The sequence below is a fragment of the Daphnia pulicaria genome, chromosome 1, assembly GCF_021234035.1.
Source record: "Daphnia pulicaria isolate SC F1-1A chromosome 1, SC_F0-13Bv2, whole genome shotgun sequence".
Classification (NCBI taxonomy): Eukaryota; Metazoa; Arthropoda; class Branchiopoda; order Diplostraca; family Daphniidae; genus Daphnia; species Daphnia pulicaria.
Genome location: NC_060913.1, coordinates 35158473 through 35230123, shown reverse-complemented (window position 1 = coordinate 35230123; position 71651 = coordinate 35158473). Strand labels below are relative to the sequence as shown.

The following is a 71651-nucleotide window of genomic DNA, read 5'->3' as shown; positions in this document are numbered from 1 at the left end:
TCTGTAGCGCTTGGATGGCATCACGTTTAAAGTTATTGAGCTGGGTGTTTTGAGCAATTAGTTTAGAAACGACGAGAAATGACGAGTGACGAGATGGTTGAACCACGCTTATCTGACCGACACTAACGAATTTCTCCGTCTCATCATCGTCCAAAACGGTAGGCTGATGGAACGGTTCTGGGATGAACGCTCGATGTGACAAAAACAAAAGGTGATCCATTGACAGTCTGGCCCAAAATATTTTGAAACAACGCTCTGCGTGCAGGCGTCCGCTGGATTGTCTGCGCTTTAGACATAATGCCATTGGTCTGCCTAGGAGTGTGAAAGAATTTCCTATTTCTTGCCGTGACTTACGTTTTTTGACGAGGGCGGCTGGTGCGCAACTGATATAGTAGTTAGAATAAAACTCCGTCGCGGATATGATGAGCCGAAGCTCCCTCTTGATAATTGTTGAGATCTGAACTGCCAGGACGGCGGCTTTGAACTCGAGTCACAGAATCGTCATAAGGCGCGAGGCAACCCTTTGCCAGAGCATGTAAAAAACACATACTCTGGATCGTATAATGGAGTTCCATCTGATGTTAATGGACTGCAACTGTACAGAAAAATTTGAGACCTGGTGCTGTTCCTGTTTTATGGCCTGGTAAGTTATGGTTGTATTTAAAACAATTTTAAAAGGCTTATTCTTTCATATATTTATTTCTTTTCAGGATGCCTAAACCATCTGTCGAAGAAGAAGAAACCGAAAAAGGAAACCTCCGAAAAAGAGAAGCTGTCCCAACTCTCATGTTGAGTCTGCTGATAATCCTGATCCGTTAGCATTGAACAAAAGGAAGAGAAAAACACCTGATGATAACGAAAAACTAGCTCACAACCAAAGAAAAATTGTCTTACTGACCCGAGTGATGAAATATTGGTTTTTAAGATTCAGATGTTTTTGAGATGATGGAGGTTTTTCCTGACCCTTCCCTTGTTGCTGAACCTGACTTAACAAGGTAATAGATTCTGTTTCTGTGTTAAATTTTGAACAAGTATTATTAAATTTATATCCGCCAGAGAGATTATAGAATATCCACGTGGATGAATCGAGGTTAAACAAGAAGAACTTCTTGTAAAAAAATAGTAGTTTGTGAATTGCTGGTGAATCCTACAACCGAACATCCCTTCGTAATGAAAGCCACATCAATTGATTTTACATTAAAATCTGTGGTTTCCTACATACTTGGAAAACTAATGCCTTGTCCCAGCAATACTGTTCCGTTTGAGACAGTTTTCGACATCAATTCAGCCTTAGATTCTTTTCACCGGAAGAAAGTTTGTAAAGGATTCAAATGTGATTCATCTGGCTTCGTTAAGTAAGCCTCAACAGGGTTTATGGTCAATGGTTCTTTGCATTCGAAACTTTATGTATTATCTATATTACAAATTATTTGTTAAAACGTGATTTTAATCAATTTAGATGTGGTTTTCTTATTTCCACGATGGTGATGATTTTCCTGTAATGAAAAATTTGTTTGCCGCATATCAATTAAAGGAATGTGCAAATCTTAACCGTTATATTGATTTTCAAAGAAAGATCATTCATCCAGTGAGTAGCCGAAGCACGAATCCTACAGTTGTTCAAGAACGCCACACTGTTGACGCAACTGATCCATATTTTTTGTTAGTTAGAAAAATTTAAAAATAAAAAAGTTGTCTTAATTTGTAATTTTCATAATTGTCATCCATTTGAAATTCAATGCAATCATCAATTACCAACAATGACGAAATAACGCAAAACTACGGAGAATATCTGAAATAAAGCACAGATCCTACTCAACACGACTTCTTCCTTGCTGGAGAGGAGAAGCAGAAAATCGTAATTAAAGAAAGGATGGCGTGTACAAAATTGATTAAACAGAAGGTTGAAACAAAAAATGACGAAATGAGTGAAATGATATACCTTTGCCACAAAGGTGTTTTGAATTTTTGAATTTATATTTGAAAACAGAAAACTAAACCGGAAATTAGGTTAGGAACTCGAATGTTTGCCTGTTCTTGTGAACTACCTGGCTTTCTTCAATGATTTGGGAGAACTTCTTCAATTCCCTCATCTTTATGTGTGCGCCAAGGCTGGAAACACACGCATGTTTAGTCGTGTATTACGTAAAAGTGATAGATGACGAAACCAAATCAATGCTAGCACTTTTTGGCTTTCTTCTTTGCTGAAGGAGTGGAGGAAAAATTTGAACCAACTATCCTTCAGCACATTCACGAATACCTTTCAGGTGAATATTCTCCAGATGATTGCCCTTAAGATGAATAAACTAACATCTTAGGCGAAACCAATGATGAAGTCATTGCAGGTTTTAGTGCATCATATTCTGATGTGGTTTCCAGAAAAATCATAGGAAATGGTATAATTGGAGAAATGTTTTTTAATTGAATTTCATTAACAATTCTTTAGTAATGCAATTTTTAGAATCAGCGTATCTCGTGTCAAATAGTGATTAACAGAAGTTTAACACGACACGTAACAATCTCTTTGATGCTGCTGGATTATCCATTTTTTTGAATCGCATTCCAGTACTTGAGTCAGACGTACTACCAACTTGCAAGGCTGTTTCATCTGGCAACTGTGTTGAACTTTACTCTGTTGGGCATGGATTAACAGTTTTTTTTTCAAATCAAGAAACAGGCACAGATATTGGTGTAATAGGATCAAAACTTTCTTCATCCCTTAGTCTAATGGGTTTTGAAGAGCAAACGTCACCCATAGAACCAAATCAAAAGTTATCCACATCCGTCACTAGGAATGAAAGGTGTCTGCCGTTCCTTATTGCAAGTTCCGAAACTTCCCGACATGAAGCCGTAATTGATCAAACTATTTTTAATTCCGGTTGAAAGGAAATTTGAAAATTCCAAAGTATGTGAAGTTTTTATGATCAGTTGTTTACAATGTCATTGCATGCACAGCTACAGTAATAAGTATTGTGCGTTAAAGAAAACTGTGTTAAGCGAATGTTGACACTATATTTTTCATTGTTAGTATACAAGGAAAAGTTTAAGTAGGATTACACATTCAAATAAATAAAGATATGAACATTTCTAATTGGAAATGTTGCAAGGAAAAAATATGTAATTATCTTCATAGCAGCACTATTTACCGTCTTCACAAAGAACATTAGCAACGAAATGGTCTATTGAAATATAGCACACACCATTAAAAAATCAGTTTAGAGCTTTGTAATTGAAAATTTGTTATGAGGCAAAATTACCAAAATTGAGTGAATCTCCGAGATGGCTAATGATAGAAACCAACTTGTAATTTGCAGTATTTTTGTCGATTGCGTTGTCTTCAAACATGTAGGACAAACTCATAGTCATGGGTGCATGGATGAGATAAGATATAGCCGAAACCTACGATTATTTGAACCGGCAATCAGCACAACAAAAAGTAAATATCATCATCTATCAATTTGTACCGGAAATTAGGACTACAAAACGGGAAAAATAACATCGTGAATAGGTGCAGTTGTTCATATTCCATATTCCATTTATATATGGATCGTAGAAAAATCTATACTTGCGAGCTAACCTACGTAAATTTTGGGACGTGGTGGTTATTTTTTGGGTGACATCTTGGCGTAATAAATGCTTCTCGGAAATCATTGTTTGGAATATTTTTAACAAAACCCGTCTTCACTTGAGACAAACTTTTTCTTGTCAACTAAGTTTACGAAGCTTGCACTTTGTATTGTGCTAGAAATTCTTACTGAGTTCGTATACAAAATAAGTCTAATTAGACTAGTGCAATTTTAATTCTACACAGTGGTAAACAATATCGTAAACCCCAAACATGAGAAGGAATTGACGTTGCCAGATTGCTTGATAGGAGTTTGTAATTTGTAAATGTTTTTTAAATATGTAACGGATTGGGAGAAGAGATTAATCATGTAGATAGTTGTCTGTGTCATGCTATTTAAATAGCTGTGTTTGCAAAGTAAAAGTTAAACTGGTGGTTAAATTGAGATAAAAATATTTGTTTGGATTTGCGATCTGGTGGTTGACTTAAAGGTACATTATTGAGAAAAAAAATGCTTTTAAAAATTTTAACTGAAAATTAATAGAAATTTGTATTCAATTACTTTTAAATCTACAGTAAATTTAGCCTATTTTAATTCGGGCAAATCATTTGATCACATTACTGGCTAGACTGTTGTCCTTTCAAAATTTCCTCCATTGCTACCTGTACTCGGCTGTACGTCTCATCCTATGCTTAAAACTTAGAAGAAGTAGTTATGTGTTGATGTTCTTTTTAAATGGATGCGCGTTGCCATTTATCTAGATCCATATGTTGTAATAGACCAATCAAGTTAAATAATAAATCGAGATAAACGCATTTTTGTGTTTGTTCAGTATACGTATGCTCCAGTACAGTGTGCTCCCTGCCAAAAGATGATAAGTTGTCAAACCGAAAATAAAATGCTGTCATTTTTCCGTTTTTTTGGTTAAAAAATGTTATAGGGACTCCAACAATTCTCCAATTCCATCTCATAAACTCATCATGAAAGAAAACACAGTTGCTTGTTTTTGTATTGAAAATTTAAGGAAGAGAGCCAGCAGTAGCGTGTTTATTAGTTGTAGTGTTAGTTGTTGGGGGAAACTCTTAAAAAGATCATTTAATCGAGTTTATCGGAACTTAACCATATTCAGTATCCACTTTTTCTTCTTTTATTGATCATTTCAATTACGCATTGATTGTCCCTATATGGAATGCCACTGGAAGATCGGCTGCGAGATACTGATCGTGAACGGGATCTAGAAAATTATTTATTTTTTCGTTTGTTAACTCGTGTAAAATGAAGAAGAGTGAGATACCGGTACATCAGCCAAATAACTTCGCGTCACTTTCATGTTTTCTAGATTTGATTGTTTTAATTTGTTTTTGAAATTTTGTTGAAATTGTATTTTGCGCATAAGAAACATATTTTCCAACATGTGCGGTTGCGTAAACCCATTTGGTTGCCAAACCAAATGATGCCGTTTACAACACAATTCTTTATGCTTTCCCTCTCTCTCTTGGTTTTTTTTTATGTCAGTCAATCCTTTTCCTCACTCACTGAACTTTTACACTTAATTGTGATAAGTACTTCAAGATCACATGATTATTTGTTTCCTTGGTACATACATGTATACTATACTCCTACCATTATTACTATGCATGTTTTTGTCTGTGAGTTAATATATTGGCTAACATGTGAATTACACAATGTGTTTCAACAAATCTTTCTAAATTTATTTTGTAGTTCGAGAAAATCTGTGCTTCTTCTTTGGACTTATCTTTCTTCCATCCTCGTCGACGGTTGCTGGTTGTTGGTCCCCGTGTGGAAAACCATAGAAGGACTTCGAATCGGAAATCCATCTTCGCTCTAACGATTTTAAAGAAATTAGAGGAAATGAGTTGAGGTCAAATTACTTTAGTTCAAGAATTTTTACCTTAGTATACTGTCTGCATAGGTAAACAGAACCGGGCATTTGAGGGGAGGGGGGGAAACAGTTATTTCTTTTAAAGGATTGCAATGGCGAATAGTCACGAAATATGGTGTTGCAGTGATGACACACTAAAGCGGTGATCAATTGATGATTCATTTTTCGATAATGAACTGGAAGTTACGAAGTGGATTTTTTGTTCACAACAAATTCAAGAGGATCCACGATCAGTAAAATGAAACGTTGTACTGTGGAGTCGGGTTTGTTTGCAACGTTTCCCTTTCTAAAACAAATAAATCAAATCAAAACCAAAGTTTTGACGATGTTTTACGCGATAATGTTGTATTTTCTTTGAATCCTTTTCTGATTTAGTTTCTCGGAAATTCAATTTCGTTATTTCTTCATGAACTCACTTTGCCTTGAGAGCTATCTATTTCCCGGCCAATTATATTCTATTTTTTTCGTTGACACCTTCGGAGTTTTTTTTCTCACAAGAATTAGAAGAGGATATGTCAATGATATTGGATAAGATTGATTGAGCCAACTCCTACCATTCTTTTGAAGATGTTATTTTTTTTAAATTTCTCTAACAGTTAAATATTCCCTAGTCTGTGGTACATTTTATACACGAATTCTGATGAAAGGGGATGATTATTTAGTAATCCAAACTCAGAAACAAAATCTATATAAGTTACCAGTGGTCTTTATTTGTTCCATCTGTCGGGTCAAATTCTGAACGTATGACTTGACTTAGTGTGAAACTTGACTTTCCGTGACTTGAGTCAAGTCCAAGTCAAGTCAAGTTTTTTGCCCAAGTCTAAATTTTTTCAACTCAAGTTTAAGTCTTATTCTGAACCCAAAAATCCAAGATACTTATTACTTAATTTGACTTTCAATAAGTTTTCTACCCAACTTGACTTAGGAAAATACTTTACTTAAGTTGTAGGCTCTTACCCAATCACAGAAGAGTTTTCAAAATCATTCAAGGCAATTTCAACAGAAAATAAACATTTCACTCGTGTTGTTGATTGACTTGATACACGTGTGAATAAGTTATGATTTCTGTGGAACAAGAGTGAAATATTTAACGAGATAAAATGACTGGATACTGAAAACAACTAAACAAAGGGAAGTTTGGTTACCAAAGGAAATGGAAACTCTTTTGGACCGATTTATTATTCGCAAGGTAGTAAATTACTTTGCTGTGTGACATTTTTCTACTGATACATTTTTGTGGTTTAATTCATTTTACATAGGAAACTGTAACGGTTCCATACCTGACCTCCAGTGTGTGCCCGAAAGGCACAGCGACGTCAGCATCCCACCAGTATTTAGAGGAGTCTAACCTAGACTCCACAGGACTGTATGTTATAAACCGTTAGGGAAAAAATTACGATTACGGCCTGGATCAGCTTTGCCGTAGTGATCCAGCAGAATGACAAACATTAAATTAATTTAGACGAGGAGAGACGAGAAATAAATTTGAAATCGACGTGCCTAAAAGGTTTCGACGATTCCGTGATTGACCAACCACCATAGGTCGGACAATCAGTCGTAAAATAATACTCACAATTTAGTGAAGAAAAAATAGGTGGAGCTCTGCCACCACGATTCAGCAACCAAAAGCCGGGATGAAGAAGACCGGAATGCCGATTACGAGCTGGATTCGCTTTGCCGTAGCGATTCAGCGTACAGGGAAAATCACAAACACGGCAACGGGGAAGATAATGGCCGAACAGCAACAGTAACGCGGCAGCAAAAACTAGATAAAACATGAAAAGTTACAAGGTTCCAACGATGATGATGATTGATGAATGACAGGAACGATAGGGAATACTTTCCCGGTCAATGCACCAAAAAAAGTTGTCGAGAAAACTTTAACTCGAATTCATTGATTATCGTGTATGAGCCGTCCCAACTGTGAATGTTCGATCTACAATTACGACTAAGCAATTAAATTTCGATTCTAAAATTGAACAGATTTTGGAAACATTTCAATGTGAAGTATCTGATCAGCCAGCGTGTATTAACTAGAGTTGAACCGGAAGCAAACGTTCCTTTTTAAGTTTCTTCTAAGTTAACAGTTATTTGTTCAAAAATAAAATAAATTTTCTCTAACTTTGCATGTTGGTAAGTGTTTTGTTGGTTCGCATCCATCACCCTCTTCCTTGGACTGTTTTCTTTTCTTACTGTAGTGTGCAATGCGATGACTCCTTAAGATTGAGGATTTAATAAAAGACTGCGAGTACGAAAACAAATTATTAGAGAGATATCTGTAAGAGAGGATAGATAGCAAATAGTTACCTTAGAGCATACTTCACAAGTAAATATGCAAGATTCTATTTGGACAGATTTGAGGGTGGATGGGTGGCTCAACTTCCATGATTACACTATAGGGATTTGTCTGTTACCAGAGTAGGCTATAATTGTAATTAATTTCTTGTTAAATAAATTGTTGTTAATATCAGGCTTGAACCCCAGTAAAGATTGAGGGAAGAAAGGGGCCGCAATCTGCATTCCACAATGCTTTTACCTGGGTATGATTGCCACTGGCAGCTGAGGGTGGGTGTGTGGCTCAACTACCCTGAATACACAAAAGGAACTGTGCACCGTGGTCATTACTAGAGTAGGCTATGATACAAATGTAATTTACAAAACCTACCGGTGGAGTTCGCTGAGTTTTTTTATCTGAATTTTTGGAGCAATTTCTTCAACTGGCTCCGGATCCTGTGCGCCGTCCGCTATCTCCACATCTTCTGGTTGGTCCTCTCGCAGTTCTGTAGGATATTTTCTCTATTAGTAGGTTACCGTTTGGGAATTGGACAATGGCGGATCAGAAGAGTCTGTCTCAGCTGGGGAGCAGCTCCTTTACTACCCCCGTTTTCCACATAAGTCGCTTTGAGTGTTTGTTGTGAATGAAAACTACTTCTCCAACACGAATTTTTCGGCCCGATGCTCCCTTAGCAAGAAAGTTATCCAGTTGCATTAGGTAGTCGGACACAAAACACAAGATTTACTGGCGTATTCACGTCGATTCTGTCCCATCTTCTTGAGCACTTCACTTGTTGAGATGGGCTTGAATAAATTCACTGCTGACTCCAGTGTTGCAAAGGTTGAGCGACCATTGTTCATGAATTTATTGGGAGTAATTGAGAGGATTTATCTACTCCTTCTCTAATTTAGTTTAACGGCCTCGCATTTATTACGCTTTCCGTCTCAATTAGGCTCATTTCTAGTTCGTCGTATTCGAGACAAGCTCGCCCGTTGGATCTTCTCATTAAAGTTCAGATAAAGTTGTTTCAACTACTGCGTGTACAACTGTACAATGAATTGATTTTTATCAGTTTTTAGCATTGTTACGACAGGATGATTAGCTCTTAGGAGGATCGGCAGCTGAATGTCGAGAGAGTACCACCAAAATTTTGATTCAACCAGCGTATGCGCTGGTGCTCCCCGCGAAGCGAAGTCATCTTGATTCTCGAATCCGGGGAATGTCTCTACCGCGTTGGAAAATCTCCGGATGGATTTTACTTGGTTCTGGACGAACGGCTTCCATCGGTTGGGATCTCCTCGTATCCAACCAAGTGTGACCAGGAAGTCAGACCAGTAGATTTTTCTCCAAGGCTCAATTTGGAGGGAGGTGCGAATGCAAATAACAGGTCAGATCACACTGTATATTACAGAAAAACAGAACATCTACGATGATTAGATGACTATTTTGATTTTTTAGATTACTTTTTGTATGTTGTCTTAGGGGCGAATTGCAGTTCGTATGGCACTTTCTCTTTCCTCCGAGAAACGACAAAAGATAATTAAATAGTTAATCATTGTGTAAATGAAAATTAAAACAAAAGTTACAAGTCAAAATGAATAAGGAAACTGAAATACACAATTTATTTAGTAAACAAGGACATATTTTACCAAACTATGTTATTTTCGATGGTTTTTACTATTCCTCTGCATATGAGGAATTTCGATGGGGTGTTTTTTTATATCTAACACTTCGATTGATGTTAAATTTTTATCTGTAACAGGAGATTGTGAGGATTTTTCTTTCTGTATAGACCCCAAAGACAAGAGAAAAATTATTTGACCACTTGCGTGATTGGAGTACTCGATGTAAGGATTGGCTGTTAAATTCAGCTTTCCCCCAGGATGCTGATGGAATAATTATGGCAATTACTTATGTCAATACAGCAATTTTTTTTAAATTTTAATTACTGAAGTATTTTGTCGACAAGTGTTGGACATGCCCATCGTAAAATTACCGGAACACGATGACGAACAAAAATATTGCATGGTGTTATTTTCGAAACTCTGATAATTTTTATTCGATTAACAAGCGATCCACGAATCAAGTAGACCAAAATCCCGGAGCGGCTCTACTGATCTAAATCCGGAAAAGGCAATAAAAATCTAAAAAAAATATAGCCATGTTCGTCTTCGCACGCCGGATTTACCTGCGTTTGCAGAATGACGATTTCCCCCCCCGTTTAGGAGTTATTTAGCTCTAAAGTTTGGTTTTTTTGAATTTTGTCAGAAAGTGGGGGGGCTTTGACATCCATTTTCGAAAAAGTGGGGGAGCTAGGGAAAAAACTAATTTTGCTAAAAGGTTTATTGCAATCTCAACCACCAAAATCCAAAAGGAATTTCCTTTCCGGATTTTATTGGTTGAGATATTACCAATTTAGTGAAAGGATTATTTAGCTGGTTTCCCTCCCTGGCTTGCAGCCATTTTTTCGTACGGTCCGCTGCGCTCCTGGTGGAAGCCAGCAGAAGGTGGTGCATAAGTCCCTCCAGGCTATTAGCCGTAGCAATCGATATCAATTGCAACTGACGAAAAGTTTTATATCGATAGCGAACGGTTTGCGATTCAAACAGTCCATTGAGTCCAGCAAAGGTGTCGTCTGCATTCTACATCATTACTGTCTGATTTTCACACGAGGATAATAGTAAAAGTGAAAATGCATTGGATACCTATAGAAGAAATCCCAAACAGTATATTGTATAGTGATACGCTCGAAGAGTATGTCATAGACGCAAGGGATTCAAGAAACCCAAAAGAAATAAATGAAGTCATCGAACGCCACAAGGCAGGTTGTCATTTGCTGGAGGAGGAGGATCGTAAACTCCAAATGATAGAAAACTCAGAAATGAATCTAACAGGTAACTTGATGTTTGTATTTCCCAAGGTTATTCTTTCACCTTTCATAGCGCAGTGATTAACCCCTAAATTTTTACGGTCGTTTTTCTTTAGATTATACCGAAAGCAGCAGTGGCCGTTGGATAGTGCAGCACAATACCAATCGGGGGCATCACTGAAAACATAATGGAATGTTATATTGTAATACTCAATGCAGTTCTATGTGGATTTTCATTGTGTTGTAATTTCAATTTCCATTGTGATATAAATGTAATGTGAGAGACAGCATCAAAAAGATTTACACACGTCTTTGTTTATTTGAAACTTAAGAGTTGTAGGGGTTGCCGGTTGCGATTGTACGGGTACTGCCTTTATGGGTACATAATAAAAGTGAAGTAAATACAGATAGAAATTTGTTATTACGAGGCAGCACGAAATCTGAAAGCAAACTTGACAAATAAGAAAATATAGCACAAGTGGGTTGATGTGTCCGCTCAGCTACTACATTCCGTAACACAAATATAAGTAACATTGCACTTGACATAAAATGTTAAAGCGAGAAATCACCAACTAAAACAATGTTACCGTGTAGGTTTACCATGCAAAGACATCTCCGTTGAACTGCCCAGAAAGGGTAGAATTTTGGTTAGAGTCCGGCCCGATGACGCATATTCATGGTAGAAAAGTTAACCTTGAATGGGAAAAAATGTATGGGATAAGTTTATCTCGGTTAACTTTTATGTCGCACTAATAAAACTTTATGTAGTTCACGTCTTCCCTTGAAAGCCTTTTTCTACGTCAGGAAAGCTCAGTGTCAAATCCTTCTTGCTTCCGTCATGACTTCTGTTTGCCGCTGTAAAATAAAGTTGTGTGTGACTTGTTCTCGGTGCCCCAGATGTGAATGTGACCACGACGGGCGATCCGTTGAGAATAAAATTAGCCGTAAAAGAGGTAGAAGCGTGAGGGACAACTGTCTTGATGAATCTGTAACAAAAAAAAGAAATATCTCACCATCTTCAAGAGTATTACGCAAAAGAAAAACAAATATTCCTTTTGAGGATATAAATAACAACACCGAGGAAGAAAGTGAAATAATCTTACCAATGAGAGGCATAACTTCCGCATCCGATCTCTTCGCAGCATTCAACATCGATGTTCATTCCACGTTGAGGAAGTCGCTGTCTTCATCGTTGTCAAGGACCAGCCTACAAAATTGGGTAGAAGATTCAAAAGAAAGTAAGCAAATGAAATTAAGTGTTGTGAACGTATACAAACACCTTTTTTCCCAAATTGCCGCTTTGTTATGTGGCCCAGCAGGATCTCTATCAATCGCTTATGCCTTAACAAATTTTCGTGATGTAGCAGAGCATGCTCTGACGTTGCCTTTAATTCGAACGATTGTTCGTTCAAAAAAGTCGCAGAAAGAACCGCGAGTGGCAAGGGCATATTTGTGTGGTTCAACAGGGAGAAGTAAAGTTGCCCAATTAGTAAACGTTTACAAAGAATTCAGTCTGAGTAATAACACTTACGTCAAAGGGTTGAGTGACTTTAACAAATTGACTAATGGGCAGCGTCTTTCCCCGCCTCGTCGTAGCTATCAACGCTTTGATCCTGCTGTTGTTAATCAGGCGATTGCATTCATCTTAGGATCAGACAACGTTTGCCACACATCATGGGGAACAAAAACAATTGTGGTTGACGGTATTCCGCGTGCATTTCCGTTACTGATGCGCAAAATTTCCCGTACCAATATGTACGCAAACTATCAAAAAAGTACTACAGTCCAGAAAAAAAAAAAAATACAACGAAGCAGCTTCTTCACTTTAGCTTCAAATTTGACGCACACACAAGCAACACTAAGAAAAGCCGTTGATTATGTGACTGGGTTTCTTGTAAATGATAACTTTGAAATTGTTCACAAACTACTTGAAACTTTCACCACTGCTGGGCCCAACCGGCAACGACTGTTGAATGAAATAGAAGCCGCTAACTCATATTTGAAGTATGGGTTTCAGGCTGATACCAGTAATGTCTGCATTGCCCATAGCATATTCGTCGGCCTCGGTTGTGAAGAGACCCCAACAGCCTTGCCCTCAACGCCAACCTGCAGTAATTGCCGTAAATTATTCCACGTCTTTCATTTTTTGAAGGAAGAAATCCTACACTCCAGCCTTCCTAGGGAATCAGCATTAACCGCCTTGGATGGGTGCTTACAGAAAACGCAGCTGTTTATGGGCCATCGCCTCAGAGTGCTAAATCAACAACATGCAATAAAGAAGATGCAGGACGAAATGATGATGAATTGCCTGAATAATGAGACTGTCAATGAGTGCGTCATTCTACTGGATTACAAAATGAAATTTGAACCAGTTTACTTTCGGGAAAAAACAGTCGACCATTACGGAAAGAGGGGAATCAGTTGGCACGGAGCCATGATAACTTTTTACACTGTTGTCGCTGTTGACGGGGTCCGTACAGCTGTGCAAAACAGGTACTACATGGATCACGTAGTGGAAAATGAAAGTAAACAGGACATAACGTCAGTTATTTCCATTCTAGAGGCAGTGATTATTGGCCTTAAAAAACTGTTTCCTCGCCTAACAACCATATATCTGCAATCAGATAACGCGAGCTGCTATCAAAACACCATGCTATTGGTTCTTATTCCCTACCTTGCATTTACCTATTCTCTATGCATTCGGCGGTATATCCATACTGAAACCCAAGACGGCAAATCTGTATTGGATGCTCATTTCGCAAGATGCACCCAAAAAGTGTATGAATACTGCAAAGAAGGTAATTAACTTTATATAATAAACTGACTTTTACGCCTTTTTACTGAGTGAATGGTTTCGTAGGAAATGACGTGGTTACGCCAATCCAGCTGGTTACGGCTCTTAAGCACTACGGCGGGTTGCCTAATTGTATAACTGAACTAGTCAAACTCGAACGAGAGACAGTGGCAAAGGTTGTAATGGCTTGCGCAACGGTGGAAACTAAGCTGAAAAAAGCCATGAAACGAAAGAACGACGTGTTTTTTACACAAACTGACTGGCCACACCGTAATGAAATGCCTACTTCGTCGAATAATGAGGAAAGTTATCAGAATATGCCTTGCTTTTCCATACAAGGATTCGAATACTCAGGTAGTATGCTAATTTTCTAATATCCCTGGTGCTTGCAAAGATTTACACAATATTCTTTTTTTTTTGGTTAGGGATAGGCAATCCAACAAGTTACATTGTAAACCCTGCCGAAGAAACTGTCGTTATAGACAACGATAGTTTAAACGACCTGAGCGACGGTTCCAGCACGGAATCGGAGGATGATCTAGACTATGAATGCATCGAGGAACTTGAAATAATGCAATCAAGTGGAAATAATGCTGATTGCACGACTGAAAACATATCTGCCATTGAGCGTAAGTCATCAAGTAACAGCGACTACTCGGAAGAAGGTATGTCTGGTGACAGCGAAGCCCCAGATCAACAAGACATCGCACCTGAAACGACTGTCGGAAAGATAACGGGTGTTTACATCTATTCGGATTCTCAATTACGTTTCAGGCGACAACGATGGAAAAGCAAAGGTCGCAAATCAAAGGACCCTGAAGTCCGTCTGGCAAGGAAGAAAAATCTGTTAAGCTACGCATTACGAACTGCATGGAATATGCAATTGAACGGTATAATGCAATGTGATCGGACAGATGACTCCCTGGAAGAACAGTCTTTATCTTTAGCTGAGACTTTTACTGTGCCCTTGCAATTTCAAAAAGGTTGGGCTAAACGGCCCAAGAATGGACTAATGTATGGACCAAAGCACGTGCAGAGTTACCGTGCAGATATCTATGAATTATACAAGCTTGGGGAAGAAGACAAAAAGAATAAACGAAGCCCAGCTCAAATGCGAGAAGCATTACAGATGAAATATCCAGAAGAATTTTGTCTCCCGTCTGAAAACGACATACGTGTCGAAATCAACAGGCTTCAAACGAAAAAGAAATCCCCTCAAGCCACTTCAAGAGTAGAAAAAACCACGGATGTGTACAGCGAGTACATAAGGAACCTAGCGAAAAACAATTGCCAACTTAAACCAAAAGAAGCTGTTAAGTTGATTACAGAAAACTTCCCAAGAAAAGATCACCCACAATTACCATGTGATTCTCTGTTATCGAGGAAATTTTCCTATCAAAAGAGATGTGTGACTATGCAAAAAAATAGATCGCAATCAAATGTCTAACTAACAGAAATAAACTTTGGTTTACGTTGCTACTTACTTGCTTCAGTACGAGTGCTACATCTCCATGGAGAGCCAGAGTCCCTTTCAGCCTTATAGAGTGAAGCCGATGAAGGATGACTATGTTTTGTTGTGTTGTAGATGGCCTTGGGGCAATGAAGTAAGGCAATGTGATTTGGTTATAGCTTGCCTCCCTGCTTGTGCCAATAACGTGTGGAGTCCAATGACAAAGCAGAAAACCTACGAAATGTGGCAACAAAATAATTATTAGTAGACTGGTATAGAGTTATAACAAATAAACTACATGGTTTGGTTACGCTGCAGCTTGCTATGGTGTGTGATGCTGTCTTCACTGATCACTTTTAGGAAGGTTTCAATTTTGAATTTTGCCCAGTCAGACTGAGAGATGAACTCGTAGCTTCCACTTCAAGGAACACGATTCACGAGGGAAATCTTGTGTTGCAATTGTGTGATCCAAAACTGGTCTGCAACTTTTTCACTTTATAAATTTTGTTCCGCCTAAAAAGTTAAATAATAACCAAAATTCCTCTTTTCACTACAACCAACATACACCATTGAGCATAAAAAATCTAAAGACATATGAACATAAATACGTATTCCTTTGACTTTGAGTTTGCACCTTTACAACAGCTAAAACGTTTCACGTCAATCTAGACAGTCATCTGCTGAAACGCCAACACAAACACAAATATCGATTTGCCTCAGAAAAGAATCGATATGCTACTGTGGGCGATAAGAAATCTGGGTTCACTATATGTGAAGGCCTCTATGAATGAAATGGGTCTAATGTGAAGGCCGATATATAAGACCTTCTGCTGGCTTCCACCAGGAGCGCAGCGGACCGTACGAAAAAATGGCTGCAAGCCAGGGAGGGAAACCAGCTAAATAATCCTTTCACTAAATTGGTAATATCTCAACCAATAAAATCCGGAAAGGAAATTCCTTTTGGATTTTGGTGGTTGAGATTGCAATAAACCTTTTAGCAAAATTAGTTTTTTCCCTAGCTCCCCCACTTTTTCGAAAATGGATGTCAAAGCCCCCCCACTTTCTGACAAAATTCAAAAAAACCAAACTTTAGAGCTAAATAACTCCTAAACGGGGGGGAAAATCGTCATTCTGCAAACGCAGGTAAATCCGGCGTGCGAAGACGAACATGGCTATATTTTTTTTAGATTTTTATTGCCTTTTCCGGATTTAGATCAGTAGAGCCGCTCCGGGATTTTGGTCTACTTGATTCGTGGATCGCTTGTTAAAAAACAAAAAAATTATACCTGATCTCGAGAATTTTTTGTTGCTTGAAAGTTGAAACTAACCCAGGATAGTTTGTTACGGGAAATAATTCACCAGTACCGAAATGAATTCTTTAATATCCAGCAAATGTTGGAGATGGTATGGTCAATAGAGTTAAAAAAAAGGAAGTCGACAAATTTCTTTAATTTCCTGATCCTTTTCTCTTCCATCTTCTTGCAACTCCTAAATTAAAAAAAATCGATATAAACGAAAATTTAAAATAAAAATTTTGTAATTAATTTTATTAGTTATCCATACATACATTCTGCAATAAGAAGTAACGATTTTCGCCACTCATTTTTGGAGCAAGTAAACTTCAAGGGATAGGAAAAAGTCTTCAAAAAATAATTTTGAAATAAAAAAATTCATTATTCGAATAAATAAATGACGCCAAATCTTATGGCACAAAGAAAAGTGTTTTAGCGCCTTTCTAAGTATTTATTATTTATGTGAAGAAAAGCCAGTTTTAACACTGCACTTATGGAGGAAAACGCATTAATATATGTGCCGTTGTACTTACACAAATTGAAATCTCACCTCGCATTTTAGGTCAGACTCTTCCAAATCCTCGTCGACGACAGTTGGTTTTTCCCACAGACTAAAAAAAACCTGAGTGGGCGGCAAATCAGCCGGTAGACTAGGCGCGTTGCCCAAAGACAGGTTTGGCTGACTGGCAAAAGACAGAAGATGGCTGGCACGAAAATCCAAAGGCTTGGCACGAAGATCGAGAGGCAATGGATTATGATCAGGTACGTCTTCCAATTTTAGCTGCTTGGAGTCTTCGGCAGTTCCATTGCTCCTGATAAAATCACCATTTTCCTAAATAATTTAGTCGGAAATCAAGGCCTCAAAAAAGATGGATAGCACGCTTGCCAAGAGGTCTTCAATTCCGAATACAATTTCAATGTTTCAATCAACAATCTCTACCACTTTTTTCTTTGTGAAACTTCTTTTTGTGAATAAAAAATATTCTTGAAATTGATTGAAAGTTCAAATATTCGAAATGAATATTTCTCGACTTTCTTATTTCTCGTCTTTTTCATAGTCTAAGTTTTTCTCCAAATTGGATTTAGACTCGTCGCTATCAATGACCAATGTCATCCAATTCCGCAAAGCAATAGGGATGTCTGCTGGACACGGATTGAGCTAAAACTAACACTCTCACAAAATGTTAAATATATATCTGCAATGCAATAGACATAGCAACCCCAACACTGAATTTTGAAAGACATCTCGTCCTTTCAAGGCGAAGATCTGATTTCAGAAATTCAAATTTTCCAACGATAATCTGGAACACAAATGAATATTATTTACTAAAACAAATAATGCCATGTAAATACAAGCACTTTTTTCCTTCAACTACGTTGCGGAGTCTCCGTCTCGCTCTCCAGCTCTCAATAGCCGCGACTGGCTTGGTCTCCGTCACGGCCCACCTACCAGTATTATGTATCACAGCCCCAATTCAACCCCTGACTGTTCTATGCTGCGACCTTGCCAACACCGTCCTTGATCAGTCCGTTGCGTACACTTGGGCAAATTACCAGTAGGATAACCTCCTCGTCCTTTCACAGTGGATCTCCCGACTTTGACTCCAACGACAAGCTGGCTTCTCCACCTTCAGAGAATGAACCCTACGGGACGGTGAAGAAACCATGGGAGCCGACGTGAGTTCCAATTGTTCTTCCATGGAAAATTTGAACTTTGTGGCCGATAACCTCACCACCAAGTGGCACAGGGTCACGCTGAAGCCAAATACATACTCTACTACTACCAGCAGGCTATCCGACCATCTACTCCGCTTACTAGCAGCCCTTCTTGCCAAAGACGAGCCAAGGACACGCAAAAGCAGACCATTCGGAAAAAGAACAACCCCAAGCGATGGGAAGCGGCCAGAAACTTCACTCTCTTCAAACACTTCTCCAAGCAGGCCACCCGGAAGATTCCAGGTGGATCTTCGCAGGGCTACACGGGATAAATGGAGGCTGCAGTTTCTTTCCTTAAAGGGGCCTACGAATAACTTCGTCCAACCGCCTACTTCTATTCGGGAAACCAACGGTACCGACTTCCATTGGTCTCAATCATCTGAAGAGGAAACCAGCTGTCTTGCTATCCCTCCCTTAAGACAGGAGATGAAGATCCCTCAGTCTGGAAGTTGAAGGGGGTATCCAACACTCCTCCAACTGGATTCCGAAGGTCGAAAACTGGAGGTGCTTTACGGTGCGGTATGGCGACTGGGGATTCTATCCTCCTGGAAAACTTCCCGCTCTATCCCATTGTACAGTACCCTGCATAAAAATCAGAAAGCGATTTCAATTTTTAAAACTATCTAGGGGCAAAACATATAACTTGTCGTAGTATTGTGCAATACCCATCCTTCATCAAGGTGAAAGGTTTGCGCAAGACAAGTGGCTGGGAAAAAAAACATAGCTTAAGTCATAATATTTTTATTGTCTGGTTTCCATAATTTTAGAAGAAATTAAGAAGATGCAATGATTACACTTTAACAGGGAGATGTTTTCAAAATGGAAAGGAAAGACCAACTGGGTGGAAAAGTTGGATAGTGATGAAAGTAAGACAGGCAGTGATTGGAAATACTGAAACTGAGAGAGCGAGGGAGAAGAAGAAAGTTTGGGAGAAGATATCAAAGGATAAGAAGTTGACAGCGAGGAAGAAAAGAAACAGAATGCAGATGGAGGACAAGACAGTCTGAATTTTTCTTTTTCTTTACAATTACCTCTTTGCTGCTGCTGAACCACGAATCCTTTACGCTGCTTAACGGGGCTGGGATGACCTTTTTCTCCAAATATGGCACCAAGGTGTCGTCCTCCAAAGATTTCTACAAAGAAAACGGTTAGTTAATATGTATTAAAATTGTTTAGAGTAAACTTACGTGTGTTTAAAACATTTCATTATCTTTTGATTTTAGGAGCATCTCCTGTAGCTCTTTATGAGTCATTTGACTAGGCATCTAAAATAATAATACTAAATTAGTAGAAATTTTTAAGTAATTTTTGTTTTTTGTTTTACTTACAGTTAGGATTTCCTCTTTGGTGCTGACTATCTTCTGCGTCAGGCTTAGTGTTTAAAGGAGAAATGAAGTTATTTTAATTTATTACTGGTGCCTTTTATATACAAAATGAAACTTAATTGAAAAATCCCTTCGCAAAAATTAAAATCACTTCATTTCTCCTTCAGGAATTTCCGTTTCGTTAATTAAGCGTCGGCATTTGGACATTGCAGGGATTTCTGGTTATGTAGCCGTATGTGGTTCTTCTTCCTTTGTATTTTATTTTGGGTTCCCATTTATTTTAATGGCTTTCGTTGTTTATTGTCCCTTTAAAAAATTCACAGGTGAATCCAGGTGAGTCCAGTTTTTTATTGAAGACCCCAGCCAGCACGTTGTGACGTTGTTACTTTGTGGCGCCAGTGAAGTTGTTCGGATATCAACAGGATATCCGTCTGGATATTTGCAAAATACAGTTTTATGTTGCATGGATATCACTAAGACTAATATTTTGCCACCTATTCGATGTCTATGTAGGAGATCCACAAGATATCCATAAAAATATCTTTGGATATTGAATTGATATCTAATAGATTTGGTGTGGACATGGGCAATATCTTAAAAATTCAGAAATTAACATATAATTAACGTTGGATATAATAAAAAAAATACGCTTAATTTGCCATTAGTTTAACCCGTAAATAGTTTTAAGGAAACAAAACAGTTACATTTGTTCGAAAATCAAACATAAAAAACGCACATTATTGCGTGTTTAACAAAAAAAATTGCACACATAAATAACTTAAGTCAATCTTCTTCAAATTAATTTCCTTCAGCTCTTCAGGAATTCGTTTTGACTCTTGCTGGTGCATGGCGTAACATATTTTTCACGTATCCAGTCATTTTTTGTCAGACTATGAATAAGCATTTTTTGATTTGATGGTCGCTAACAAATAAAAATATTGTAGTAAATGTGTAAAAAGATTTTTTTCAAACGATGAAGACCTTTAAAATGTTTTTTTCAAATTTCAAATTACCTTCCCAATCTATGTGCTGGACAAGACAATTTTTAAACATTGCCTTTAAGCCTCTTTCAATAGCTTTCTTCGCGATTGCACCACCTTAAAATCTTATGAATTCCACCTGAAAATATAGGAATCTAAATTTGTGTGTGTGTGTGTGTAAATTGTTTTGTGTATTTTTGTGTCAACCATTAACATTTGTGTTGCGAAACACAAAATGTTCCGAATGTTATCATTCTGAAGCTGGTTCTCAAGTTCTTCTACTTAATGTAACGGACTAGTGGGAGGACTTCACTGTAAGGTAATGATGTTCTTCAAGGGGCTCGTGAAGGCCCCCACCATTTAACAAGACGTTGATTTGTTGTTGCTGCTGCCCAGGCATGTTAAGAATCTCATCTACCACATCACCTTGTCCTCGTAGATGACGTGGTGGATGGAATTTTTAAAATTCAGCTCCATTATTATCAGTTGGTTGATGTTGTCTTAATTCTTCACGTTTCACTTGTTCACGTTCAGATTCACGAATGATAGACGAACGAGTTTGTCGCGATTCTGTACCTATTTTTAGTGAGATTATATTTCAATTTTGTTTCTTTAGAAGCTTTTTCTGAAAATTCCTTCAAAACAAAGAAATAAAATAGATTCCAGAAAGGAAAAACCCCTTATAAAAATTATAGAAAAAAATGTATACCTGTTTCTATTAGCCTATTTTATTTACCAAATTTATTTTAATTTTGCATCTCATTTTTAATATTTAGACTGCTTCAAATTCTTCTTCAAATTTTTCTTTAGGATTGCAGGACATGATTTTGTTGATATTAAATTTGAGCTAAAAGTTTGAGGGTTTTTATTATTTTTGCTTGTTATCGGGATTGGTCGAGATACCCAACTTAAATGCAAAGCGACAAAAAAAACTCAAGTCTCTATAAAAATTTAACTATGTGTACTCTTATTATTTTTATCTTAACTGGGTGGGTGAAGGTTTTCTTTAACTCGGTGACATCATTACAGAAAAAAACCAAGATCTTCCAATGGAAATTGAAGTAATATTGTCATCAAGCTGTCAATTCCCAGTTATTAACCTTCATTCCAAAGAGACACCATCTGCTCAACATCTCGTGAATTTGGAAAAACACCCCATGGTTGCTTTACTAGCTTTGGCTGTAAATTCTAGACAAAATAGATTTGCTGCATCAGCTAAGCTTTATGGATCTACCCCGGAAGAAGAAATAAATTTACTTGAAGAACTCAAACGTGTAGTGGAACTAAATTTTGATATCGTTGATTGCGGAAGAATCGTCGATGAATTTCAGCAGTGTATCAATAAAGATTCACTTCTGTTTCGTTGTGCTTGCTGCGCAATTAGAGCATAATGAATAATGAATAATGAATAAAGTACTCTACCACCCAGTTCCTATCACTGAATTAGATTTGCTTCAATTGAACAGAGAACGTAAAGTGTGGTTTTACGCAATACCCCACCCATATCAACTATTTGTTAGCTAGCTTAGGCAGGTCTCATCAAATGGCGACACAGGGTCCCCCCTCGAGGCCCGCAGTAGAGCTGGCGGTAGGCCCAGTTTCCCCTCGTTTTTTTTTGTCTGTTTTTATTCTCTTGTACACATAACCCTTCGCTGTAAATACTGTATATCTCCATCGGCGTGCAATACACTGGGCTATACTCGGAATCCGAGGTGCACCCAATTTCAAAAAAAAAAAAAAAAAAATACCTTTAGAGTTCAGGTTAGTAGTTTTCTTTAACCGAACCTTACCTAACCATAGGTCGTCAATTTAATTTCGGGGTTTGAATTGGTTATTTGTTTCAACACGTAAACTTTATCATCATCATCCTGGGCTGGTAAAAGACGGTATTGCCTCACTTTGTTCGACTTGCCACCGACACATCAAAAGTAGTAAATCGAAGATTCCAAAACTCTATATCGCTGCCGGTATTGACTTTGTTCATCCTGGTCGATTAGGACTTTCGCAATTAACTCTCTCAGAAGAACTTCTTTTATTTGTCGCAGTCGTCAATATGTCTCAATTTTGAAACTTTTCAGATATAATGCTTCCAAACGAAAAAAAGAAAAAAATTTCACGTGATTACGTATCCAGATGTCACTAAAAAATTGGTGGAACTTGAGAGATCGTATTCAAATTTTTGTAATAAGTAATTTGTTGTGCTGTAATCACTATGTTGGACTAACCTAAACTAACCCATCTAAACCAAGCCAACTTTTCAACGGCATTTTTTTAAATCTAAATTTGTATTCATTATTTAGAGATGGAGGAGAGTATCCTAGAACGTAAAATTTCGGTAAATTTCTCTCTGTTTGTTTTATCGGTTCCCGACTACAATTCGACTCTTTTATTCCAACTCGTTTCGGAGACGTCAATGAATTGCGCGTACGAGTCGAAGTTGCCTGTCTTTTGCTTTATGCTCTTAAACATCTCAACCTTGTATATCGCAATGCATATGAAGTTGCAAAATATTTTAGCAGAATTAATCAAAAATGCTTCAAATAATAGTTGACACAGAAACGGAAATTAAAACTGATCGTTTGGTAACTCCAGTCTGATGTGCCAGCAGACGAAAATCAAGATTAGGATAAAAATCCAGACAACCCAATTGCGCGTTTCTCCCCTAACTCGTAGTTTGCGTGGTGACGTGCAGGTGAAGGTGACATTGCAGACTACAGAGGGAGTACGGGCAGTAACAGGCGGAAGCCTCTGCTTGCCACCTATTTCCAACACTACCAACAAAACACAATCTGCTAGGGTAGCTTTAAGCGGTATTTAAGGTATTTTTATTATTTTCTACATTCACGTTAACCCATACCGATTTTCAGTGACTATTTTATTTATTGTATTTTCAGAAACCTTAGATACATCATGTCCTACATTCGTCAAATAGATAACCCTTAAATGCTGAAAACGTTAATGAAGAGATTGACCAACATAAAAGCCAGGTAACCTATAAAATAGTGTTTTGCTGGCTGAAGATACTTTAAAAATACGCTCTTCAAAGTAACGCCGATACTGAAACGATACTATATCACTAGCGGAATTAAATCGATATCGATACCGATACCGGTATTATAACAACACAACTTTTACTGTTATCATATTTGTCTTTATTTTTCAGATTCATATCAAGAGGGAAGCTTCACCCTTCAATAAATTTGAAGAAAATGAAGGCTGTTTTACTCATCGTTGCCATTTCTCTTCATTTTGGGCTGTGGGCTGGAATCAAGTGGTACTGTGTCTTCATCTTACGTAAGACACACGATGTTTAAATTTACCGGAAGTTTTTCATCATGTATTCGTCTCATCTTTGTTTTATTCGACCAGCTTCAACGTCACGCAGATTCACGCGTAATCGCTTCCAGGGTTAAGTGCAATCCAACATCGTTTGACACTTTTTCCAAGTGAGTTAATGATCCGGCATTTATTGATCAGTTGAAAGAAGCAGCAAAAGATCCTATATCAACTTCTTCTATGAAATTATTAAACAAATTGAATGTACACATCAATATTGCACTTCAAGAATCCCATTTACTACATAGTCAACGAACAGCTTCTGTTTAGACCGATGTTGTGGGGTTAAAGAGTGTATTACCTTAGATCGATCGTAGAAGGACGAGAGCACAACGTTACGAATAAACTAGCTAGGCAAGACTGGCTCTCCTGCTCCCCTGTGCGTCCTCTGCTTGACTCGCCGTCCGCAGAGTCAATACATGCCCTTTCTTTCCTTGTTTGTTTTGTTTCCGGGGCTTTAATTGACGAGGAAAGAGGTTGAGCATAGCTGTGAAGGACAAACAGAAATTTGGTTACGTACGATACTTGGTAGCCTTACAAGATTTAAGGAATATTTTGATGATTTGATGAATAATGAAAAGAAAAGAATGAGAATTCTGGTCTGTTGAGACGAAGGGGGACATATAGCGGGGGAGATTGAAAACCGTGCCGCGACTCGCATTTTCCGGCGTTAGGCCGGATAGCGAAGCGGGGCGTTGTGCGTTCTGGATGAAAGTCGAGTCACCGGGTCGTAGTTCCTGGGCTGACGCTACCGTCTCTTACGCGGCTCTAGGGCTGGAGGTGGGTAAATTTGGGCTGGGACTTTCGTCAGTACCGCGGTTCCCAGCATGACCACCAAGCATTGGCGGAGTAGGCGGCGGTATTGGCAGTATAAGCGTCCTGATGCCGTTTTTAAAATGTAGTCTCCGTTGTCGCCAACTTCTACGACGACGACAGGGGTGTCCTTATCACTTTGTCGCTTGATGCTGCACGAGCACGTGAGTGCCAAGCGGGAATGCGGCTAAATGATAAGGGGAAGCGTTGTATCGGGTTGTTGTTAACGCTAATGCGCGATGCATCCGTTGTTCCAAAACTTCGGCCGCTCTCTGCCACTCGGGGGCGAAAGATCGTTGGTGGGCGGGCAAATTGTCTCGGATGGGCCTGTTGAATACTACCGGTGAGGCCCCACCATAACGGCGGGCGTTTCGAAATAGTAGAATGGCCTTTGCAAGTTTGTCCAGATCTGGTTGTCTCCCGGTTCTTTCGGTCTGGAGCCGATGACTTTGCTCGATTGGAAGCTGCTTCCACCCTGCCATTTGATGTCGCTGTTGCGTACGTGCATTATACAATTCCTGCCCGTCAGTTGTCCCATTAGCCTAAAAAAATGTTATGTAGATTGATTGAAATACAATGTTATTGGCCTCATTCTTAAATTTCTTGGTTTATTTTCCCTAATTTCACAGCAGGAAACATGAATATCTGCGTTCTCTTAAATAACAAACATGTATAAAAACTACTTGTTAACAGTACTAAGCGGGATTCGGGATGTTGAAGCTCGTTTTGATTTTACATTCGTCTGGTTCTCTTCGTCTTGGTTATTCTCTCTAACCCTCTTCTCTTTGGCTCTAACCAAACGAGTAACCTTCTTACAAGTATCACAGGACCATGACTTTGTAATTTTTTTTAGATAAGGAGAACGATCATGAATGCATTTTAAATTAAACATCTTCAGCTTACAATTTTCATTTGAGCAAAACACAACTGAAACAATAACCGGCTCATTTGTTTGACAGTAACAAGGAATATATTGGTTTGTATGTAAAAAAGATGGAGAACTGTGGAAGAAAGAGTTTTTGTAGAAATATCCAGAAATGATCTCAGGCATGATTATAGTTTGGAAATATTCTGTCGCCCTCGGGATCGCAATTTCCTCCATAAAGCAGAAGGCTTTTCCTGATACCCGATTTGGTTAACGTATTGTTAACCAAAAGCCAGACTGCGCGGAATATTGTTGGCAAGTGTAATTTTCGGCTGCTGTCAAGTCAAGTAGGCCTACTCATCAAGTGTCATGTTGTTTGAAATTGTGTTCAGTTGCATTACAGTTTCAATTGTTCACAAGAAGTATTTGATAAAGTAATGAAATTTCATAATTTTTCAAGCGGGTGAGAATTCTAATAACTATATTTTGCGAAACAGGTCTTACATTGGAAGTAACAGAAGGTGGATTTTGGGATATTGGCAATTGAATGGCCAGACAATTGAGTCTGGTGAACATGTTGGCAATCGAAAGTCTGCTTTCAAGCAAACGTGCATGAGGTGTACATTTATAGCTGTTCAAACAACATGTCTACTATGACTGTCATGACTCCCAAACTTGTCGTGTTCACCATTGATGTTAGAGAGCCTATTGCTGAACTCTGCTCAGATGCAGCGAGTAAGAATTCATAAATTAGAAATCATAATCACAGATATTGAACTAATAAATGCTTTTTGTAATCTATAGATGGAAATAACAACAAATTCCAGGGCTTCGAACCACGACTGCTAAAGTCAGGTGTATTATCTCAAGAACTATTCCGTCAGAAAGCTAAGTCTTCAAGTCGGAAGAGCTAATTGTTTGATTTAAGAGAAAATCCATTTAAAAAATAATTGTGACTCTTTCTTGTATGAGTAAAAGTAGTTTAAATAAACACGAAATTTGACCAGCATCATCATTCAAGTTTTAGCACATTTTATCTGGTACTGGTATTGTCACTATCGTGTATTCTTGTTGATGGAGTGTGGATTGAAATTGGCAAACTAGCTGAACTGGGCTACTTTATACGGGCAACTGGAACACTCAGCTTCTCAGGAACTCAACAGAGAGATCGAAGAAATTAAGAAAATGATATTGGGTATGTAATTGATACGGTCATTTATTCATCGTCTTCCATGTCATAGTCACCATCGTTATTATAGTACAACAGGTCAATTATCTCATTCCTTTTCTGGATTCCGGATTGAAGATCGAACCAGTCATCAGCAATTTCATCAACATTTTCGTTATCAGCATCGAGTGCACGGTAATTAACCATTCTTTCTCCTCTGCTTATAAGGAAATTGTGTAAAGCACAGCAGCAGGAGATAATCCGTGAAGCTTTTTTCACATGGGCATATATATATCGCAGTCGGCGCCATGTGTTTTTTAAGGCCCCGAATGCGTGCTCGATTATGATTCGGGTTTTTGATAAAATCGTGTTGTAGTTTCTTTTTTTAACAGTGTTAGCAAGACTTGTTTTTATGGAAGGCATGATATGAGGTGAACATGAGAATGCACAATCACTCAATAAATGATATTGTGCACCAGGGAAAAGGGAAGTCGGATCTTCGTCAAGACGGACTCCCAAATCAGAGCAGCGGAAAACTCTTGAATCATTCGCACTACCAGGGAATCCAGCAAAGGTGTAGGAAAAGGCACGGTTTGGGAGACACACAGCTAATAATATGAGGGAATGGCGCATTTTCCGGTTGTTGTAATCTTTCTGATTTTCAGACGGTGTAACAATTTCTATATGTGTCCCATCCATAGCTCCTATTGCGCCAGGAAATCCGGCAATGTGTCGAAAGTTTTCTGCAATAACAGGAACCTCTTCAGCTGTTGGCCATTTGATGAAACTCTGGAGATGTCGTTCAATAATCTTTGTAATATTGTTGACAGATCTCCAAACCGTCGATATGGATCGATCAAAAAGCACTGAAATTTCCCGATGCATACATTGATTAGCCAAATACCACAACGTGATGTACAACATTTCGTTCATCGGCACTGGTTGTATTGAACGATGTGGAAAAATTGCGGAATCCGGAAGCTTGTGGGTGTCGCAAAACACAACCAACGCTTCAAAAGATGGGCGGGACATGCGAAAATGGCTTTGAAAATCCGCATCCGTAAACTGTGGTATGACAGTGCGCACAAACCTAACGAAATAATAAAATATTGAAATATCTAATTCCACCAACAGCTTTAAAAAAGTATTATAACGTATTTATATGTTGTACATCCTCCGTTCGCTTCAACGTACCCCGATACACGGATATGACATTCTCGAATGTTTCTGGCAATTCCAATACTAGCTAATAAGAGAATTCTTGAAAGACTATAAGAAGGCTGTAAATCTTCTTCGTCTTCCGATTCGAATTCTGGCATGTCAGACAACACTAAGTCAAAAACAGTTTTGCAACCCACCACAAGCGCGCAGTTATACATGACCGTGATCTTAACTATCTTGGATATCAACTGAGAAGAAAAATAAAATTAGAAAATGAGAAAACTTTTTCCCATTTTCTACTTTTGTTTTTGGAATGAAGGTCTCTTTTCTTTTACTTTCACGACCTTGGATTATGCGTAAAAATCTTCGAAGGAAAAGTCAGGTTTGAGGGGGTAGGAAAGAAAAAGCAAATTATGTTAATTGGCACAAAAAGTATATTTTGTCACATTTTTAAACTCTTCCTTCGAAACATTTTTCGCCAAGCTCAGTTACGCTTCAGTTGTTGAGTAAGTAAGTACTGTGACCATGGAAGACAACCGTGAATTTGATTTTAAGGGAAATGCGATCCTGCATGGATTTATTACTTTTAAGTGCGACGCATTTTACGTTTATTTTTGCCAAATGGATGATGGTATGTAATTTTCCATTTAAAATGTGACTGAATTACTGAAAACAACTTTGTGTTTCAGGAACAAGCTATATGGTTTCCGTTGAAATCGATGAGGTGCCTCTAGAACATCATGATGTACCGTGCCTAGAACCCACTGAGCAGAATGCCATCAACGGTATGAATGAACTTATATCAGCCCAAGAGAATGAAGAGCCCATATCTGTAGTGAATGTGGATCACCAAGAAAAGGCTAACGGCGAGCTTGATTTTGACGTTCCGTCTGAGCTAAATCGTCAATCTGAAACCGTCAGCGCAGCAGTAACGTATGGGGGGAGCGAAGAAGCTGATGACACGGACAACGATCTCTGGTCCGGCAAAAGATCACGAGTACGGAAAGAATTAGATAATCGTGCATCTGTCGTTCTTTTGGACATCATTAAGGAACGGTGGGAGGCAGTTACGGACAAGAAAGTATCAAGATCTATCTTGTTTACTTCGATTGCAAGAGAAATGAGAGCTAGGGGAATTAAAATCAGTCGTAAACCAGAAAAAGTCTGGTCAAAGGTGTACGACAGGTGGAATAATATAAAAAGGTCGTATACAAACTTCAGCGACTCATTATCAGAAACTGGAAAAGGTGCGTCGGCACCACCACCATTTTATGAGGAACTTCAGGAATTGATGGGTATAGAAAACCTTTTTGTAACTTGTTTCATATGTTCATTCCGTTTATTAATATAACTTAACAGGTAGTAGAGCAATTATGAAGCCCAAAGCATTAAGCAGCTCCATGCCCTATGGAAAAAGAGCTGCGGAATCTATGTCATCCATAGATAACGAGAAAGAAAGAGAACTAATTAGGAAGGAAAACGCTGAGTTGGTGGCACACGGGGCAATGACACAGGAAGAAGCCGATGAAGCGGAACAACTGCTAGGTGGTCCCTCAGTACCCGCCAAGAAAAAAACTAAATTGGGTGCATCTGCCAAGATTATGAGTGACGTAGCTTCCAGTCTGGATGAACTGAAGTCTTTGGAACAGGTAATCATAGAATAAATCATCAATTGACACATTTATGCTCATCATGTATTCATTGTTTCATAACTTTAAAGAAAAGGATGGAAAATGCTGAAAAAAGACAGAAAGAGAGAGACGATCGGGCAGCAAAAAGAGATGCATTCATCCAGGAGACCGAAGAAAAAAAACTTGCTGTTGCAAATGCCATGGTTCAAGTATTGAGCGAAATACTAAACAAGAAATGAAAATGTTTGTCAATGCATTTTTCATTCCCGAAATTTTCAATTCTTTTTCAGTGCCTACTAACAATAAACGAAAATTCCACTGGGACATGACATTGTACTCTTTTCTGGTATCTGAAGCTCCTTTTTTAGTTTCTGTAAAGATGGTAGGGCACGATAATCTCTAGCTCTTCCTGTAAACCAATGTTTTAGTCGTTGACACATACCAATACCGATACCAGTACCAGATAAAATAACGTGCTAAAACTTGAATGATGATGACGGTCAAAATTCGTGTTTATTTAAACCTTATTTACTCATACAGGAAAGAGTCACTATTATTTTGAATATGAATTTTCTCTTAAATGTAACATCTCTTCTGACATCGAAAACCCTCTTGAAATAATAACCCTGACCGGCAGTCGTGGTTCGAAGGCCTAGAAAAACGACCACTTCACTGGCGAATTTGTGCTCTCGTTGACGCGTTAACGTATAGATTCATGTAATCCTGTTCGTGTTTCACTTTTGGCAGGGTGCATGTTGATCATTTCTTTCAATTTGTTGTTATTTCCATCTATAGATTACAAAAAGCATTTATTAGTTCAATATCTGTGATTATGATTTCTAATTTATGAATTCTTACTCGCTGCATCTGAGTAGAGTTCAGCAATAGGCTCTCTAACATCAATGGTGAACACGACAAGTTTGGGAGTCATGACAGTCATAGTAGACATGTTGTTTGAACAGCTATAAATGTACACCTCATGCACGTTTGCTTGAAAGCAGACTTTCGATTGCCAACATGTTCACCAGACTCAATTGTCTGGCCATTCAATTGCCAATATCCCAAAATCCACCTTCTGTTACTTCCAATGTAAGACCTGTTTCGCAAAATATAGTTATTAGAATTCTCACCCGCTTGAAAAATTATGAAATTCCATTACTTTATCAAATACTTCTTGTGAACAATTGAAACTGTAATGCAACTGAACACAATTTCAAACAACATAACACTTGATGAGTAGGCCTACTTGACTTGACAGCAGCCGAAAATTACACTTGCCAACAATATTCCGCGCAGTCTGGCTTTTGGTTAACAATACGTTAACCAAATCGGGTATCAGGAAAAGCCTTCAGTGGTCATAAGGAACTTCTCTGTACATGAGATCAACAGTGGTGTACACTACGAAAACAGCAAAGCGGTAGCCCGTGGTGTACATTTGCAACTGCACCTGATAGTAATAATCATGTGCTTTGTTCATGTGTTACTCCTTTTTTTCCTTATCAAAACATAAAGGGGGGTTTGGAAATTTAATTCATTGTTTTACTGTGATGAATCTCCAATTAAATGGGCACTTGATTTCAATTGTGACACATCCTAATGCTGGGGAGCTGAATATTCTATCTGGTGACGATGACAAAAAAGGATATTCAACCGAAATAAACATTCCGGTTTTGGTAATTTCAAAACCTGGATGTTTTCCACTCTGGCGCAGATGTGCTTCAAACGTTTTCATCGCAATGCATTCGTTTTTTATGCCCCAATTATATTACAAAAACACAAAAATAGTTTTGGTTATAGATAAAATTCTTAACAACAAAATGAAGTACCTAGTAGCCTCACTGGTGAACTGGAAAGCTTCAGGATAACATATTGAAATAGATGGGAAAACAAGGTTGCTATGCAAAACCTGTCTGAATTTTGAAGCAGTAATTCTGAAGGAATTGTATGTGAACCAATGTTTGCTAGAGGTTTGGCTAGCGGTAAGAGAGCAAATCACTTCACTTTGTTCCTTCGTTATGTGAATTGTCTGGAACAGCTCTCTACTTTTGGTTAATAGTTCAGGTAAAGATAGACCAATGGCATCTTTTTGAAACATTGAAGTGAGAGGCTTTGGAAGCTTTACTTCCAAAGCTGGTGGTAGGTATTCACAACAATTGTCCTCTAACAACAGAGCTGCTGCTGGCTTTCCTGGCATTTTAGCTAACTTCTTCATCAGGTCACAATTTTCCTCGTTTGTAGGTTTTCTCACAGTTGGTAGTAGTTTCTTACGGACTCTTCCCATTTCACGAACTTATTTGTAGGTACCCTAAAAGATGTTAAAGCATTAAATTGATACATAAAAAAATTTTTGTTCTTTATATTACTGGCTGTGAAGAAAGATATGCCCAAGTACACTTATCCTCGGTACGTCCTTTTCCCTCATGAATTTCGACTGAATAAACACTGACGAGTAAAAGACATCCAATATGATTACAAACTTTTCCTAATCTGTAAAATTTTACCATATTTTATGAATTGTTAAATTTTTCTTATTAATAGATTAAATATTACCCTACAGCACAGGTACAATGAGCGTAAATTACACAGCCATCAACTCCTATTGCAGCCCATGGTGAGTGAGGAGTTTCGCTGATAGCTTGAGATGGAGTTACCTAATTGTGAATTAGAACAGAAAATATAATTCATTTCAATAATAAACAACTTTAAGGGCTTACCTTAGCTTTAACTTAAACCACTCCAGATGACAAACACATTGCATTAAATTGTTTCAGCCAGCCATCGTCCACTGCTTGTTTTGACTCAGCTTTGAGACCTTTGAAGGCTCTCTTTGTTTTCTCAACATCTATAATTCTTTTTGAGAAAACTAAGTAGGCGAATATATCCCCATGATCTATTTTGGGAATAATTGTGCAACACTGAAGTCCTTGTTTCCACAAATCTTTAGATAAACTGTAGGGGCAATCACACTGAAGAATATCCAATTTATCAAGGTATTTTTTTTTTTGCTTCTACTGAAATCCCACTAACATAATTCGATAGTGACATAATATTTCAAAACATGAACCACATTTTTCAACACACATCAAACACTGAAACACTTTTGTCAAAACAGTAGAGCCTTGCTGTTGGAATACAGAAGCACAAAATATTCCACAATATATTATTGCGCTACTAAGAGACGGCGCCATGCTGCGTTGCCAGATAAATCGGCTAAATAAAACAGATCCGAAAGAGCCCTATAGCAAAAATAGGGGTTTAAAATCAAATCAAATGTATTTTTATTACTGATTTTTGTAAATTCTATTTTAAAATATCAAATTTGAATTTTAAAATATTAAAAATGAATTTAAAAATTCATTTTTAATATTTCTAAAACTATTTCTTCGTGAATTGCTTTATGAATATATTGATTAAATATACTTTAAATGGTGTATAGGACATCGATTTACTTATCCTGTAATAAAGAAATGGTTCTAACAAGTGAAATAAATATTATAGCAACTCCTATTCCTATTTCCCTTTTTCCTATTTCCTATTTTCCTATTTCCTATTTTCCTTTTTCTTATTTTCCTATTTCCTATTTCCTTTTTCCTATTTTCGTATTTCCTATTTTCCTATTTTCCTATTTCCCTTTTTCCCATTTCCTATTTCCTATTTTCTTATTTTCTATTTTCCTATCTTCCTATTTCCTATTTTCCAATCTTCTTTCATCAGGTCATACCATTTTTGCTGAATATGAATTTGCTATTTTGATGGTTTCACTAATCCAAAAGATTTCCTTCTTTTAGGATGTGTTAATCGATGTCCAATACACCTTTTTAAGTTTATTGAATCAATGAATTCCAAAGGAATTCATGAAGGAATAGAAATAGAAACTAGGGAAGATAGACATAAGTTCAGTAGCTGGGTCACACCATTTTTGTTGAATATGAATTTGCTATTTCTTTGTTATAGGATGTGTTAATAGATTCTCATGAATTTTACCAGAAACAAGAATATAAAGGAGAACGAAGGCCTACAAAATACAGAAGAGCTTTCAGTACCAATCTTGCACTCAGCAAAGCACAACCAGAAGAAATCGAAAAATGGAAGTAGACGAACAGCCAACACTTTCAGTAAACGAACAGATCGAGGCAGCTGCAGCATCAGGAGCAGCGGCAGCAGCGGCGGATGAAGCAGCATACAACTTGCGACCCAGGCCCAAGCTACCAGACGCCGACGACGCTGCCTTTCTGCTAGCCAATCGAAGCAACACCATCGTACACGCCTTGGAATTGGTGCCGGCGCCCCAAATTAAACCATATCCTCAAACAAAATTGATATTCACCTTTATCCGAGAGATCATCGTAGACAACAACCGTCCAGCAGAACCGGCGCAGTCCGAAGAGGAGTTAATCGACGTGGAGGTAGAGGTTATTGCTGAACGAATCATCAGCGATTGGAGGTAGTTGCATCAATCTTTGATGCATACGTCTCCTGCATCGCCGGACGAGCCCAGAAAAGAAGAGGAGGAGCCTACCCAAGGACCCGTGCTTCCTCCAATCCGAATGAAAAAGCGGTCGGCGTATACAACCGATCAGGAAGTTGAGGAAATAATGAAACATCAAGGCAGCTGGGACATCGTGGACCAGCAATCAGCAGAGAAAAAATCCAGAAGAAGTAAAAGCGAGGATTCCTAGCGTCATCACGAGGGACCGTTTGACGTGGAAGACAGCCTGCCGGGGCACTTAAAAGAGCTACGGCGCACGCTAACACGTCTTCGCGAAACCGCAAAACAGGCCAGGCGAAACTTGGACCAAGTTCGCCGCTTAGCCTATGACGCTGACCTCATACAGATCGGCATCCAACAGCTGGTAGGCGAAAGGATGTTGGAGACGGACTCTGATTTAAAAAAAAGTAACTATTATTCTTTATTTGTATAACCAAGACATGTATCCTTTACTTTTTACCTTCAAAAACTTTTGAGACCACATTGTATTACCTTTCATTTCCTCGATCTTGACATTTTAAAGTATAACCAGCTTTAGAGTACGAACTCTAAAAGATCAAAACAACCTTACAAACACTACGCAGAACAATTGCAGGAGAACAGAAAACTGATACGTTCAGAAACCCTCGATCGGAGACACGCAGAGACCAACAACGAAGAAAGCATCGTTTAAACATCATAAAAAAGGGAACCAAACGGACACGCAAAACCAATTTTTATTACCAACCCCCAGTGCACCCCGTAACCGTTTCCCCCCAAATCCAAAAACTATAAACCTTTAGCACCCCCGCAAACCAAACGCTTAAAAAAATGAAAAAGGCAACACAACCAGGCAAGAAATAACCCTATATAAGAATACTGAACAGCAACGGCAAATTATCAGACCCCAACATGCAATCCAGTTCGTCACTCGGCAGAAAGGTAGTAGTTCTCATCCAAAATACAGTACAAAGAATGCGAAATGGAAAAAATAGTAGAGGAAGCAATTACTAGCCAACAAGCCCCGGTGCGAACTCGAAAAATCGATATGACATATAATCGAATTGCAAGCACAGCAAGATGGTTTGATACCAGAGGAAGTTCTGTTAACCGCCTTATTGATCGCCTCAAGATCGAGAAAAACGTTAATATATTCAACCATCGAAATGAGACGCCCCTAATAATTGCAAGCCAATTAGGAGCCTATCGTTTTGCAAGTTTAATACTTACGCAAAAGACATCAATTAATATAAGACGAAAAAGGCTACTCAGCGCTCCACTACGCCATCGAAGCAAATACGCTAAAAGTTGTGCTAGAATTGTTAAAAAAATGGCGCAGACGTGAACGCACGTACAAGAAGGGAACACCCCCATGCATATTGCGGTCCAACTTAACAACACAGAAATTGGGAGAGCATTAAAGAAAAATCTATTTATCAACTCTACAATATTGAACAATGAAGGGGATAATGCACTAATATTAGCAGTCAAACTAAATTAAATAAAAATTTTAAATATCCTGTTAACATCATCAGAAACCTACAATAGTCAAGACAAAGAAGGAAAAACGCCATTGCATTATGCATGCATGAATGCTAGCCCTTGCATACTACACAAACTTTTAGACAGAACCTATGGATCCACCAAAGACGTTTACGGTGACATACCCCTAACAATTGCCATAAAATACAATAATGAAAGAGCAGTAGACATGCTGAGGCACAGCATTCACTTCGATGCATCAGCAAAGGATAATCAAGAAAATACGCTGCTTCACATGGCCTGCCGTCACGACAATTTACCACTTCTTGAAATAATATTCGCTCACACAACAAACTTCAACGCAAGAAATGTGTACGAAGAAACACCCCTTCATAATGCTTGCGCTTTCAACAACGTAACGGCAATTAAAATGCTAAAGAAAAATTATGTGGACAGAAACGCTTTGGACATGAGAGGACAAACACCGTTGGTCGTAGCGGCAAGCTTTAACTATACAGAGGCAGCAAAAGAACTATTCGATGACACAAACACGCCAGTCGAGCCTATTCTATTAAATGATGACATCAACTCGACAGATGTGATCCTCGTGAATGGCGAAGCTATCAATATAAGAACATGTATTCTCCTAGACGCTACAGACGAATGTGGAAACACGGCCTCACACTACTGTTCCTTTTTCGGTAATCAATAACTAGCAAGTTTTCTCATCCACAAAGGCACGAGAACAACGGTCCTCAACAACGAGCAAGACTCCCCTGTCACCCTTCTGGCTAAACTGTCATCTGGATACAATTGCCCTATATATACGGAGGTTCATGAACCCCTGCAGGAGATGCCGTGGAATGTACCAGAGATGGAGATTCAGCAATTTTTTCAGATGAAGGACCAAGAGGTCTAGAAGATGACCTAATGTTTCTTTAAGATCAGATGTCAACTGGCCGCAAAAATAATAGTAGAAAAAAAAGAAAAGGAAGAGTGAAAGCAAAATATATATATATATATATATAGTTCATTCTTGCGTCAACCCTCTTCTTTTCAAAAACTAAAATGTACGCGGGTATCAACTATTAAACAGCGCAAACAGTAGTGAAATGAATAATTCAGTAAGAAATGAAGAATTAGTGACAAGTGAAACCGATAGTGCAAATGTAACTATTCCGTCATCAACTTGGCGACGCGAGCTTTCACCAGCACGGCCTGTTTCAGAGACCGTTCAGCGCCTCACTGAATGGAGTTTTCGGTGGATGGAGGAGGAAATGGAAGAGCAGGAGCATGCCCGCCTCCATCGAGTTAATATTCCGGACACACCAAGAAGTCCATCGCCCTTTTCAATGGAGGAGCAAGAGAATTGCCTTCAGCCGCCAAGAATTATCCCGATGGCCCCCGGAAGTCCCCCTCCACCTGAAGAATGTAAGGCTCGTTCCAGCCTTACTTTACTTGTACAAAATGGAGACGCAACGACTTGTAAGAGGATGACGTTTTGTATTTGAATACACAAGTTTTAACATCAGATACACGAATGCGACTTATTCAATGTTAGAATAATAAGAGAGAAAGAGTTTACCAGCGTGAAGGCCTGCTCGGGGAAGACTGGTTATACAAGGGAAACAAGGGGGCTTTTATACTGGTCAAGGCGGAAGTCAGCGTCGTAGATTGATCTCGTTATTGCTGTTATTGCCGTGTTGGGATTGATACTCTGGCTGATGTCGATAACACGGTGTTGGGAATGGATACCTCCCGTGTGTCGACATCAGGGTGTCGGCAATGGATACTTCCCGTGAGTCAGCCTCACGGTGTCGGCACTGGATACCTTCCGTGAGTCAGCCTCACGGTGTCGGCACTGGATACTTCCCGTGAGTCAGCATCACGGTGTCCGTGAGCGGATCCTATTTGCTCAACGGACTCGTTTGCGCATACGTCTTTTGAATTGCGCGCTTATGGCTGTTGGTGCTATAGATGCGCCGCTTGTTTGCTGGTTGCGGGTGCCCTCCCGTGGCTGGGTTCGGGTACTACTCTCTGCCAGAGCGGTGAGTTAACCCGATCCTTACAAGAATACGGACGACATTTGCCGCCGATGTACGACTCATTGTACGACCCACCTACAACACGCCTCCTGCCCGACTTTCTGCAAGAAAACCAGCAAGTGCAACGTGAACTGATAGAGCTTACAGAAAATTTTTAGAAACGCAGGCGTGGCTGATGGCCGTATACCAGCAAGACCGCCAGCGCATCCTTCGGCGATTTTATTAAAATATTATACTTGTCATTATGATCTTTTGTAATCAAATCAGTAGAAATCAGTAGGCAAATTAAAAAAAAAAATCCGCCAGGATTAGATTAATTTTAGATTAATTTTTTTTTATATATATATAGTGTTCGATCTCAACCAGATCTCTCACCGATCTCAACCAGAGATCTCAAGTTCGACGAATAAAAAACTGTACCCTTTTAATCCATACATGCATTCCCCTGTTTTATGTCATAGTCCCTATTGATTTTGTAAAGACACGAGGACGTGTCTTTTTAAAGAAAGGAGGTATGTAATGCGCTGTCAAGCGCTGACTAAAGGAGTACATATCGCTTACTGTATGTATCATCTGTAAGCCCACCCTCTTCATTCTCTTCTCCTCTTTTAATAACCGTGCTCAGTTTTGGACTCCCTTTTATGACTGTACACAATTCTCAACCCTTCTTAATTAATAACCTCTCATGATTTTCGCCCGCCATTAATGACCTGCTTCTACGGTTGACACACTCAACCGTTCCAATGGGCCGCGCGGGAATATATAAACTCCCGTCGCAGCCTCCAAGAGTCAGACTAGTAATCTCACTCTGCAACTGCCTGTGGCAACAGTTCTAAGTTAAACCTCGCTTATATTTCTCTTGTATTCTGTGCTGTGAAGTCAATAAGCTAGTTCGGCCTAAAACCCGTGAGCTATTATTCGAAGTAAGCGCGCCTTTTCGATCCCCCCAAAAGCGCCTTACACGATACAAGAAAAAACAAATGACGAAGAAAAAACAAATGACGAAGAAAAATTCAAACGTGGCACGGCAACACACCTCATTGGACAAGAAAAAAATGTAAACCCGTATAAAAGCAGGGTAAAAAAAGTAACAAGTGCAATTCGTATCTTAACGCCCTCAAAAGATGTTTACCCCTAACACCGCCGCATTCTTTGCCAAGTATGCTCAAACGTTGATGGACAATAGAGTGGCTGGAAAGGTCGTATTCGAAGGTAATCTCCTCCGGGAGGACGGCACCGCCGATTTGCCGCTACTCACCGCGGCACGAGAGTAGTGGCGGAGACAACGGACGCTGCGAACCCCCGACGGACGAGTGGTCGAACTGCCGTCTGAATTGTCGGCGGAGGACTGCCAACAACCGTATGTCCGAGATTTCTACTCCACATACCCGAAAGCGACGTCTATCATCATCCAGCCGGGAGAGAGACACAAGGATGCCCTAGCACGGCAGACGGAAGAGGTAAAGAACATGAGGACGCTCCCATATGTTTGGGCTCTCTTTCCTTCTTTCCCATTTTTCTCTCTCTCTCTTCTATCCTTTCACTGCTCCCTTCAGATGCCATGCCCTTACCCAACAATCTCCTTATCTCCCTTCGAAATTCCCCAACTGGCCGAAGTAGTCCTCCAGTAGATAAAATACAATAAAATACAAAAATGGAATAAAAAGTAAGGAATTTTTCTTTAATAGCAATTCCTTATAATCAAACTGAATAATAAAATAAATAGTCGGGAAAAAATAGAGTACAAGTAACGATGTATCAATAAAAATAGCAGAATGGAATTCCCAACCGTGGAGATTCCCCGTTCACAAAGGAGTTATCCCAAAACCAGGGAATTCCCTTTTCTATATACAAAGAAAAATATGCAGTCGCCCATTTACGCGTCCTCCATACCAACAACCGTGCCCTATGGCAATTTCCCCGTCGATATGGCAATTTTCGCCATCCCGTTCATTCCGCCCACACCCTACATGATCCATGATAGTAATACAGCGATGCATTATGCGGTGCTGAATTCATCGGATAGGGGAATTGATTCACTCTCATATGCTTTTGCGAATTTCAATATACACCAAACTCCGTTGGACGGACTGCGATGCACCTGCTGTCTATTAATAATAGCCCTAGTTTAGCTAAACAGATTTGCCGTAACATTTTAAGCATCGATATGGAAATTGTTTATCGGGATGGAAAAAAACAAAAAAAACTGTATAAATACTAACCCCAGCGACCAACACTCGTACTCAGTCACTCTACCACTATTACTCAGTCACTCGACCACCCTTACTCAGTCACCATGCCACACCTCTCGTGGAATCAAGAACTGGCTGCCCAGATGACGGAGCACCGTCAGATGGGAAAAATTGATTTCGTCGGGGAGTTAATATACCCCGACAAATCAATCAACCTCAAGCTTTTAGACCAGGTCCAAGGCCTCTGGAACAGGACACGGAGATTCCAACATCAAGACGACTACTACGTCTACATGCCAATGGAGCTGTCTTACGAGGAATGTTTGGACACCAGCGGCCCAGCTGCGGAACCCCGACGGGCAAGAAGTCGAACTGCCGTCTGCGTTATCGGCGGAAGACTGCCAAAAACCCTACATCAGAGATTTCTACTCCGCACACCCTAAAGTAACGTCTGTCATCATCCAGCCAGGAGAGAGACACAAGGATGCCAGACGGAAGAGGTAAAGAACATGAGGACGCTGAACCTGTCAAAAAACTCCAAGACTGGAACTTTGCCGAGGGAATATTGGAGGAGATATTCGACGAACGGACGCTGCGAACCCCCGACGGACGAGTGGTCGAACTGCCGTCTGAATTGTTGGCGGAGGACTGCCAACAACCGTATGTCCGAGATTTCTACTCCACATACCCGAAAGCGACGTCTATCATCATCCAGCTGGGAGAGAGACCCAAGGACGCCCTGGCACGGCAGACGGAAGAGGTGAAAAACATGCAGACGCTTAACCTGTCAAGGAAACTTCAGCACGTCATCGAGATGCAAGACTGGGACTTCGCCAAGATCATCTTGGAGGAGATACTTGACATAGACCCGCTGAACCGCCGGACGCCTTCCCCTCCACCCGAAAACTGGGATTGCCCGCCAACGAGACCAGAAGAAGATCAAGCCGCGCCGCACTTCGCAGACCCGAACTTTGACTGGGGCAATATCAGGCAGCTGCCACCAGCAGCAGACCTTCAAGAATGAGTTCCTTATCTTCCCCCATTTCAGATCGTTTCGGCCAAAAATGTTTTTTTATTGTTGTTCCCATCAAGGTTTTTTGTGTCTACTGCTATCCACGAAGTGCCTAAGTTCCCATATGTGTTTCCCTCTTTGGCCGCAGCCCGCTGGCTGCCGCGATCGCCATTGGCGTAACAAAAAGTTCTGCCATGAGTGACTCCCGAAAAATCAACGACGTTCGTATCAACTGTGAGCCGTTAAATGGTGACAGCGTGCTCCACCATTTCGCTAAGAACAATTGCTATAGGGAATTAGCAAAGGGCTCGCCGGGACCTGGGGTAAATTGCCGAAACAATCGAATGGAAACGCCGCTGATTGTAGCGAAGCAGAACAGCGCAATCCGCGCCATCACATCTTTAACCGCCCTAAGAGCTGACGTCGACGCTCAAGATGCACACGGTAACACAGCGATGCACTATGTGGTTCTGAACTCTTCGGATAGGGCAATTGACTCGCTCGCACACGCGTATGCGAATTTCAATATATATTAAATTCCGTTGGACGAACCACTATGCATCTACTGTCCATTAACAATAGTCCGACGATTAGCAAGACAATTATGTCGAAATATTTTAAGAATTGATGTGGGGATTGTAGACCAGGATGGGAACACTCCATTCATGGCTGCTGTCAGATATGACAGCCGCGCCGCATGACTTGCCGCCCCAGTCCTTCCTGACTTAGCGTAAGTCCGATATGACTCGGCGCGCCAGCAACATGCATATCACCCTTCTCATGTACCCATTAATTAAACCCCAGTATGTAAGCCGCTTTTATACACATCTTGTCTCTCTCTTTTGTACTCCCGCTGGTCAACGCCTGACGTCAATACAGTTGCTTGCCTCTTTTCCTGGCCTTTGTTCTTCCCTGTAAGCTACACCTTACATGCATGCGTCAAAATGCGCGCCTTACATTTGATGAACGTGCCACTTCGAATAACATCGATGCACATCAAGTAAAAATTGAACAAAATACCCAAATATTTTTGTAAGCCCAAGGACTAAGATTTCGGCCCGGGAGAAGCACTTCTAAAATATTTCCGTTATGATGAAATGAAATACTTTTAATTTCTAAAAATATTCTTTTAACTTCAAAGTTAAGAAAATTCAATAAACTTGATTTACGTTTGTTAAACTTTTTGAAACGAGTTTCAAGTTTGCTTGATCCTAAAATTTTTATTGCAAAATTTGTAGGAAAAAAGCAAGTAATTCTGGCTTCAAAAAAGTTTACTAAACACCAGTGTTTGCTGAATCAAATTTGATTTCAAATCGTTTCGTTAAATTAAATCAAAAATTAAATCAAAATTGATTTAATTACAAGAATTAAATCATACAGAGAAATTTGATTTAATTCGTGATTTTAATCGTTTGAAACACAGTGAATCACGGGTAAATCAAAAAAATTGAAAAAAGAAGAGAAAACCTACAGATTTTCATGAAAATTTTCTCGATTTCCAATCAGTTTTTAAAATAATATGACTATTCTAGTTCCTTTCCTAAAACAAAGCAGCAGAGAAACAAAACGTATTTTTTGCTGAAGATTTTAGGTGTGCATAACATATATATTTGATTTTTTTTGCCAAGTAAAATGCAAAAAACTATATGAAATTTGATTTTGATTTTGATTTTAATTTATAAATTAAATCAAAAATTTATTTGATTATTGATTTAATTTTTGATTCATCTAAAATTTCTAAAAAATGATTTATGATTTTGATTCATAAATAAAAAAAATCGTGATTCAGCAAACACTGCTAAACACTAAAAAAGAAGTCACTGAATTTTAAATGGACACAGTCTAAACATTTTAAGTATCGAAGAAATTAAACAGTGAAATGTGTATGTATGTGGTGGACGAAAGCTCAACGAGAAATGTGAAACACAACTGAAAAATCGTCGAACTTTTAGGAACTGCAAGAAAGGGGTTGTGTCAATTCAGCAGAAACAAAGAAAATGTAAAATTGTCGAGTTCCTATTGGTAGGAGATTTATCGTGGATGCTTTGTGGGCGGGGAATAGCAATGGTTCTATGCCTGACTAACTGTTGTCCTGAAAAGTGTAGGTCTTTATATATGGTCAATATACTGGTGTATACCCGAATAAAAGAAAAAAAAACAGATGCTGGAAGCATGGCGCACATAAAGAAAATATAATGAAATGCTTCAAGCTGTTTGTGACGTAGTGGTAGGACTATATATAGTCTGCGCCGCTAATTGGGAAAAAGAATAAAAACTTAGTTTTTATATTTTTGCGTTTTTGTTTACTAATGAAGTCAGATATTTGACAAAGTTAATGCACGTTATATGGTAGTAGCCATATATTTTGAATTGAAATGTATGATTAAAATCACTACGTTAATTCTTGTTGAGGTGCGAGTCACGCGTATATAATATATGATCTTTGATAAGCCTAGTCTTAAAGTTTATATATTTATATCAAGACACTTCGTACATATTTAAGCAAATATCAAACTTGGTACAAAACAAATAAGGTATTTGAGTTTTTTAACAAACATTTAATAATGCCTAATTTGTTTGACAGAAAAATAGGACACGAAAAAGAAATAGTAAAGAACTATTGCCAATAATATTATATTCACGCTCAAATTGTAATAAAGCTGATCTGGGAGGTTACCTATAGGCCTACTAATAGGCCTTATATGTTCGGGCATATGCTGTTATGGTGTTATCACATATTCACAAATGACAAATATAGGCCTACACGCAATTCGTATCTGCTGCCAATATTATAATTATAATAAACGAAATAAATATATTTTCAACTATTTAGTTGAATTAACATTTCCTATGTAATAATTTTGGGACATTGTTGAGGGGTGGGTGGGTAAATGTAGGCTATAGTAGATATCTTATCCGTGGCCGCCTTTTTTTTTTAATTTTTTCGATTTGTTACGATCAAACCGTCGAACTCCACCTCCCCGCCGTAGTACTTTGATTAGGCCGGTTGACAGCCCCCCTCCCCCCTATAGCAACGTCTCCTAGACAGTATTTCTTAGAGAGCCATTATATAGTCGCGGTAATAACTGCTGATCTGACTTCTAAATGTTGCAATCACTATATCATTTTTTAAAGCAGAATATCTTCGTTGTGTAATAAGTGTCGGAATCGAAATAGGGCTCATTTTTAAAAATATGAAAACAATGGGCAAAAATGAAACTGTTGGTGCACAGGTGCTCATCGCTATCGTGTTTTTTATGTGTCGCGAGGGCTTTTCTTCTTTTTATAAAGGTGGTTCTTCTCTCATGAGATATCACAAGAGACTGTAAAAGACTTTTCCAGCACGTCAATAATAGAAATAAAAAGGCCAGTGTACCAATCCAGTTGGCGATATTTACGAGAAGTTAAAAGAGTGTGCGCGAGTGTTTTCTCTCCTGATGTTTTACCCCTTGGGACATCAGCAAAAATATCTTTTACAAAACTCTATACATGAATTAAATTCCCATGAGTGCATTACTCCCTGCTGCAGAATATACCCCCTTGGACCTTTACTCTAAAACCATGTGCAACTTTCTGCATATACCTTTAGTGTATCCAGGTGAAAACGAACTGAGGAAACCAGAATTTTGCATGGGCTCGTGTTGAAATAAGCGATAGGAAGAAAAATGCTAAGCGTTTTCTAGAGCAAAACTTAATTCATTTCATTGATTGAAACGTTAATTATTATAGCTGTACAAATCTATATCTCAAACAAAACGCACAAATTGGCTTGTTAGTTTATAATCGGGTAGAGCGCCGTGCCGATGTTATGAGTTCGATTCTCTTACTAGCCGAAATCTCGAGCGCCAAATCTCTTGTTATTGTTATAAAAAGATTTGATTATTTTGAATATTTCCCCCCTAGGTGAACGTTTAAATTTTCGTATTGCATTTACGACATTAAATGATTTTTTTGCTATAGTTAATATCAGGCCTAGTACTGAATTAAATCATTATTTCATCAATCGTTTAGATTGCGCAATGGTCTAAATATAACTAATATTTTCAATGCGACCGATATGAATTTCCTGTTATTCCAGATGCTCATTGTGTGACTTGTTTGCTTCCGAATCAGTGAAAATACAATTGACATTAAATTAAATAAATTTATTTTATTTGGGACAGAAAATGGCTTATAAGGAATCGAAATGATAGAGGCATCGATAGGCATATTAATTATTTAACACGGTGCTTCGTCCATCTGTATAACATTAACGGCAAAACCCATTTTGGCATAATATAACAAACAACAAATTTGCTGCTGGATGATGGTGCTTAGGGTGCTTATCGTCTCTCACGTTGATTGTTCAATTTTTCACGATTGTTGGAGATCGCTGTTCAATTTCATCTTTCTTTTTGTAAGTTTTTGGGGTGGACAGCAACCGAGTATTATAAAATGCCCCAGCAAATATAAGCTGGCGTGGTTTAACTGTTTTCGTCTTGCTTTGGGTATTATATATTGCGCTGGAACAGCATTCGATCGTGTTTCTTTTTGCCAGTTGGCTGACAGAGGTTAAATTTTGCCTGCTGCGCACATCACATTGCAAGACAGTAACACTTTTTAAAAAAGGAAGGGGGAGCATTCAAATATTTGTATCACAATATCTTCAATAATCCAAGGATAATAATAATAATTTGATGAAAAATGGACGAAATGAACGAACGATGGGAACCATGCAGGAAACTTTGTTCAAGGGCAAACCTTTTTTTTTCAAAAAATTCGATGAAATAGCTCATATAGATTTCTGTCAGCATCTGGTTTTAACTCCCAACAAACCTCTAATAAAAGTAATAAAAACAACAACAATTTATTTTGAGAATCTTGGCGGCCGGCTGCTTGATGGCCGCGCCGAACCAGCAGTATAACTTTATATATAGCCTATTTAGGCTTTTTCGGAGGAGGCAGTGCACCAGCAGCAGCATCAGTCATTGTGAGCCGAAAATAAAAAGTATTATGTTGATGGATACGGTTCGTATGGTTGAAAAATATATTACGGCGGAGGATACTACGGCGACTTTGGTGTTAACGGAGGTGGCTTTGGTGACATCGATATTGGAATCGATTCAGATTATTAACTAAATTCGCCCAAATAAATCGTTCACAATTTTAAAATACATTTCAAAATTTTAGCCAAAACTTTTATTCTTTTTCCAGAGAACAGTCACGATTTTTAAAGTTTAAATTATTGATTACAAAACAAAATAAGGTGAGAAACATATACTGATCGGAAGAGTCAATAAAAAACCCTCGGGCTTATTTTGGACCAACGACACGGACCCACTTTAACATCGGTTGAAAAATGTGAATCCACAACGACACTGCTGGTAAACTACGATTATTTAATCGTTCTTGCACTTCAGCTCTTCGAAATGCGACACATACTCCGGAAACGGCTCGGGGCGGGCGTAAGTGGCGTGATCCGTGAGATCAGCGATGTAATGGCCCGTTTCGTCACTTATTCCGTCGCTGTCCTCGTCAGCACTGCCGACGGCTTCGCAAAGTTTCCAACACGGGCGGAGATCGCTGCTCAATTTCCTCTTCTTCTTGGCCGTTTTATGAGTCAGCTGGACCATCAAGTCATACATGCTCCAAATAGGCTGGAGCTTTAATTGTTTTCGTCTTGCTTCGGATATCGCGCTGGAAAAGCATCCGGTCGTGTTTAGTTGGCTGGTAGAGGTTGGTTTATGGCCTGTGGGCATCGCATTACAACGTACAGTAAAACTTTTATTTTGAAAGAGAGGAGCCTTCAAATATGTTAATATCACGATATCTTCAAGAATCCCAGGGTATTAGATGAAAAAAGGCTGTCGGCTGAGCGGAAGATTGGAAATGGACGAACCGAATGGTCGTTGTTGATGACTTGCTCGTCCAATTGCGGATTTAAATTCTGTTCCGGAACGTTAGTCAACCTAATAAAAGCAAAATTCCTTTTAGCTTTACGTTTGAAATTATTTTTACGATTATTCCGGATTATTTTAATACGAACACCAGACGATGTTTGGCTGAGCCTTGAGCATCCTTCATGTCAAATGTGCTGATTGGTTTCATCTATAGAAATGTAATAAAGAAACGAAAATCTCGCTGGCGATCCTGTTCAACTTGGTATTGTGTGTTTTTGATCCGATCGATGGAACGTTGCAGCCATTCCGGGAACTCGTCCAAGACCACTGGAATTATTTTTCAGAAATATGTGTTGATAATTAGGGTTGACGTAATAATAGAAAAATAATTACCATCTCGAATGTTGGTGGTCTTTGACGACGCAAAGAGTTTGATAGCCCACGTCTTCAATTTGTCAGCCGTGCCTTTAATTAATTTCGTCTGATCTCTAATAAAGGCGAGTGCCTGTTGATTTTAAAAAATTAAATACGTTTGATGTCAAGAATTGGAATACATATTTGTTGTCGTATTAAACCAGCAGGGCTTCCAAGACTCCTCTTTCATAGAGGCGCTGTTGTAAGCTTGATTTAACAGCCTGGCCAAATTGTCATATAGAAAACCGCTTAGTTTTTCCGCCGGCATCTGTTTTAACTTCCTAGAATGTTAATCAAAATTTTGAACTTAAGTCATCGGAAAACGTTTTGTAATGAATGAACCTCGGACACAGTCTGGTGGCCGCCGAACCAAAATATATCCAGTAACTAGTCGGTTTTCTCGGAGGCAGCCCACAGTCATGAGTAACAACGATCCCTTTGTGATATATCGACAAATTTGAATAAATAAAATAACAGGAATAACAATGGCAACAATTTCTCAAATATTAACTAAAAATTCCGAAAAAAAAAAACAATTTTAATAAAAATGCGTGACTTACCGGGCCACCAAGTCCAGCCATCCAGCTTAGCCCAGACGATTGTCCCCAGTCGAATAAATTTACTGGAGGCTAACGTCTTTTTTGGCTCTGCGACTTCACTTCCATTTCCAGTTGATTTTCCTTCACTTTATCTGCTGCTGTTGCTACCGATTTTGTTATTAGCCATCTTTGGCGGAAGTTGAATTGAATCTTAACCAAAACTACCGAAACTGTCAAAACGCGCACTGCATGACTTCACTGCCCGATTACGACCCGTAAACTGCACTGAAACCCTTTTATTACGTAAAATGCGGAATTTCAACTTTGAGGTAATTGCACAGTTAACTTCTCTCCTATCCTAACCTAGCATCAACGCTTTTTGAAAAGTTAACGACAACAATGGCGTCTCGCATTTGCCGTCGGATATCAGTAGAGGGGAAATTGATGGGAACAAAAGAAAACGATACGGATACAGCATTAAATAACGTCACTGCACCATTTGTTTCACATGCAGTTTCAAATCGTAGAAAAATGTTGAAGCGACTGTTTACGGATTTACTAAAACTCATTACCAGAAAATGTATCAGCAATTTAACTTAATTAGCATTTCAATGCTAGTACAGTGTAACGTCGAATTAATGCACAAATGAATAAATTAATGAGCACCGATCTGCGTCGAACCAAGCTCTTTTAGTGTCATTAAGTGCACCATCGATCAACGAATAAACCTATGACGTATACTTACATTTTTAGAGAGGCTGAAAAATATAAATCAATTGATCGCCCCAAGATGGGTGAACAATCGGAAAACAAAACATGATGGGATTTTTAGCCAAAATGTTTCAGCAAACTTCAACAGAAATATCCATCAACTAGTTATATCACCCAGCAGACAAATAACCCAAGCTCCGACGACAAAATGGACGCAATTTAACCAAAAAAAAAAAAAGTAACGCAATCACGTCAAGTGAAATCTGCTCCCAATAATTTGACGCTAAATGTCAATGTGTTGACTAGGTTTTTTAATTGAGCCACAGCAGCGTTCTAATGGCGCCATCACCTTTACGCTTTTTCGTAGCTTGTCAATAACAATCCGTGTAACAATGTCTTCACAATTTGCTCAATAAATAATACCGGAAGTATGCGAAAAACAGTTTAATTTGATGTAAAGTGCGAACTTATATCAATTACGAACTATAAAGCACAAAATAAATGCCAAATCCTGAAGACCAATACCGTAGTTGATTCCCTAGACAAATTTATTTATTACCAAAATACTGGGGATAAACCTGAAGAATTTCAAAGAAACGCAAAAATATCGGCATTGCGGAATATCAGCGTGTGACGGCCCGACACTGTATCTAGATTTGCATTTTTCATACGAGAAATAAGACTAAGTTTACTTGATGACAAGAAAGCCAGTCTAATACTTAGTGATTTTTATAATAAATAAAGATTATATTTATTCTTGAAATATAACTTGTTGATTCAGGAAATAAATTTTATAACCACATACCACCCAGAGCATGTCTGAACAGATTTACACGAGTTTATTTAACTTCATTCATAACCACAACGCTTTGTGTAACTCCATTCATGCAATATCTACCCAAACGAAACAACCCGTTTATCAGTTATGTTTTTATCCAACATAAATTTATTACCATATTCGAATCCTACATAAGTTTAGGTCACATATTTTCAGACGAAGTAGTCGGGTTGATCTCATCCATCTGAAACTGAAATTAAGAAAAGCCTGTTAATTGTGATGAACATTTTGTTGGATAAACGGAGATTTTACGTCTAAGTAACTAGACAAAACATCAGAGGTTAGCACTATACTAAAACACAAAGTCATTTAACCTACTGAATTCGAGCTAACATGTACCAAAATGAGCTAATGGGAAGTAAAGTGCAATTCGTTATACTTTTATTAAATTGGAAAACATCTGACACGAAACGCACCTTACGGACACCATCTGAAAATCAAAGAATATAATCAGTTATCGTTCTTTTGACTTATGAAAAATGTACAACCCAATTAAAAACAAAATCAGCAAATGACAAAATGTCTCTTCCATCAAGAAATCAGATGACACGCACGAATAAACATCATTTTAATACGGAAACCCACCGGAAACAGGAGCGAGCGACTTACTTTCCAAAATGGATACCCGAGCCGATGGTGTTGCTTGCCATTATAATTTCCGACCTGCCAAAGAATTTTAAAAATTAGTAAGTGAAAAACGGTTCAGGCAATTAACAACTACAAGCCTGCATCAGATAACGATTGGTGGTCTATTTTGTCGTCATTCAAACAGTCAAGAGTAGCAAATAAAGTGTTCATCATTCTCATAGTTTTACAATAGTAAAGTAACCATTACTTACCAATTATAGAATGGATTGTACCCGTTAGGAGAGAGCCCAATTCCTAAGAAAAAAAAAAAATGTAAGTAAAAACAGACAGAATTATTTTATGGTAAAAGTGTTCATTTCAGATTTGCAAAATTTTTCTTCCTCAACATCAGATGACCTATGCTATTGAATCATCATAAATCAAAATTGTTTCACAGATTTCAATATAAACATTACCCGAGTTCTAATTGGATGAAACCAGGACTTCAACAAGGTACACCAGTACCTTCATCACAGGAAACCTATAAATAGAAGCTTGTTAATAAATTTCCCCTTTCAAACACGGAAATATGGACAGGCTTGATGAAATAGAGCTGATAAATATTTCCTCCATGATATTTCAAGTTAATATTTTACGTCAGGATTTGACTCAAGAACACAGTTTAACCTAACTTACTTCCAATTTGGTACCACAAGATTCTTTACCTATTCAAATTGATGGATACATAATCAAAAGCTGTGCACCAATCAAGACCTAAAATAAAAGTCTAAATTAATCAAAACATGAAAAAAAATCAATATCAGTTGACACACAACTAGGCTCATCAGATAGGAGCGAAAGACTATAATGCAAGATGTCTTCACAAACATTGAGATTGAATGTTTTCATCATAAATGTGTGGTTGCTTAAATTAACTTTAAATGTTCACCTACATTTTAAGCAGGAAGGAATTCGCCTGCGGACACGTCGGTTTGAAGATTGCTAGGATAGTGGATGCATTTGAAAATTACAACCACGTTGTTTGCCTGAGAATCTATAGTAACAAAAGCTGGAGTTTAACGGCATTTAAAGAGATTAGCACATAATATCGTTAATTCAATAATTAATTTGGAACTGAGATTTAATCAAATTAAACGATATACTTCAGAATTCAAGTTCAAGTAACCTAATATTTCGGTACTAACATGGTGTACTTACCACGACACTACGGCAGTGAGGGCGATAACGATAACTTCTGAACATGGGCATTTCTAGACTGCAGAGAAATACATTTTCGAAGCAGAAGAAAATTCTGTTTCTAGTTTACTACCCTTCCCGAATTCCCAACCCCCTCCATCCCCAACCAATCCTAAAAATAATTTTCAGTAGTTGTTCACTTGTTCGAAATCTTTATTAAATTATATTAAATTTTATAATTTACATTTTATAATCAAATCGCCAAACCGTTCTGAAAATCGTCGTTTCGTTTTAGTTTTGTAAAAACTAAAAAGTAAAAACCCACAGTTAGGCGCTTCTATCGCTAGATGGCTATCACCTTTTGCTTTTTTGAATCCCAACCTCCACTGGCCCCCCCAAGGGATGAAAAGATCGTCTGCTAGTGCCACCTGCTGTAGTGCTAACTATTTCAAAAAATTTCAAAAATGTGCTTCCAAGAATGTGCAAGGCGAGTAGGCCCTACTGCAGGCTGCAGATTTTCGTGACAAAAAAATGAAATGGTAAACATTTAAATAGTGTCTGGAATTCGCTTTTGAAACGGGAACGCAAATTTTCCACGATCGTTCAATTTAGTTACGCTCTGTCTCAATCTAGTTTTAATTATTGTGTTCATTATTTTTAGCTATTTTTTTACTAATCCGTTAAAAAAAATAAAGAATAGCATCAGCCTTCAATGGATAATTAAGCCCACAAATTGAATGCACAAGGTTGACTGACGTGATAGATAGACGTAGCCTATCACCTGATTTATAATTAGACTTTATACTATGAATTTTGTATTTTGAGATCGTTTGTTTAATTTTAAAAATGATTTTTTTCTCTCTTAGGTTCCAGTTGACTTCTGCCTCAGTATTGGAAATTACACATCATTGGAAGGACGAACATCCTGGTCTCAAGGTCAGTCAGTTTTATTTTCGTCACTTAAATGGAGTTTAAGATGACTGAGAAAATATAGAGTTAATTAGCCCTCTGTCCCGTATTATAGACAGATATACGTAACAGAAAGTAATCTTCAAGGTTCGTTTTCTTTTTTGTGTTTGCAATCACGTAATTGTATCGCAACATTGGATTAGTAATCATTTCCACCTTTGTTTAACCATCTCCTGAAATTTTTTTACCTTCTGTTCGATTCAATTCAAATGAAATGAATGATTATCATCATACTCCCGTTCACGTACAATTCTTAAACAAACTGTAAGCTTTATATTTTGGTTACATCAACATCTGAAAAATCGAGGAATTATTTTCTTTAGATTTCCGACATGCCACAACTGTGTGCCTTTTCTTGGGTACCAAAACTATGCGCAGATCTATCGCAGATCAAACGACAAATATTTTTCAAAGTTATTCAATCTTAAAGACTTTTATTCGGTGATTCGTTGACAAATTTTCCTTGTGTCAACCGTCGCCCATACAGGCTATAAATGCTTCAGTCGATTTCCCCGTCATGTTTTTTTTCCATATCGTATAAGACATTTTTCTTAGCTGACAAAGGAACCCGTAAATGTAGAACAGTTTGTTTAGGAATAGACTTGGGAATAGATAGTAGCCTAAGCATTGTTCTTGCTTGAAATGGACATGAAATCCACGATTAATCAAGTTCATGGGCAATTTTATTTGGGGCATCAACTGCTGATTGGGTGCTAAAATGATTAGTACTTTGAGTTGTACCACGCCAATTCCATTGCGAAATATTCCTCTTTCCCGTTTAAAATTGAAATTGGTTTCCTGGCACCAAGGATTGGGCCGCGAACTGAATCGAATAAATTTTCCAGCTCGCTCAGTTCCAGTCTTGGCCTCGAGGTCTTGCAGGATGCGGACATATCGCCGTAGAGTTTCCAAAGAGTCGCCTGCATCAAAGTGAATCTCGACAGCCAGTTGTTTGACCTTGTCGCTAAGGAAACCGCTTCGTAGCATTTGAGGAATAGCTTCCCATTCGGATAACTCGATATCCATTTTCAGAAAATCGATTACCGTTGAGGACCCATGACTATTCGCCAACATGTCATAGATGGACCAGGCCGTTTTCATATTCCATCCTTTGGTTGGATGCAATCCATCCACTCCGGACAGGCCAATGTTGTACAAATGGATTTTCTCAGTCCGATTGTAATCTTTCACTCCCATAGATGGATCGAAAGAATAGACTTGGCATCCGAACTTTTCCATGGATTCATCGAACGACCCTGTCGACATTTTTCAAGTTCTTGTCAGCCAAATATTTCAAGAAATAGGAAAAAGTGCGTAGGTTTTGACTCACACAGATTGTTGATGCCAAACGAGTAGACGAGACAATTATTGTAGACGGGAGCGATGGATTTGTCGAGACAGACAGCTTTGTGGCCGTCCGGTGCAAATAGGCCTGCAGCACCGTATATCATGAAACCGAAATAGACAGCGAATTGACACGACGTGCTGTTGGTCCAGTGCAAATAGCGGAAGATCTCCACGGCTGACATGGATTCAACTTCTGGGTGTCCGTCGATGGCGCTAGTCGAAGAAGTGCTGGTCGTCGTAACTAATTGACTGTAGGCAGTAGTAGGCGCAGTTATCAGCTGGGGACTAGATGACGATTGATGAGATGACAGCCACATCAACAAAACCAAAATGGGAGCAGTGTCAAAGCAATGGTAGCCAAGATTTTCTTCGACATTCTCCGCGGTTGATTATTCTGAATGGATGACACAATGTTTAGAAAAGAGAGCAAACGAAACACAACGTCTAGATTTTAAATAGTCCAGGTCTTTTGTTATATTCCATGTAGGTCTAGTAGAATTAAGAGTAAGGAAAAAAAAAAAGAATTATTAACTGGTTGGCAGATCGAGCGTTAGTGTTGCGACGATTGCGTACGAATACTGACTGCGAAAAGTCGCAGCTTATTTCAAGGCAAACCCCCGAGCAAGTACAGGCGTGTAGATAATGTGCCGTGAGGGATATAGAAGAGTGACAATATCTCTGTTCTTCCTGCTGGACATTCCAAGTGTTTTCAAGTGCTGGGTTCAGTTAGAACGCATTGACATTTTAGAAATTATGCACTTGAAACAATGGAATTGAGAAAAATTAACTTGCCCAATTGATAAATGTTGGTGACCTTGCTTTAAGAAAAACAGTATCCCCTTAGAAGTATTTTTTTTTCTGGAATTGAGCGGGAAAGCTTTCATTGACTATATATACTGTCTCCGAGAGAAAGTGTTGGCAGGTAATGAGTCTTGGCTTTTATATGCGTGTCTTTTTAAAATTGATTTGATTCATGATCAGATTTTACGACTAAAAATTTTCTTTTTATTGAAATCTTTCTTGCTATTGTGCCAGAGAAAATGTAGAAAGAAAAATATTAAAACTGCAGTTGTCTATAATAAGCTTTATGGAATATGGGGGGCTATTTCGTGAACTTGGGGGACGGATGTTGTGTGTTGTCAATTTCGTGAGAACTGCGACGAAACGGGAAAGCGATGTTTGCCATTGAAAATATATCCATCGTTAATGAGTTGACGTCCAGTAAAATCACCGGAAGGAGAAAAGATCTATAAAATTTACCGCCGCAGACAGAATTCTAATTATTGGTTTTGGTTAATCACCTGCTGTTGTCAGTTCTCATTTCTTTGACAGGGAAAACCGATAACTGAGAGTCGACACTTTTTTTAGAACATGTGCATTGATCTTGATCCCATGAATATTGCACGCACGACAATAACAGACACGTAATTATTCAATAGCAAACAAGATTTATGCCGTCACATCAACTTTGGAATGTCCAGCAAACGGCTTTTGTTTCCATTGTTGAGATCGAAGTAATACGAGCTTTTAACTACACGCTGTCCTTTTAATGACTGAGCCAATGACTGTAATTTTATACAGTCTTCTATGCAGACTTAAAGTTTTCAATTGTGTCTCTTTCTTTGTTGAGACCCAGTAAAGAGATTTTATTTGATATTTCTCCATTAACTGAGCTGCTCCTGCGAATAGTTTTCCATTGAATAACGACCGTTTAATTATTCTATCCAAGTTGGATCAAATGGGTTGCATTTGTTAGTTGTTACCATCGCATTCCCCTGCCAGATCCGGGTAAGATATCCGGTCACTCTTTTCGTCTAGTTTTTAACACAAGTCACAAAAGGCGTGACGACTCCTGTCCTACAAAGTGAATTCGACTTGATAGTAATCCTTTCACCAGAAATATTCGTTGATGTAGAGCGTGTCGTTGGTGATGAGGGGCCAACTCCTTTGGTTTTTAACTGGCGGGTGTCGATGTAGGAATGGGCCGGTGCGTGTTGGGTGTAATCGGCCCTAGACGATAGGAACTAAATCTTGACCTAGAATTTAGAAGAATTTTCCAGAGACGTAATCTGGACAAATGATAGCATTTTGTCCAGGTTGCGTTTGTTGTTGAATTCGAATTGCGGGGAACAGCAAGTAGGCCGCCTAGACAATTTTGAGTAAACATTGCTTGAAATACATGGACGACTGTTGCCAATTTCAATTTCGTGAGAACTTCGACAATACACGCGCGGGTAAAGAATTAAAGCTATTTTAAGGTTATTTTTAGTCTACATTAAAAATAGAATGTGAAAGGTTTTGTTAATACTGGCCAGCCACTCAGCTACACGTCGGACATGCCGGACAGCGACAACAACATGATCGAGATGATGCGCATCGACGGAACGCAGGTCCCGCGACGACTCACAGAAGGCCTCGAGCGCGGATAAGAGTACGAATTCCGGTTGGCAGGACGCAACACACGCAACATCACATCGGCTTCGGCCAGGAAGCCTTCCGGGTTGTAACGACGCCGGAAAGGGCCCCGTCGGGTCCATCACGTACCGTTTTCAGACGCCCGACGTGGTCGCCATCCGCTAGTGGGACGTTCCGGCCCTGGCCATGGAGTACCACGACGGACGAGTCGTGGGCTACCTGATTCAGTTCCAGAAGAAGGCGCATGGATCGACAATAGCATGAAGCGACGTAGCGCAACGTGCTGTCGGTGCTCGACGGGCAAGGCCGTCTTCATCTGGCTGGGGGAAAACATGCATGAACTACGAATTCCGGCGATCTATGCCCGGACCAATAAGAAAAAGGGTCGGGTCCGTTCAGCGACAGCGTCTTCTTCCGAACGGAGCGGAACGTCATCCAGGCACCCATCTCGGTCCGCACGACTCCAGCGTAATCCACTCGAACGATCTATACCTGTCGCCGGCCCGCAACATCGTCATGCACCACCCAGACGGCGGCCCCGCGGCCCCGCTGCCCGTGGTCTAGCCGAACTTTTACAGCAGCGTCGTCAACGGCAAGGAGATCACGGTCATCCTGCCGCAGGCCTCGGAGGAGTACGGATGACCCATCAGCCACTATACCTGCTCGTCGTCATGCCGGAGGACAAGCGCAGCGAGCACAAGCAGCATCCGGACCAGTTTATTGACAGATTTGATGGGATTTGATCCAGGTATTTGACGATATTTGACGATATTTGACGCGATTTGATCCAGGCCAACAGTCACGCCGGCGGCGGCCATCAGGGTCACGACAATCTCAAGGCCAGAACGACAAAACTTTTGGAATAGCGGATGCAACCCTATTACGTGGCGGCTAAGTTCCTCCGGCGCAAATTGCCCTACATTTTCCTGCTGCTGGGCAACGCGCGGCGAGGAGTTTGCAGTTTGAGGGCAGCATGCTCAACCGCGCAAGCTGGACAAGACGATGCGCTACCGCGTCTTCCTTCGGGCCATCTTCGACACGTCCAACAAGCAACTTTACACGCGTCGAGTTCCTTTTTCCGACTACCTAAAGATTTAGATATTTAAAAAAATATTATGAATTTACTTACTAGGCCTAGTGAATAAAATTAATTTTTTAAATATCGGAAATTGGTAAAAATTAAATGGAATGGAACAGCAATCTCAAATGATTTAGAAAAAACAAAAACAACTTTGGGCTCAACGAGAACGGAATTGAACAGCACCAAGTTCGCCGTTGCCGATTTGGCGTCCAAATTCAATGGAAAAATTGAAATAAAATTGTTTACTTATTAATTTCATGAAAGAATTTGAGTTAAACAGTCAAAGATAGTTATTTACTACAACTTTTATGCTAATCAAAATGGTACATATATATACCACGTGTTTTCATTTATTACTTGTTATTTATTGTCTAATTCTTTTGTTTAAACAGCCAAACAAAATTGGATAGGATACGCCAACGTCAAATCCGCGTGTCCATCATTTCTACGTCCAGCAGAGAAATTCTTCATTTGACACACGATTAAATCGAATTCCTTTCGCTTTTGCGGTGCTGAACGAGGGAAATACCATGAATTTGATATCGGGGATATTCACGGGCACCGCGACCGGGAATTTATTTCTTTTCTTTCACGGGAACGGCGCGTCTTGGATCGTCGAATCGTTCTTTAAGGCTCTATTTTTCTCTTGTTTTAAACGGGAAACTAATCGCGACGAATTTTGTTCAAGAGGATAGCGTCAATAATAAATTTAGTCTGTTGAACCTCCAGTCATCGACGTTATAAATATAAAAAAAGGCGCTCAAGTAGCCTACCTATATGGGTACCGATTGAATATTTATTCTGGTTCACCCTCATGGTTGCATGACGACAGAAGCGTAACGACCACACCGATTTCACGAGTTTCATGTTGGAGGAGGAAATAATCGTGATCCTTTGAGATTTTGGGTTCCGCGGACGTCGACTCGAAACTTTTGGGGAATCTTATTCACTAAAAGTCATTCAGTTTGCAACCATTTATGACTAGTTGGAAGTTATTATGTGGGGTTAATCATGTTCGATACATGCAGCATCTCGTCTAAAATAATAAGCCCAGATTAATAAAATGGCACACATAGCTAGCATCGCTAGCATTATTTACATACGTAGCCTATAACAATACGGTTACCGACTAAAAAATTTTTAATATTTTACACATGCCTGAATTCTTCGTTAAGCGGTTAAGGTATGTGGACCAAATGATGGAATCGAGGATGGAATGCCAGTAGCAGGAATGTCAAAATGCAAAAGTCGAAAACCCAAACCAGCAAAACAGCGGTTGGTATGGTATATCAAATATATATTCTGGTATTTGGCGGGCTATATACATTTATGGATACAGTAGGGTACATGATTTTTCGTGTTGGTTACTGAGATGTAAACAAAATTTGAAATGTTGAAATGCCATAGTCGACAGAAAATAAATGCATTCGAACGTAAAAATTTGTATGTGTATATATAAGCAACAGGTAGTGTATATAAGCACAAATATTTCTTAATATACAACATCTTTTTAACTAAAACATCTGAGAAATGGAGAAGGCTGCTGTTTCGGGCTGTTTGATTTCTTATTTCATTATTGAATTGTTTTGCAAACACTCGCGTCGGTTATATAAAAAAATAACCCCCGTAAAACGAGAAAAACTCATCGCCGTTTTATCTCGTCTTGATGTTTATTCGTTAATAAAAAGCAATCATTGATGATACAATCCTTGTTGCCCACTCTTTATAGTCAAGTGAACCTCCGGCAAAAATGAGAAAATTGAGAAATTATCTTTTCTGCGGCGAAAGAAAGAGAAAGGATTTTCCCCTTGTTTTTCTTATTTTTCTCGATTTCCGGCCGAATTCGGTCATTTTTTTTTTCATTTTTCCCTGATTTTTTTCCCGGCAAGTGAACCATTGGAAAAGAGTGGGTGACCCCTCAATATAATCAGAACCATTTTTAACTGCTGTTAAAGTTTCCCGCATAACATTACGTGACGGACTGTTATGACAACAGGTATAGGGCTACAGGCCCAACCGAATTAAAAATCGCAACGATTTCTCATGATAGATTCAAGCATAAGCAAATCAAAAATCGTAAAATTTCTAAGATTTAATTAAAAGTAAAAATCATACGAGTATGACTAAAATCGCCATTTAAATCATTTTTTATTTAATCGCAAAAGATTTTGCCAAAACTGATAATTATATACTGAACGAATAAAAAATTTATAAGGAATATTTTTTCTGCGTCAATCAAAATAGGATTGAAGTTCGTTTTATAAAGTTAGAATAAGCCAATTCTTACTTTTTTTCGAGTCTGTCCGACTCATAAAAAGACAATAATAAATCCTTGATCAAGCATTTTTAGAAAGTTAAGGTAGTACCTATCCTAGTTTGGCCAAATATTCAACAGAATGAAAGGGGCGGCTTGAAAAATTCCACGCCCATATCCGTTTGTTTGGAGAACTGCCGAACTTCTAGATCCAGAATTAAAGATATATTATAGCCTATTATACGTCAAACTTTTCACTTCTATACGTTCAATTTGGCGGTTTGAGTGCAACCCAAAGTTGCCTTTATAAATATTAATTTTTATTTACTAAAGTAAACTAGATTTTCTGTTGTGACAAGTGAAAACATTTTTGAAGTGAAGAAGAAAAGTGTGTAGCCTACGTAATCATTTCAACATGGAAATCTTGCGATTACATTTAGGCCTCATGATTAAGATTAATATTGTCATCCTTGGGAACATTATGTTAGTTCCTAATACCTATTCCCATAATATTAAAGACCCATCAGCATCGAGTTCTAAACAACTTCATCTATTTGATCCTCCTCTTATCAGACCTTATCCTCCTCATCTTATGGCAAAGGAGGTAAGATCAATAAGTATTAGCCTATATTTATTCGAATGAAAATAAAACATTTATAGTAATTTAACATGCGTAGAAAAAAATATATTATATAAAAAAAATACAAAATTATAATTTTAGCCTATTTAGGACTATATACTTTGAATATTATAAACGTATTTATTTTACGATATTGAAAAAAATCGCAATATAGCCGACTATGGAATTATGTCTTCCGCATATTGATTTTAGTCTACATTTTCTTTTCGTCCAATAATGTTCCCAAAACAGATATTTCAAGCGGGCACAGTGAAAAGCAGCAATACGAAAATTATTTTGTTCTGGAACTTGTTTTACAACCAAACGGACACGACATTTGGTTTTGGTAAATCCCCGTTCGTCAAAGCAGGTTGCAAAACCAGCAACTGTTTTGCAACCAACGACCGACATTTATTTAATCAAAGCGACGGAATCATTATTCATGCTGGCAATTATGAAGAAAGCGATTTGCCTAAACATCGCTTTCCGCACCAAAGATTCATATTCTTCAGTCAGGATTCACTTTCTGATGGTTTTCAGCAATCGTGTTTTTCGACGCCCCATTTCTGGAACTGGACAATGAGCTATCGACGAGACTCTGATATTTATCTTAGTATGCCCTTTGCTTGGTCTTTGAGGAGGCGAAATAACGATTTATCTGCCATCGTGAACGATTTTTCTCAGAAAAAATGTCTTCAATCGGCGAAGAAAACTAAACTGATTGCATGGTTTAACTCAGATTGTTCGACGCAGAGCAAGCGAGAAGAATATGTTAAAAAGTTAGGCGAGTACATTCCTGTTGATATTTACGGAAAGTGCGGCACACTAGTCAATTGTTCATCACGAAACGATCCTCGTTGCGACGAACGTGTACTACTGGAACAGTACAAGTTTTATATCGCTGCAGAGAATTCCCTCTGTCCCGATTACATCACAGGAGAATTTTACCGTGCTCTTATCAACAACGTCATTCCAATAGTTTATGGTGGTGCCGATTACACACAGTACGCTCCTTCTAATTCGTACATCAACATTGCTGACTTTAAATCGCCAAAGGATTTGTCCGAGTACCTGCTGTTGCTGAGCAGCAATGAAGCACTTTACAGCAAATACTTTCAATGGAAAAAAGAATATGAGCTGAATTGGAAACCTCCTACTGCTGGTTGGTTTGACCTGTGCGAAAAACTTAACGATCCGACAGAGAAGAAGAAAAGCTACGAAAATCTGTCTAAGTGGTGGCACGATGATGTTCCTTGTTTCAAAGGATATTCTTTTCTAAGTTTAATCCAATCAGAGTAAATTGTATACATATATGATGTATTCTGCTTATGATTTCTGTTGTTACGGGCTTACGGCATAATATACAACTCATACACTCATAATGGTTATCTTCACATTATTATAGGGTAATATTTATAATTATTATATTGAATGTTTTTCTCAATAAGCTAAAATATCGGTTGCAGTCATGTGGTGTGGTTGTACTAATAAAACGTATTTGAAACATATGCTTTATTCTCATTGGTTGAACCTTATTTTTCAGCTTACGGAAATTCTCACTACGGAAAACGTTTGAATCGTTTCAAACTTTTTTCTTACAGACATACAGGCATACGGTTACGAAAAATCGCTAGATTGAAGGGAATAAGCTTTCCGTATGTCTTTGTATGTCTGTATGACCGTAACTTGTGAACTTGTCTGTAAAAACTGCTAGTGTATAGAGGCACCTATAAGCACGAATAAGATTTCTGATGATATTCACGTAGCCTATTATAAGATGCATGCATAATATTAGGCTACGTACCGTAGGCCTACGTACCCTACCGATATGTAATTCATAACTTCCCTATGCGATTTTTAGAATAATAGCCTACCAGTTTAGATAGATATTTTCTAAAATAATTAACATCACAAAATCACACAAGACTTACCAAAAGTTTGAGAACGCGCGAGAATGAAAATTTGCTATTTTCTCAGCGCTCTAGTCGAGGGTAATTAATTTTTAACCTCGGACAAAATGTAACATGAAATTGTTTTTAATGAGCTTTAGTGTTCAAGATGTGACATACAAAACCCTCCGCGAAAATATTAAATATTTCTGTAAAACAACCCAGTTGAAATTCAAATTTGTTTATTTTCGTAAAAATACGGTACTTCTATTAGATTCGTATTAGAAATAAATTATTTAATAAATTTCCACGTGTTCTACGTTTTTTACTTTGTAATTTATCAAATTTTCATAAAAATTATGTGTAAAATAGGTTATTTATGAAATAAATAGTGACAGATGGTCAAATCATTTTCAGCCGCGCGGCAGTCGCGGTTTACATGGTGCCTTATGGCAAAGCGGCCATGACAAAATACAGTTTTTCTGTTAAACTAAAAAATTTAAAAATTAGAGGCTTTCGTCATAAAATAAACAAGATTATACCCTATTAATTGTAAAAAGGCCAATTAAAAGCAATGTATAGCTTTCTAATTATTGATTGGTAAAAAAAGTCCTTTTTGCACTTTCCAATTTCTCAACAATAGCATTAGTACAGAAACTCAACGCTCGACGACGAGGTGACGGAGCATGAGTTGTCTTGGTTACGAAGACAACTCGCGCCTCGTCGTCGCGGCGTTGAGTTTCTGTACGAATGCTATTTTTGAGAAATGGGAAAGTCCAAAAAGGACTTTTTTTGCCAACAAAGACGGCAAAATTTCCCCCGAATGATGAGTCTCTCTAGTGGTAGACATAGCAACTTCTTGTTCAGAGACGGGAAATTTTGTCGTCGTTGTCTTTTTATTTTTTTATACCCTTAAACGTCAGGCTTAAGTCTAGCGGCTAGTTTTTGAGATTAAAAAAAACAGGGCCCTATTTTGCGCAGTGCCATAAGAAAAGCACGGCAACTGCCCCAACTTTCGCTCGGCGAAATTGGTACAGTTGGCGCAAGTTCCAGGGGGTAGGGAAATGTACATAAACGGGTGGCGTATTTTTTTTCTTGTTCCCAGTTTTGTTTCAAACCCCCCCCCCCCTAAAAAAAAGTGATTACAGCAACAAGGTTGCTAATAAAAAAATAAAAACTAAAGACGCGTAGCGCCATAAGATGCGGTGTTAAAAGCGGCCGAAATTGGTAATTCGTGATTGAAATTCGCATTTTTTGGAAAATTGCGCCAAAAAAATCCAATCAAATGTATTTTTTATTATTGATTTTTGTTTATTCTATTTTAATGAATTTTTAAATTCATTTTTAATATTTTAAAATTCATATTTAATATTTTAAAATAGAATTAACAAAAATCAGTTATAAAAAATACATTTGATTTGATTTTTTTGGCGCAATTTTCAAAAAAATGCGAATTTCAATCATGAATTTCAATCATGAATTTAACATATATTAAATTGTCTAATCTAGATGAATTAGGTTTTTATGGATATGGAATTCAATAAAGCTTAAATGAAACCAATTTCTGGACCCATTGATTCGTAATTTATATATTACGAACGAAAAACACATATTTTTGCTATACCCCCGAGAGGCGAGGGGCCTCCTAACCTAGCGAACCTGGCGGGGAATTTTGGGACCCTTTACTAAACACCCGCCGGTCTTGGGGATAGCCGAGAGTGTACCTTTCCTATTATATCGTGTATAAACATTCAATATAAGCAAAGGATGTCAAAACCACTGAATTTTTACTCAGATTTGAGAGACTTCGGTGTTTAGTATTTTATTATCATTTTTGGTCAATTATTATTTAACATATTTTCCTTTAAATTTCAGAACGGATGTCTTGCGTGTCACTGGAGTTACTGACGCTATTTATTTTAATTGGGAAAAGAAATAAGAATTCCAATCTAAATTTCGTTGCTGATTGCAGAGTTGTGAGTACTCTGGTAATCTTATTTGAATGTTATTGGTAATCAACATTATAAATGATAATATTCTTCTTTAAATTTCAATAAAGCAATTGTAAGTGGCGTTAGTGTTGTTGTTACGACCGACAATAACAGTTTAATTGCCTAGTTGCAGATCCTTATAGAGACCCCCGTCAAGTATTGAATCAACCCCTTAAAATTTTGGTGTTTTAACCCGCGCAAGATAGTTCTTAAGGAGTTTCGCGCGGAATTTTTTTTTGTACCCTTAGATTTCCCCTACGAGTTTCAATTTTTTCCCTCAGAGCGATAAATGACTGGAAACACGGAAGGCTATGACTATCTACTCCGTCAGCTTGGCTAATAGCTGTAGGCCTATGTGACGCATAGCCTTCACCTCTTCTATGTATTAGGGAAAGTTAAATCCGATTGAATTCAATTTGAAGTTGTGGCCAAGCAGAAATTTATGGAAGGTTCAAGGTCCCATGAATATTCTGCTACCCCTAAATAAATGAGATTTTTTACCGCTAGATTGATCTCCTATATTGACCTTTCTTCGACTTCTTTTCGGCAATAAATGTGAATAACGCGGCAATGCTAACTGATATTTTGCGCTAAACATTAACACAGTTACCATTACGGCCGATGACAAGTTTTCCTTGTATCAAAATTATCTATAACGGTTTTTTAAAGCACACACACTCCGGCATACAGTTTTGGAGTTCTAAAGTAAACTAGAATAGCCCTCTCACAAACTGAGAATTTCACTTTTCTCTAACTAAGTTAAATCGCATGCTTTCCCCATTTCAATTCCTTCTCCAAGACTTGTTTCACGAAAAGAGTAAAAAGACTTTTCGGCAGTCAAAAATATTTAATGAATGAAGTAAGGGAACTTTAAATGAGATGGGTAAGATAACCAAGGACGAATTAATCATCAGATTAGACACCAAACAGATATTTATTACATATATTAGACAGCATAAGTTTACGACAAGAGGGTCGTAACTAGCCGATTTTCTATCCACGTTTCTGCTGCGTTTTTCCACCCTTTGAAATATTTTTTAGTTTGCCATTGTTTTGCTCAAGTTGCAACAGTTATGGCTATGTATTTCTTAAATTCATCATTTTGTTACCATTTTATGGCCTCTACTTTAATCACATTCATTTTTTAAACATTTTTCTTGAAGTTTGTTGTTTGTTTCTTTCAAAAAATCTTAAATAGATGAAGTATTAATTGATTTCAAAGTATCTTATCCTACATCAACATCTCAACAGCCTCTAACCTTTCGCGATAAACTGCTTCAACAAACCTATCCTATAAGCATTTAATTTGTATTATATCTCATGCATATTAACTTATATATTCTCAGTACCGCAGAATATAAATATATAACAGGCACTTCGATTCGTTTGCTAATTCCTCTTCTGAAATTGATAACAATTTTGCAAAAAACAATTGCACAACTTAACTAACAAACAAATTTTCACATTTTTAAGAAGGGGAAATATGTAATTTAACGACAGATCTATGGTACAAATATTAAATTAGTATTTTTCAACATCTGACTCTAACAATCAAAAATGAAAAGACCAGAATGCAGTCAATCATCAGTATGTGCGTTGTGCTGGAACAACAACAACTACATATAATGCTAACTAATTCCCTCTCGTCATCTTTGAAATTCATTTTAGTAGGACCAACCAAGTGGAAAAACTTTGAGTCATAGATTAGGTTAACAGAACGTTATTCTTCCATATTCGGAATGTAAAAAAGTGTAACCAGATATAAGAATTCCTAGAAATGAAATATTCTAAAGATAAATATTATTTTAATGCTGTTGCTATATACGTTCGGAGTAATCTTTGGGTTTCAAAGCTAACCGATGAGTTCCTGTCCGTGTTCCTCACGATGAGAGTGAAAAATTGTTTCTGGATCCAACAGAAAACGTGACAGCATTTCAATAGTGAAGGATATGCTCTCGGTCCAATAGCTGAGTTCTGTTCTAATCCATGAGCAACCGACATGATAATCCACGTTGTAACTGCTGACTTCACTGCTATGAAGCCTGTAAGTGTTTAGACTGAAGCTATGAAGTAGAATTATTCTGTGTATTACCTTTAGCCAGTGAGATAGGACGAGAGCACAACGTGAGGTGGTGGCAAGCCAGTCAAGACTGATTCCCCTCTACTTCTCTTGTCATCTGCTTTCTCGCCTAGCCGCGAGCCAATATATGCCCTTTTTTCCGTGTTCTTTTTTTGACGAGACATACAGTATGTAGCGGAAAAGGGAATTGGACTAAAGAGAACATGAGGATATCACTGATTTAGTGTGACATAATATACAAAAAGAGCTAGCGGAATACCATGTGATTCAACGGGGGCATAGTGTATGAAGGGAAAGTAAAATATAAAACGAAATTGTGGATGTGGTCCAGCACTAAGCCAAGCAACGCTTCAAAACCTTGCGTGGTTTGCTGGAGTGTCGAATTGCCTGGTTATACACTCTGGGATGGCGCCGACGTCCATGCTGTGGGTCTTGTTCTATGTCCAATTCCGCTAGTGGATTAGGCTGAAGGGAAACCACTGATGGAATAAGCTGTGTCTGAGCGATTTGAACAGCCAACGGATTTGTTGCTGGGGAAACTGCCACGTGCTTGCGAAGAAAACATCTTTTCTGGCGAAGTAAATGGCCTGAAGCCGCCTTGATGATGTAATCTCTGTTAGGCCCCAGTTCCACCAAAGGAAAATAAGTCCATTAAAGTGATAATCACGTACGTTGGCGCATTTTTGAGGTCCCTTTGAACTTTTTCTTCATTAGAGAGTGCAGGAGAACGATCCACAGGCCAAACACTAACATACAATCACTTTTGTTATTGTTTTACTTGTGAAAAGTACACATTTCTCTTACGTTCATTTATGTACACTAAATATTACTCTATCATATAATTAGTTTCCAAGCAGGCGAGTGGGTAACACCGCAACACTACATTTCAGGTATCAGGTGATTAACATCTGGAGTCCTGTGGCACCCTGAAATAAGGTGGCAAGCAAAAAGGGAAAAATTTTTTGGCTTTCAATATTTCATCGTCCATATGTTGAATAAAAAAAACATAAGTCAACATTGCTATGAGATTGCCGTCGTCTGCTTTAACTTGAAATTCTACTATTGGATTTTAAAGTGTAAAACATGGAGAGTACAATTTCAGTGACAGAGTCACAATAGAGGACAAAACTCTGAGTTGTCGATGGGGCTCGATGCCGCTCGATATTATCTTTCGAAATCTGTGAGAAACTCGACAAAACAGCAGGTATGAACCACTTAACGACTCATGAAATAAAATGGTCATAAAATCTATGTTCTTGAACTTATAGTACGAACGCGTGTATGATGTCTATGATCTGGCCACTTGTCTCTCCTTTGTGATGATGCGAGACAAATCAAATTCGAAAGTCGTAATGTTGAGTGCCGTGGTCGCCAATGAGTACCGTATTCGTATGCTACCATCTACTACGGCTCACGAAACGATATCCACATTGCTTCGTGGATTCCGTAATGAGCATCCTCAAATACGTACTGCCAAGTTACCAATTACTGAAGAAATTCTTTTTTAGTTCTAAGTTTTATACCCACCTTTACCAAACTAAGCACGAAAGAGATGGATTGCGTGCGTTAGATGTTTTGTGGCGGACAGTTTTGAGAATTTCAATGGAATACCACTGGAAGGTTTAGCGATATTTTCAATTTACGTAGAAGGGACGTAAAATACGTTACGGATCTGTCATCCCATTTGAAGATTCTATTCAAGGGTGGAAAAACGACCAGTACACCGAAGGAGCCGGACGAGTAGTTGCATCGAATCCAATTGCCAGGCGTTGTCCAGTCCAACTCACATTTGACTACTTTAAATACTTAGGAACATCCTATATAGGCTATCTTGTCCCATTATGTTCTGCCAAAAATGCTTGATCCAGACGAAACGGTAGCTTACAGTGGAGCCCTGACTAACATGAAGAAACTAATGGACTCCTTATATTTTGAAGGGAAACTTTATGGTGAACATTCCGGAAAAAGAGGTGGAGCGACAACGTCAGTAGCCCATGGAGCAACTGAAAAACAACTCAAACGTCTTAGAGGCTGGCGTTCCGATGCGATGCCCGCCAAATATGTGGATCGATTCCAAGTAGTTTATCAATGTCAGAGTTGTTGCAGAAAAATCCAAATACTACAAACATCGTCTGATGTGGATCTCCTTTTGTTGCGCAATAAAATTAAACAAACATCGGCAAGAAACTGTTTCCACATATTTTTTATATTTGATCATCCTATTCTATCGAATTTAACATTCAATAATAAGTCAAAATTTAGCTGAAGGAAATCAGTTTTAGATCGCCCATAGAATGGAGAGCGTGGATTATTATGAGTTCCTTTAACGATGAAAGGTCTACAATTTCTACCCAGTAATCTGCCGTCTTTCATTTGGGTACGAATAATACTCCAGTCATTCTCTAGATCTTTAATTTCCTAATAATCCTGGTGATCTCTTGATCAGGTGGGCACACAGTAGCGGAAAACTACCTATTTTTACCGATTTTTCCTACTTAATCGTGGAACAAAGACTAATTATTTAGTTCCATACTTTTAAATTTTTTCCTACCTATAAATTTTTCAAAACTACTTAATTTTTCAGTAGCCCGAAACTGCTTAATTTTTCAGTAGCCTAAAACTACTTAAATTTTTCACAATATTTCCCTAATTATTTTAAAAGGCTACTAGTTATTTATTTACTTATTCTGATAACCTACTTATTTTTTAAATTTACTTATTCTGATTACCTACTTATCTTTTTTATTTACAAAATTGATGTAAACATAAATAAATGAAAACAAGTTAAGTAAAAAGTTGTATTTAAAACAATCGCCACAAAATGAACATTTTCATCTCGATTATAAATGGCGATTTATTATAAAAAAAAACTATTTTTCATTTGCCAAGAAGAGGTGGAAATCCCTGATGAAGTTCTTCCAGGTAAGTTTGTCGCTTTTTTGGCCTCCTTTTGCTCCGCCGATTGCGCAGAGGCAATACCTTTCGATAACAAGTAGAATCCCGTAGAGCGCCGGATAGTTCCTGTCGAACGCATAGTAGACGCTCAGCAGATACAACACCGTCTGCCACATGGTTTGCGTTTTGATGTTCTTGTAATTGATGAAATTTCCACATACAATGAGTATTGAATTTACGTCAGCAGCATCGAAATACACCGTGACACTTGTGTTAACACCTGTGTAATCAACGGTTGGTGGTTCTCCACGCTGCAATAAAGAAATTAATAATTAGTTTCAATGGAGTGGAGTTTTTAGCTCCTTGTTTGGCAGAACACAATCTATTGATTGCAAAAAGAATTTGTAATGTTCCTCTTGGCCCTTCTTCGTACTGCAATTCGGCATTTTTATGGTGAAGGTAACGCCTAAATTGACCCACCAACAAGTCGAAATTTGTTTTGAAGATATCCTCACTTGGACATGGACTCCATTACAAGAAAATCAGCATAAACCTAAAATAATGAAAACAATAAAAAATGTAATGCAATTAAACTGCTCCGATGCATGCACAACCACCGAGCATTCTTACGTTTTCAAAAACTTTGTAGTACGGGACAGCTGACAATATATCCGTTGTGGATAGTTTTCTGTTGTCGTTAACCACACCGCGCCTCGATTTGAACTCTTTTGTTTGAGTGTCTTGCGCAGTTGTGGAATGCGCAGCTGAATGTGGATCTTCTGTTGAAGTGCTATTAGCTCCTCCCGCTGTTGAATTAGAATGGATTCTAGCAGAAGAAGCACGCTTTTCTTTTAACTTCATTTGACTTGCGAGATTGCGAAGACATGTTAGGAATTCCGTCCTAACAGTTTCCCAAATTTAAAAAATTGTTTTAATTGAATCATGATCATCTTAAATAATGTGTACATTCACACATGGTATGCAATGATAACTTAAAAATTTACGGAATCCTTTTTTTTCAAGACCGGGGATTTGCTTGTCCTCCAAACATTTATATTTGGACACAATCATGCTGGCATATTTGTCATACAGATCCCTTGTTCTAGACTCCAGATATAGTCTTAGCAGATGCTTTGTAAACACGAGAATGAAATTCTTTAAACAATCAAGAGAAAGTTTATCTTCTTTGATTATTTGAGCAAGGCTTGGGTTGATTTCCCAAGCTTGATCTCCTTCCTTTGGTAGAGTAGGCCTACATAGCGACAAATCACATAACACCACTGTTGACGGAACTTTAGAAGCAGCATGATAGACAACTGGTAACAGAAAATTTAGGTTTCTCAAAACACAATAATCTAGCTGTATTGTTTAAGAAATGATTATATTACCAGTTGTCTTTGATGAATTAGTGCAGTCTTGAACACCCACTGCTGCAGGAATATCCAACAAGACATCATAAATTAGAGTACCATGACCGACAGTATTTCCTTTTAATAAATTCATGTTTTTAATGAAGACACGATAATCTTTATGTTTAATAAATGAATATTTTTACCAGTAGTGCTGATTGGTGCAATAGAACTGTCTTCTTTTGAGATGTCTGCTTTACCATTCAACACCACTTTTGCTGACAGATCTGTAGAAGCAGCACGGTAGACAACTGGTAATAGAATAGTTAGGTTAATCAACAGACAACTGTATCGGCATTGTTTAAGCAATGATTATTACCAGTTGATAAATCAGTGCAGTCATGAACATCTGCTGCAGGAATATCCAACATGAATTCAGGCATTGGAGCAATCTGACTGACAGCATTTCCTTTAAATCAATTCATGTTTTTAATGGAGACACAATAATCTTTACGGTTATAAATGAATATTTTTACCAGTGGTGCTATTTGATGCAATAGAACTGTCTTCTTTTGAGATGTCTGCTTCAGTATTCAACACCACTTTTGCTGACACATTTGTAGAAGCAGCACGATAGACAACTGGTAATTGAAAAGTTAGGTTAATCAATAGACAACTGTATCGGCATTGTTTAAGAAATGATTATTACCAGTTGATGAATCAGTGCAGTCATGAACATCTGCTGCAGGAATATCCAACATGAATTCAGGCATTGGAGCAATCTGACTGACAGCATTTCCTTTAAATCAATTCATGTTTTTAATGAAGACACGATAATCTTTATGGTTAATAAATGAATATATTTACCAGTAGTGCTGATTGATTCAATAGAACTGTCTTCTTTTGAGAAGTCTGCTTTAGTATTCAACACCACTTTTGCTGACAGATCTGTAGAAGCAGCACGATAGAAATCTGGTAATTGAAAAGTTAGGTTAATCAATAGACACCTGTATCGGCATTGTTTAATAAATGATTATTACCAGTAGTGATAGATGAATTAGTGCAGTCAAGAACATCTGCTGCAGTAATATCCAACATGACTTCAGACATTGAAGCAATCTGACTGACAGCATTTCCTTTTAATTAATTCATGTTTTTAATGAAGACACGATAATCTTTTTGGTCCAAGCTACTTCCGCGTCCCAAGAATGCAAAAAATCGTCGATACCTGATGTATTAGGACAATAGAAATACGAATAGAATATTTTCATTTTGAATTACGATCGGAAGCGAATAAATCGATTGTAAAGTTTTATTTTTCGTTGTTCCTTTGGAAAGTTTCTTCGTTGACTTAACAACTCGTCCGTTTCAACGGTTTTCGAGTCATCGTATGATATCTTGATTCGGGGGTCGTTTTGTATTCAATAAATTGAAATTATTCTGATGTTGAGCCTCTTGAATCGAATCATGATTTGGTAAACCTCCTTCTAAATATGACTTTTTCCTGATTCTTTTATTAAAAAAGCCGCCATATTTTGGCAATCAGTGAGCCAATATATATTGGTAGCTCTGTTTGTAATCTTGCCCATTTATTCCAACGTTTTTGTGACGGCAAATAGTTCTCGATGTCCGGACGATAGAATTATCTCGTCTTTGCTAAACGTTCCACGGAAATAAAGATGATCTCCTTTGATGTTTGTCTATTTTTACATTTTTGATTTACATGTGTATTGTAATTTGATCTAATTTTACAAGATATTTTGAGAAATGAACAAAATAAAAAAATGTGTAAACTGGAGAGCAATGTAACCTCCATCAAAAATTTAATTAACTGATTCCATTTTCTTCAAGATTTCTTTTTCCCATAATTTTGTACATTCTGGTTTTCTTGCATTCATAATTCGGGCATCTTTTTTCTTCAGAACATCTCCGGTTATCAAAGGCCTTTAACAACTCATCTTGCTAGTTGTGTCCGATTACTTCTTTCAATCGCGCTAAAGCAGTGACCAACCATCCAGTATTTATTCGTCGAGATCATATGGTTGTTCGTTGTTTTAATCAGAAAATGGCTTTTTCGAAGCTTCCCTCTAGTGATAATACAGAATCAGGTTGCAAAAGTCGTGGTAGTTAAACTGTTTCCAGACAAATTGAAAGAAATTCACAAGCGGTTCTACATTTTCGAAACCAAGTTCCTTCAAATCATGCGTACTTCGCAATGCTCAGAACTGAAAAGATTCCTTGCATATTTAACTTTCATTCGCTCAAAGTTTGTCG

The 71651-nt window shown here is 38.3% G+C and overlaps 4 protein-coding genes and 5 long non-coding RNA genes across 19 annotated transcripts; 4 read left to right on the top strand and 5 right to left on the bottom strand.

Moving 5' to 3' along the window:
- The first annotated feature begins 10336 nt into the window (after positions 1-10336).
- On the top strand, positions 10337-11178 carry LOC124312237. The gene is made up of 2 exons (XR_006910438.1): positions 10337-10638; positions 10730-11178. It is a non-coding gene; the product is annotated as an uncharacterized LOC124312237 (long non-coding RNA).
- Positions 11179-13140: 1962 nt separating this feature from the next.
- LOC124322966 lies at positions 13141-14854 on the top strand. The gene is made up of 2 exons (XM_046784309.1): positions 13141-13761; positions 13833-14854. The coding sequence occupies exons 1-2, from the start codon at positions 13590-13592 to the stop codon at positions 14852-14854; spliced, it is 1194 nt and encodes a 397-aa protein (XP_046640265.1). The 5' UTR covers positions 13141-13589.
- An 11546-nt stretch (positions 14855-26400) lies between these two features.
- Positions 26401-27671, bottom strand: LOC124322950 (protein ALP1-like). The gene is made up of 2 exons (XM_046784308.1): positions 27547-27671; positions 26401-27442 (listed from the first exon to the last, which is right to left on the bottom strand). Exons 1-2 carry the CDS (start codon positions 27669-27671, stop codon positions 26401-26403), a joined length of 1167 nt encoding a protein of 388 aa, XP_046640264.1.
- A 2050-nt stretch (positions 27672-29721) lies between these two features.
- On the bottom strand, positions 29722-30363 carry LOC124312375. The gene is made up of 3 exons (XR_006910483.1): positions 30304-30363; positions 30003-30240; positions 29722-29933 (listed from the first exon to the last, which is right to left on the bottom strand). It is a non-coding gene; the product is annotated as an uncharacterized LOC124312375 (long non-coding RNA).
- Positions 30364-31307: 944 nt separating this feature from the next.
- On the bottom strand, positions 31308-32165 carry LOC124312278. The gene is made up of 4 exons (XR_006910461.1): positions 31859-32165; positions 31695-31795; positions 31508-31631; positions 31308-31449 (listed from the first exon to the last, which is right to left on the bottom strand). It is a non-coding gene; the product is annotated as an uncharacterized LOC124312278 (long non-coding RNA).
- Positions 32166-46146: 13981 nt separating this feature from the next.
- Positions 46147-50755, bottom strand: LOC124312093. 11 transcript variants are annotated; one of them, XR_006910292.1, is made up of 12 exons: positions 50510-50698; positions 50245-50345; positions 50017-50065; positions 49768-49832; positions 49564-49606; positions 49334-49387; positions 49104-49154; positions 48840-48914; positions 46979-48464; positions 46616-46917; positions 46369-46549; positions 46147-46291 (listed from the first exon to the last, which is right to left on the bottom strand). It is a non-coding gene; the product is annotated as an uncharacterized LOC124312093 (long non-coding RNA). The 11 variants fall into 11 exon arrangements; XR_006910291.1 differs by having other exon boundaries at positions 46147-46549; positions 46616-46727; positions 46798-46917; positions 50510-50697; XR_006910290.1 differs by having other exon boundaries at positions 46147-46549; positions 46979-47072; positions 47197-48464; positions 50510-50697.
- Positions 50756-50885: 130 nt separating this feature from the next.
- Positions 50886-51688, top strand: LOC124312335. The gene is made up of 2 exons (XR_006910474.1): positions 50886-51027; positions 51355-51688. It is a non-coding gene; the product is annotated as an uncharacterized LOC124312335 (long non-coding RNA).
- Positions 51689-51784: 96 nt separating this feature from the next.
- On the bottom strand, positions 51785-53013 carry LOC124311802. Its single transcript, XM_046776155.1, has 2 exons — positions 52788-53013; positions 51785-52713 (listed from the first exon to the last, which is right to left on the bottom strand). Exons 1-2 carry the CDS (start codon positions 52984-52986, stop codon positions 51926-51928), a joined length of 987 nt encoding a protein of 328 aa, XP_046632111.1. The 5' UTR covers positions 52987-53013; the 3' UTR covers positions 51785-51925.
- Positions 53014-58852: 5839 nt separating this feature from the next.
- LOC124311599 (alpha-(1,3)-fucosyltransferase C-like) lies at positions 58853-60520 on the top strand. The gene is made up of 2 exons (XM_046776091.1): positions 58853-59158; positions 59426-60520. The coding sequence occupies exons 1-2, from the start codon at positions 58970-58972 to the stop codon at positions 60470-60472; spliced, it is 1236 nt and encodes a 411-aa protein (XP_046632047.1). The 5' UTR covers positions 58853-58969; the 3' UTR covers positions 60473-60520.
- The last annotated feature ends 11131 nt before the right edge of the window (positions 60521-71651 follow it).

What these genes read in the sequence shown, in the direction of transcription:
- LOC124322950 (XM_046784308.1), bottom strand. Translation starts at nt 27,671, where the DNA reads ATGCCAGAATTCGAATCGGAAGACGAAGAAGATTTACAGCCTTCTTAT. An exon ending in TGTCATATCCGTGTATCGGG is followed by an intron (nt 27,443 to 27,546) that starts GTACGTTGAAGC and finishes TTATTTCGTTAG; the next exon opens with GTTTGTGCGCACTGTCATAC.
- LOC124311802 (XM_046776155.1), bottom strand. Translation starts at nt 52,986, where the DNA reads ATGTCAGCCGTGGAGATCTTCCGCTATTTGCACTGGACCAACAGCACG. An exon ending in GTTTGGCATCAACAATCTGT is followed by an intron (nt 52,714 to 52,787) that starts GTGAGTCAAAAC and finishes AAATGTCGACAG; the next exon opens with GGTCGTTCGATGAATCCATG.
- LOC124311599 (XM_046776091.1), top strand. Translation starts at nt 58,970, where the DNA reads ATGGAAATCTTGCGATTACATTTAGGCCTCATGATTAAGATTAATATT. An exon ending in CTCATCTTATGGCAAAGGAG is followed by an intron (nt 59,159 to 59,425) that starts GTAAGATCAATA and finishes TTCCCAAAACAG; the next exon opens with ATATTTCAAGCGGGCACAGT.
- LOC124322966 (XM_046784309.1), top strand. Translation starts at nt 13,590, where the DNA reads ATGGCTTGCGCAACGGTGGAAACTAAGCTGAAAAAAGCCATGAAACGA. An exon ending in ACAAGGATTCGAATACTCAG is followed by an intron (nt 13,762 to 13,832) that starts GTAGTATGCTAA and finishes TTTTTTGGTTAG; the next exon opens with GGATAGGCAATCCAACAAGT.